The sequence below is a fragment of the Callospermophilus lateralis genome, chromosome 6 (genome assembly GCF_048772815.1).
Source record: "Callospermophilus lateralis isolate mCalLat2 chromosome 6, mCalLat2.hap1, whole genome shotgun sequence".
Taxonomy (NCBI): domain Eukaryota; kingdom Metazoa; phylum Chordata; class Mammalia; order Rodentia; family Sciuridae; genus Callospermophilus; species Callospermophilus lateralis.
Window position 1 is genome coordinate 132,395,310 of NC_135310.1, and position 72,089 is coordinate 132,467,398.

Sequence of the window (72,089 nt, forward strand, 5' to 3'; positions counted from 1 at the left end):
TCAAAACCATGTCCTCATTATTGGAGTGGCATTAGGGACAAGTGTTACCGCGGTTACTGCTTCCCCAATGTTGAAGAATAACACCAGAGAAGCACGCCAAGGCAAGGTCAGAGTGGAAAATTAGAAGTTTATAAAAGGACAGCAGAAAAGACTTCTCCTGGAGGAAGAAGGGGACCCAAGAGGTAGAATCGTGGAAGTGCAGTTGTTTCCCCTTTTTATAGTTCTTTCAGTGATGGAATGTAGGTTGGAAGGCCCGAGGGGTAGGACACAGGTGGGCCAAAGAAGTAATCTGGGCAGGAAGGACTTCATTAACACTTTTTTTGGGGATGGGCTATCTTCAAATCTGCTGGGGCTGTTCATTAACATTTCTTTGGGATGGACTTTGGGCCTAGGGCTTTTCTTGGGACTTCATTAACATTTCAAGAGTTGCTCAACTTTTCTGGGAATTTATTCTTATGGCCTCCATTTTAGATTTTACTAGATATTAGACCAGATTTACCTAACTACACTGACTGCCTAATTTTAAATCTGGCTTCACAAGGACCAAGCTTTCCGTAACACAAAGATTTAATGTGTGGTTCCGGTGGAAGGTGTGAAGAGGAGGCAAAGGAACTGAAATCAGTATGTCAGAGATGTCTGACCCCCATGTTTATTAGCATTATTTACAATAGCCAAGATATAAAATCAGTGTAAGTACTCATGAACACATGAATGGATAAAGAAAACATGGTTCACATATGCAATGGAATACTATTCCTCCATAAAAAGAAATAAATTTTTTTCATTTGCAGCAAGAGGGATAGAACTGCAGGACATTATGTTACATGAAATAAGACAGGAACAGAAAGACAAATACCACATAATCTCACTCATGTGTGGAATCCAAAAATGTTGATCTCAAGGAAGTAGAGAGAGTAGAATGGTGGTTACTAGTTAGGAAATAGAAAGTCCTGTGGTCAGTTTTCAGAATACAGTATTCAGCCTTAATTGGATTCAATTGTAGTCATTTTAATTATAGCCCTTCCCTTTGCCTGCCCTAACTTTAAATCACAAAGATTACACCCAGGGTCCTCCAGTCAGGGCCGAAAAACAAATAGGCAGACTGCCTGCCCAGGTGTACTTGCTAGCCACGTTCTATAGCACACTCTTCTGTCAGAAGAAAAATTTGCTTTGCCCACCCACTTACATAAGCATTGATTTCTTGTGCCACCTCAGTAATTCTAACACTAGGGACAAGGGTGGTTAGGGATAGGACTTGGGGGATATTGATCAGAGGATAAAATTTTTCAGTTAGACAAGAAAAATAAATTCAGGAAATACATTGCACAACATGGTGACAATAATTAGCAATGTACTATAGTCTTAAAAATGCTAAGGGAATGGATATAAAGTGTTCTCACCACACAAATGGTAAATATGTGAAGTGATACATAAGTTAATTAGCTAGATTTAGTCACTCCACAATGTATATATGCTTCAAAATAATCTATCAAACATGGAAAATACAATTTTGTTAATTAGAAAAATAATTTTACAAATGAATTATTTATTTTTTTTCTTCAATTTATTTGTTTTAGTTGGGTTTCCCACATGATTTTTTGAACATATACTGTAGACTTCTAACTTCTTAGCCAAGTTGGAAAGAAAGAAACTAGCACTGGAGACCGGTCTCTGTTTCTTGCCACAGAGTTACAGTTACCATCCCTCCTGAGTGCCCATCCCAGTGTCTACTCTAGAAAAATAATGTTTAAAAAGGAGTAATATTGAAAGGCAGTCTCATGACCCTTTCCTGACATCACTCCAGCTTGTAGCCTCCATTTTCATATATCTCCTTGTTTTGTGGAGTAGGCTCTCCCTCTGCCCCCAAGGATACATGTGATTGCATTTAGGGCCCAGCCAGATAATCCAGGATAATCCATCCACCTCAAAATCCTTATTTTAATCACACTTAAAAAAGTCTTTGCTGTATAAGATAACATTTACAGATTCCAGGGATTAAAGCCGGATATTTGTGGGGACCATTATTTACCCTGGAAGGGTTTGGATTGGGGATGAGAACACACTCAAGTATGAGTCCCAGTTTGACATTATTACTAGATCTATAACTTTGGGAAAATATTTATTTTTACATTTGTAAATTGGGAAATTATAGCCTAAGATTCAGCCATTCTTTGAATTGAGAAAGGTTCAAGAGGTTGGGAATGTGCCACTCTTAAGAGGTAAGCCTTCCGCATGAGTGACTAAATGCCTTAGGGACCTGCATAGATGGATCAGGTATCAGCCATCAAGCCATTGATTACAAGTCTTTGAGAAGAACTCAGAAATCTGAGATAACAAAAACCTTGTCTTCCAAGAGAGTTCACAAGAATTCAGTTCACCCAGACTTAAGTTCCAAGAGGCAGTTTAAGGCCTTTTGTAAACCTGGAAGAGGCAGGGCAAGTGGAGGGGGCTGGATGACAATAGGCTTAGAGCTGAAAAAGAAGAATTTTCAACTAACAAGGGTTTCATAACCTAAGCTGGCAGTGAAAACCAGATAGATGATAGCAGAGAGGAAGAGGCGGTAGCTAGGGAAAACAGCTCTATACCACTTTCTAGTCCAAATTCTTTGCAACAGATGTCTGGTTGTTATCTTATTAGTACCTCACAATAATGGCTTATAGCAGAGGATGAATCTCAAGCCCAGGATAGTTCCCTAACTTGGACTTTAAAGTTTTCTCCTTGACAACTTTCCACTGTGAATGTGTACCCTCATTTGTGCTACTCCTGCAATAACAAACCTTTCTCCAGGGGAAGGACTTCTGGTCAGAATCTGAGACACTCAGGCTCCCACAACTGGACTTCATAATTAGAAAACACAATGTTCTGTCTGAGTCATGGAAGTTTGAGGGGAAAGGACAAAGGATAAATAGTCATCTGAGGTAAATATCTCAAAACTTAGTTTGCATACAAATTATGTGAGGGTTTTTAACAAAATCCTTTTTAACAAAAGCAGATTCTGTTTCAGTGGAGATGGTTTTGCTTCCTGAATATGGAGCCAGTCACTTAGAGGAATTGCCAGTCACTTGGAGAGGGGAGGGATAGTGCCTCAGGTTCCAAAGAAGGAAGCTTTCACCTTCAAGATTGGAACAGGTCTCATATCCCAAAGAGGCAGGGGTGGAGAGGTGGGAAGGAGAAAAAGGAAGAGAGAGGGAGTGGGAGTGGGTGTGTATAAATGCTGCTCTGAGATTGGATGGCACGTCTTCAAACTGGTGCCTGCCAGGGACTCAAAAGTGGCCAAGATTCCAGGAGACCTCAGACTCTCCTAGACCTCGTAGTAGAAACCATGAACTGGCAGTTCCAGGCCACCTGTCTTTTCCCACTGTTCCTGGTTGGCTTCTGTCAGGAGATCCTGAAGCCACAAATGGTGAAGGTGGGTGTCCCACAGGGGATCCAGGCTGATTTCAATATATGATGATTAACTTGGTTGCAAGAGATGCTAGGAATTCTCTCCTCTCCTTGAAGGATGAGATCCCTCCTCCAAGCCTTTCTTTGCAGACTTTTGCCACATCTCTCCTGCCTTATGTATTTTACATATATTTTCTCTGCACCCAATAACTCTTTGAGCAGAATATGGGTGAGCCAGGCAGTGCATGAAGTCTGCCTTTAGTGCATTCTCCTTTGCCACTTTCCCTTGGTGCTCCTTGACAGACCCTCACTTGTCCCTTTCATACTGGTCTGTAACTGGGAGGCAGCCCTATGGGTCTCAGAAAAAAAAAAAAAAAAGGCATAAAATAGCAAATAGATTGAGAGGGAAACTGACCTAGTTGCTCTTGGAGAGGCTGTTGGACCAGAAACCCAGAGGGAAAATATGAAGAAGCTGCTATTGGAATGCTCCAGAAGATTCAGGGTCAGGAAAAAAGGAGTTTTTTCTTCAGGGGATAATAAAGAATAATAATAAGAAGGACAGGGTAGTTTTCTGTTAACTGATTTTAGGAAAGGTTATATGCTGAGGTGGTGAAAAGGCTTATCTCAGAGTAAGAGAATTTTTTTCTTAGATCTTGGTGCTGTTCCAAGTTGCATGATGTTATTCAGGAAAGTCCCCACAATGGTAGCCACCTCTGTGAAAGTTGTATATATGTCCACAGATGCAAAGTGGAGATCAAAGTTGATGACTTGAGATCCAGATTTTAACTTTAAAATCAGACAAACTCTTTCAAAAGTGGGGATGTGGCTCACTGGTAGAGCTCTTCTCTAGCATGCAAACTCTCAGTACCAACAAAACAGAACAACAAAACCTCAGCCTCATTTGTGGCCTTAGGCTAATTACATATCTTTCGTTGGCTTCTTTCTCTCCTCTGTAAAAGGTGAACAATGCCTATCCTATAGTGCAGTGATCCCCATACTTAAGCTTAAAAGGACTTACCTAGAGAGCTTGTTGCACAGGTGGTTGGGCCCCAATCCTAGAGTTTCTGATTGTTTGTCTTGCGGGGGAAACAGGATTTGTATTTCTAAAATGTTCTCAGTTGATACTTGTGCATGTCCTCACACCTGAGCTTTGGGTTTGATCTGTTTTGAGCTCCATATGAAGTCTAAGATGATGCATATAAAATGCTTAAAAATTGCAGCTATAGGAAGATCACAGCATATCTTCAAGTGAGGGCACAGTCTACTGTTAAGGGCATCCAGCTACTGGTGCAGGTGAAATTCCTGAGGGAGAAAACTGTCTTGTAAATGAAAGGCTGTGTTCTAGGGTTTCCTGACTCTTCAAACTGGTGCAAAACTGAAAACTGGACAGGAAAGATGGAGCCTTTCAAATTGGCAATTTTCTTGGGATTCTACATGCCAGTTCATAGGATGATAAACAAATTTTGAAAGTTGTCGAGTCCAGAGCAAAGGTAACAAGATGGCAAGGAGGATAGAGGCACACAAAAGACAGTACACAGAATGATTTCCAAGTGACTTTTTCTTACCTTAGCAAGAAAGGCACGAAGACAAATAAAATGCAGGCATATAGATGACAACCCCATCACAGTGAGTTTCTTGATTAAAGTTTCCAAATATTTGTGTTAACATATATACATAGTAATATACAGATTTAAAGAAACATACAGAGGGGGGCCTGCCTCCTTTTCTCTAAGGATGGTGGAGGAGAAGTTGTTGCTTGATGTCCTTGTGACAGAACCTACAAAAGATGGTAACAAGCTTCTTGCCACACTCTGCACAGCAGCTCACCCATAGGCAGTTCCTTCCTTGAATGGGGCAGGCCTTTATGGACTGAGATCACTTGAAGCCTATTTTAAAGTGCTCTAAAATTCTATGATTTGGGCTGGGATTGTGGCTCAGAGGTAGAGTGCTCGCCTACCATCTGTAAGGAACTGGGTTTAATCCTCAGCACCACATAAAAATGAAATAAAGATATTGTGTCCATCTCTATAAAATGTTTAAAAAAATAAAATAAAATTCTATGACTTTTTTCCACATTGCCAGGAATATGATCTTTGTTATCAAATAACAACATCTTTTATTTAGCCTTTTATTTCAAGTCCTGTCTGCCCTTTTGTCTTGGCATGCTTATAGGCAGAAAACTTTAGCTATTTGTGCTTATAATTATAATTCCTAATCCTTGAGCAGTCCAGGATGTTTCTCCACAATATAAGGATAAGAAGGGGACATTGCAAATGAGTTTCGTAGGTACCAGTGACAGGATGATATCCATGTGACTTTTTCTTAGTAAGAAAGGCTACTTGTAAGTTAAAAGACACAAATTCCCATTGTGGTATCTGCTCGAACTAAAATTTTACATGAAAAGATTATCTTCACATGTCAAAATTTCAAGATATTATGTGAAGCATTTTAAATTCTTTTAAAAAGTCCACAGAACCAGGTATGGTGGCACACACCTGTAATCCCAGTGACTGGGGAGGCTGAGACAGGAGGATTTTGCCGCAGTCCGGCTGCAGCAGAATATGGGGGGAGGGGTGACGAATGACTTGTGTACGTTGATGCAGCAGGAATAGGAGCCGTTTATTGTAGGATCTGAGCGATATTTATACATTTTACACAGCTTATCTAATTAGCATAAAATAGATACAGCAGTCAACCAATAAGGAATCTCCACACTTAATGGCTCACTTTTGTTATTTCATAAACCACTCCCTCTGGCATTTGGCCAGGCACCATCCAGACTTGTTTACAGACTTTAACATTTCTCTGGCAAAATAACAGGTGCCAATCTGACTTGTTTACAGACCTTAACATTTCCCCCTTTTGTTTAATTTAAATAACGACCATAGTGTTTTTTACAGAAACACCATAAATAACCTGCTAGAAACAGAAAGGGAGGATACAAAATGTTACAATTCCAAGCTAATTGATGGCTCCATGCAAGAAGCCCTTGGAAAAATTATACCAGCAATGACACCATTAGCAAAGATATTGAGTTACAATTTGTTGTAGATTACAGTTTGTTGGCTCAGTCCAGATAAAGCAGTGTCTCAATAGATTAACTCACAGTCCAGGTAAGTTCTGCAGGCAGCTAGCTTAAGTTGTAGCAGCAGAAACAGCAACAGTTCCGAAGTCTAGTCTGGTTCTCAGCCGAAGTTTCCTCTGGTTCTCAGCAACACCGTAAATTCTTTCACCTTTGTTTTTACCGGCACTGGAAGGAAGGCAGGAACTCCGGATGGCTAAAGAAAATCCTGTAGCATTTCACTAAGAAAACAACCTTCTTAACAATTTAGTACATAATCTCAAGGTTTTTTACATTTGAAATAAGCATTAATAGTACTCATTACTCATCAGCCTCCAGGTGTGGGAGACCCATTGTAGTTACTGGCAATGGAAATGATCAAACTTCAGGGAAGCCAGTAGCGTCTTCTGCCAGCTGTAGCATCCCGGGCAGCCCCAGATGGCCCTGGGGAGAGTCCCAGACTCAAACTGCTTCTGGCACAGGGAGCAAAAGCCTGCGAGACTGTGCCTCCAGGTCAGGTCTAGACCGCTCCCCTGGGCAGGGGGGCAGGGAAGAGCCGGCAACTGCCCCTTGGAAAATTCTTGCTGCGCCATGATCGGCTTGGGCAGGTGGCAGCCGCCTTGTCGATTCACGCACCCTCCGGTATCGAAAAGTATTCAGTAATAGCCTTTTGCTGCAACTTTTTTCCTGATAATCCTTCTTCTTCTGAACTTTCTTTTTCTTTCTGACTAGAGTTTCTGGGCTTTTATCAACACATGCCCTTACTATTCTTGGTTCCACTGGGGTGCCTTTTTCTCTTATCAATTTACTTCTCACCCCTTCCATATTTTCATCACAAAGACAATACAGCATTTCAAGACAAAACAAGACACAAACATACTGTATCAATCTTCTCCATTTTCTCGAAATGGCCATTTTTCCTCTCACCCTATCTGCCTAGGGACGAGCAGATTGCTCCTGTCCTATCTATGGACGGGCAGCTTTTTTTGTCACTTACCCCCGAGTGTCCCGGGGCTCCCCGTAACAGGCCACCATCTGCCGCAGCCCGGCTGGCTGGGCAAAATAACCCGGGGGGGGGGGCGGGGGGTGACGAATGACTTGTGTACATTGATGCAGCAGGAATAGGAGCCGTTTGTTGTAGGATCTGAGCGATATTTATACATTTTACACAGCTTATCTAATTAGCATAAAATAGATACAGCAGTCAACCAATAAGGAATCTCCACACTTAATGGCTCACTTTTGTTATTTCACAAACCACTCCCTCTGGCATTTGGCCAGGCACCATCCAGACTTGTTTACAGACTTTAACATTTCTCTGGCAAAATAACAGGTGCCAATCTGACTTGTTTACAGACCTTAACAGGATTTGAAGTTTAAGAATAGCCTCAGTAACTTAGCCAGGCCCTGTCTCAAAATAAAAAAGAAAAGAAAAGAGGGATGTGGCTCAGTGGTTAAGCACCCCTTGGGTTCAATCCCTAGTACCCCTCTCCACCCTGCTCCAGGAAACAAAACAAACAATATTCTCCCCCGCCCCCCACCATGACAAATCCACAGATGTTGGGAGTTATCGTTTATAGGATTATATTACAGTTACTTTTGTTACATTCCAGATGGATTGCAACAAAGGGGTGACTGGCACCATCTACGAGTATGGAGCCCCCACTCTCAGTGGTGACGAGTACATCCAGTTCAAAAACTATGCTGGCAAGCATGTCCTCTTTGTCAACGTGGCCACTTATTGTGGCTTGACAGCTCAATATCCTGGTAAGAACTAAAGTTCAACTCTTTGTGAACTAGTTTTGTCAGATACCCATATTCTAATTCTTGAAGGTTTTACTAATGTGTCATTGTGGGTGGGAGATGGGATAAGTGAAGATGTAAGTGTCTATTCCCCTAAATCCTTTTATTGCTCTGCTTCTTAGAATGCCAGACGAAATATCTCCAGATTTGAGAATTTTTTCCCAAAGACTTGATCAAAGATTACTAGGAACATCTGTACCCTGAACACATTGCTCTATATCCTGAGGGGAACATATATTATAGGCAACCATTGGGTTTCTCAGAAAGTATTAGATACATTGTTTAACAAAAAGATACTCTCAAAAGTACAGATTAGGGGTTTGTGAATATAGCCCTGGATCTGATCCCCATCAGAGAGAGAGCAAGCGTGCAGTACCTAATGTACCTAATTATAAGAATCCAAATGAGAGTTTAGTATCATTTAGTAAGTCTAAATTTTCTTTCTTTCAAATGGTTAAATTTGAAACATATGGTAAATATAAAAATTCATAATGCGTGAATGGTGGATGCATGGGACATGAATCTGCTTTTAAAACTGCTTTCATTTAGTTCTGTTTGTTTTTCTTTTCTTTTCTTTCTTTTTTTTTTCTTTCTCTTCTTCTTTGTAGTGCTGGGGATTGAAACCAGAGCCTTATGTGTACAAGGTCTGTACTCTTCCACTGAGCTATATCCCCAGTCCCTAACTTAAATTTATATGTTAAATGAATAGGTAATTCATTCACAACGTTCAAAATTCAAAAGATACAAAAGGGTTCAACAGGGACACTGTTCATTTTCTCTTTATTTTAGTTGTCAAAAGTTTATGATGTATATTTCCAGAAATCTTTTATGCAACTATAAGCAAATATTTCCTTCTTCTTCTTCCTCCTCCTCCTCTTCTGTCTGTGTCTCTCTGATTCTGTATCTTGCTTTTCACATAATAAAATATCTTGGATGTTATTCTGTGTCAGTACATGCTGAGTTTTCTCATTCATTTTTAAGTTGCAGTAGTTATCCATTGTGTTGCTGTGATATAATTTATTGACCTTGTTTATGAGAATTTTAGAGAGCATCTCATTCAAATTTTACTCCATATGAGGAAATGAACTCATATGAGAGTCAAAGGAACTTGCCAAAGCCCTACAATCAAGGTCTGCTAAGTTTTCAGCTATAAGAAGGAAATACTCATGGCCTAGGGTTGTGGCTCAGTGGTAGAGCGCTCACTGTGCATGTGGGAGACCCTAGGTTCCATCCTCAGCACCACATTAAAAATAAATGAATAAAATAAAGGCATTGTGCCCAACTACAACCAAAAAGCATTTTTTTTTCTTAAAGAAGGAAGTACTCTTGATAGCCAAAGAGAAGAGGGAATTGAGGTGTAGACAGAATTGAAGAAACATAGGAAGGGAAGAGGTTCGAGGTTTTTAGGGGAAGGGCCAGCAGAGCTGAGTCTAAATGAGTCTGGGTGGGGCTGGTTCTGGGGACTGAATAAATCTGAACTAAAAATAGCTGAAGATGGAAATCCTGGCATAAATCTAGACAGGTAAGTCGGAGGCTTCCTGGCAGTGGCAAAGAGAAATTTGGAGTTTGTGACCTGGGATCCCGTTGAGTGATCCAGGGAAATGAATGCTTTGGAGCCAGGCTTGGAATTTCTCTGATTCCCTCTACCACTCCCAGCAGAGTGCTCTTGGGAACTTGATTGAAGTGTCAGGTTGTGTCATCGTGGGACACTTAGGGGAGGGGAGGGGAGAGTAATATGTCCATTCTGTTTGCCTTCTTCTTGAAAAAACATTTGCTCAATCAACCCATCAACTAACAAAGGCAGCAGAATTCAAGTCCGGCTTCTCTTCACAATCAAATAGGATGCTTTGTAAGACTAACCAGTCTGTGTTTGTTTGCTTTAAATAAGAGCTTTATTGGAAGGTGAAGTATAGCCAATTATGGGAAACACTAAACTGGCAACAACTCCGAAGAGTTTCTGACAACTTGTGTGATAGTTTTTTTGATCTGCCTGATCCATCTCTATAACCAGAAACTCTCCTTTCACAGTCTTCTGGTTATTCATGTGATAAATGGATAAATCTAGTGGTCTTTCACTGGTTCAGGTAGGGCTTCTGACTAGTTGACCCATACTGTTCTCTACCTACAGAACTGAATGCACTGCAGGAGGAGCTGAAGCATTTAAATGTCATTGTGTTGGGCTTTCCTTGTAATCAATTTGGAAAACAAGAACCAGGAAAAAACTCAGAGATTCTCTCTGGGCTCAAGTGAGTGCCTGCATGGGGTCCTGCAGAGGCTGTCATGATTCCCCTTCCTCATGCTGCCCAGAGGCCCTCCCATTCTAGGAACTTCTCGTGTGGTTGATAGATCAAATGGGTTGAAGAATATCACAAAGCTAGGATGCTTTGAATTCAATCTGTCCATGTTGGCAGTGTTCCAATATTTGCTCTCCCCCATTATTTTTTTCTTTTTGCTTTTTTTTTGAACCTAGGGTCAATGCTAAACAAACTCTCTACCACTGAACTACACCCCTGGCCTGTTCTCTCTACCTTTGAGTTCTTTTGATGATCAAACCATGGGAGGATTTACTAGAAAAGAAGTCCAGGAGAAAAGGAGGGAATATAGGAAATGAAAATGAATCAGGAAACTTGCCTTCCTAATTTCTTGGAATTCTTTGTTGGCTCCTTAGAGTCTATGGTTGAAATCCTGATTCTTGGGGACCCTCTCTTTACCTTCCTTGTCTACAACATCTTCGTTTTAATCTCTGATTTCTTTTTGTGGTAAAGTTTTGGTAGCATTACTATCCTTTCTTAATTTGGATCCCCATTGGTTCCTGCAGGTATGTGCGTCCAGGTGGTGGCTTTGTCCCCAATTTTCAGCTCTTTGAGAAAGGGGATGTAAATGGAGAAAAAGAACAGGAGGTCTTTACATTCCTCAAGGTGAGTAAACATAAACCTGGCATGGATTGGTTTCTATCGGTAGAGATAAACTGAAAGCAAAGGGACTTGTGTTAAAAAGAGATTTTCTGTTAAAAAATCATGGCAATACCTCCTATGAAGACTTGGCTTCAAGTAGAGGAAACATGTAATATCTGATAGCTCTGACATGAACTAACCTCGATTACTGAATGATAATAATTCATTCATTCATAATCATTTATTAAATCCCTAACATGTGCAAAGGACTGTGCTGTACAATGAGTTAACAAATACTAATAGGACGTATTCTCTTTCCTGAATGAACTCATATATTTATTCAGGAGACAAACACAGATATGGATCAGGTACAGTGTCATATGGTAAGTGAATTTTGAATTACAGAACATTAAAACAAGAGAATACCAGGATAGAAGGATTCCCCAGGATATCTTTGTACCCTTGTCCCCAAATTCTTACCTGCAGAACAAGTCTGGTTCTTGATATTTTCACCCAACCACAGTGAACAGGGGGTGGGGTGGACAATATAGACAGTTTTCAATAAATCCCAACCTATTGCATATAAAAGACTATAATTTATCCATAACAAATTACCATTAGATTACACCATATAAATTGACTTTTTATTGCTCAAAAAATAGTGATATCATCATTTTTGAGCAGCTAAGCCTAATATTGAAAAATCCTTTATGGCTATAGTATATTCTTATGTCAAAATGACTGTTGATAATTCTATATTAGTACCTAAAAAATAGCTATTGAATTTTTTTGGGAAGGCCTATGAAATCCTAATTCTGGGACTTATTCCTTTAAACCAACCTATTATTTTTTACCTAAGGAAAATAAAACTATAGAATATGACTTGCCCTCACCTGGGGTTGTGGCTCAGTGGTAGAGCACTTACCTAGCATGTGCGAGGCTCTGAGTTCGATGCTCAGCATCACATAAAAAATAAATAAATAAAAAAGAATTAAAAAAAAAAAGAATATGACTTGCCTAAGAAAATGGAAGATACTCTTTTACTGATATACCATGATAAAATCATGGGAATAGAAGAGAGACAAAGAAAGGGAGAGTGCTCTCTGTTTATTGTTATGCTTTTTACCTTCTGGTTGTTTGGTATTTGGTGTATTGGTGATGATACATTGAAATGTCTATGGTTGACTGAAGTATCTTAAATAGTTAATATATTAAAATGTATAATAGAGGAAATAATAATGGCAAGAAAACCCCCTAGGTGTAGGAAGAAGACCAGACCACATAGAAGCAGAAATAAACTTATTTTTCCATTTTTCATATCTGTACTCCAGAATTCCTGCCCTCCAACCTCTGAACTTTTGGGTTCTTCAAAACAACTCTTCTGGGAGCCCATGAAGGTCCATGATATCCGCTGGAACTTTGAGAAGTTCCTGGTGGGGCCTGATGGAGTCCCTGTCATGCGATGGTTCCACCAGATTCCAGTCAGTACAGTCAAATCGGACATCCTGGAATACCTAAAGCAGTTTGATACCCAGTAGGAAGGGCTACACTGGCAGAAGTAGCCACCCTGCCTCTCACCTGAAGAATATGTCTAAAGTGCCCATTTTTGTTCCACACTCCTTCCTACTCATCCTCCATATGATCAAATCATTCTGTGTTACCTAAACAGCTATTTATAAACGTTTGAACAGGTGTGTGTGTGTGTGTGTGTGTGTGTGTGTGTGTGTGTGTGTGTATTTGAAGATTAAGGAAAGAAAACCAAATCTTTGATAGTGAAAATATAAATTTTCTCCAAACTATTACAAAGGAAAGTCATTTTTAGGGTAAATGTTTCAGAGTACCCTTGGTCTGTTAAAAAATTCCCCAGAAGTTCTGACTGCCATCCTTTCCCTGTCCTGACAGACTGAAGAAAGAAAGAACTGATGGCAAGACTCTCTAGGTCACCTTCCTAGCCTCAATGTCCTCCAAGGAGGGCATGCTTTGTTAAACTTCCTCTCCCTGCTTCATTTTCCTTTATTCCTCTGCCATCCTATAATTCTAGTATAGGATTCTGGAGACACAGTGAGAGCAGAAACCTCACCTCACATAAAAGGAGGGGCATTTTCGTGATGGTGTGTCCTAAAGCCGCTCTGAGCTGGACCCCACCACAACCTTCTTTGGTGCCTGTCCCTTAGTGCATTCAGGTCACCTGGGCAGGAATGTCCTTTCATTCTGAACATGGGTTTTCTCCTCACTGTAGGTCTCCCCAACTTTAAGCATATCATTGACACAAATAAAAAAATAAAAAAATTCTGCAGCAACTGGGCTTCAAGTGATGTTTTCCCAGTCCCACTTTTTGTCTGCATTCATACCTCTTCTTTGTTCCTGATTTCTTAACCTCCTTACTTTGCTTTTCAGAATTTTATTTCTCTCAAAAGCACTTTAGAGCTTACCTTGGCACATTCAAAATTACTGGGTGAAACTGTAGACATACAGCTGCTGTGACCTCTTTTGTGAGTGTGTGGGGTGCTGCTATCAAATCCAGGGCCTCATGCATGTTAGGCAGGCACTCCACCACTAAGCTACATCCCCAGTGGGAGCACTGACCTCTTAATGTCAGGCCCCTCTATACCTCCTATTCAGGTCTCCTGGCTAAGCTCCTGTATGAGAGAAGTTCTTGCTTCTGAAAGAATCCTCCCTCCCTCCCTCCCTCCCTCCCCCCACCTCTAATAAATACACATAAATTTCTGTTTATAAAATTTTTCATGCTATTAAAATCTGAATACACATAAAAGCAGAAAAAATATAAAAAGTGTATCAAAAAAAAAAAAAAAAAGAAAAAGAAAACAAAAAAACTCCTAATTGGAGATTCAAAACACCTCTGAAAAGCCCTGCTTTCCCTTTGTTGTTTTATCCCGGGTATCAGTTCATGACTAAAAGGCTCAGAGGTCACTCCAGGTAAACTGGGCTGACTGGGCTGTGCAAAATAACCACACAAGAGACACAAATGCCTTTTTCTTTGGGGTCGCTGTGATGGCTTCTCTGACCTTAAGGGTTCGCAGGAAGAGAGAAAGAGAGCGCCCCCCCCCCACACACACAGACACAGGCACCCGCGCTCTGACCCATTTTATTGAGGAAAAGCTATTCAAATGAGGCAAGGGGTCAGATTTCAGGGGGCTGAGTCTATTTTCATGATGTCCACTGTCAGCAGGTTGACTGACATCTACGTAGGCCACACCCAAGGACACAGTAAGAGAAGGGGACACACACAAGGCACTTCCATGGAAGATTCTGTCCTAAACAGGGCAAGGGGTTATATTACAAAGGAACAGTTGAGCGTAGCTTCACCCATGGGGCTGTAGGAAGACACAGTCACTCGAACCCTAGAAGAGCAGGACAGTATAGCAGCATGGGTGCCTAAGGCCACATCGCCCAGCAGGGGAGTTAACTCAGTCAAGTATGAGGTTGGTCTCCCATAGTTTTATAATTGAAAATAAAATTTTATAATAGACTGAGATTTCAGGAAATAAGACACAAAGGAAAGAAAAGATTAGGTGAGAAGGAAAATAAAATAGTTGCTTTTCTCTTATTTTCAACAGATTATTTTGGCTTTAAAATATATTACACTTAAGTCTGGCATGGCAAAGAGTTTAAGGCCAGCCTCAGCAATTTAGCAAGATCCACAGCAACCCAGCAAGATCCTGTCTCAAAATAAAAAAGGACTGTAGATGTAGTTCAGTGGTAAGAGTATACCTGGGTTTAATCCACAGCACCACACAAAAGCGCAGGAACTATAACATTATGTATGTGTATTTGTGAGAGGGAGGGTGGGGTGGGAAGAATTGTTTCAGAAGCAGTATGTATCAGTGAGTAACATCAAACATTATGGGGATCATAATTCTGTTGAATACTTAAGTAGAAATATGATCTCTGACTTAATTTTTTATATAGGAACATGGAAATTGACAAACTAAACAGAAATGATCATGAAAATGATTTTTTTTTTCATTTTAAAAATTTATTTTATTTTTATTTCCACATTTTTTTATTAGTGTATTTTTTATTGCTGTACCTAACAATAAGAGTTGTTGTTACATATTTATACATGCAAAAAATTTAACAATATAATGGGCCCTAGCACTTCTTCCATCCCTCCCCTCCTCCTATCCCTTGGTCCCTTTCCTCTACTGATCTCCCTTTGATTAGGAAAATTATTTTTAAAAACCTAAAATTTCTAAGTGGCAGACACATAAGAGAAAAATAAAAAATTTGGATGCTTTGCTTTCTTGAATTCAAAATCTAATAGGGAAATGAATTTTTTAAAAAAATCTGGCCATTCTTGACCATAAACTATAGGATTTGAGACTTCCATTATCATTTATCTGGTGCCATGGCAGTTTTAAGGACAGTAAGGACATAAAAGAATTAGCCACAAGTGGTATTGAGAAATGTGTGTTAATTTTGAATTCTTCTCAATCTCTGAAGTTCTTAAAGCCATCCCCAGACCTCAACAGTTCTCCGGAGAGTTTCAGATCTGTTAACTATTTTCAGATCAGGATAAGTAAGGTCCAGCAAGTGGGTGGAGGATGAGGTGACACAGTGTATACAACTTTTTTCAGATACTGGTTTATCCAGTCTTATAGAAGCTAGATTACTTATGTACATATATGAATATAGCACAGTGAATCTTCACATTATGTTCAACCACAAGACTGGAAACCTAATTAGAATAAGTTTTGCTCCATGTTTGTATAAATATGTCAAAGTATACTCTACTGTTATGTATAACTAAAAATAACAAATTTAAAAAATAAAAGAGAGAGAAGTTAGATTATTATTACTATCATTACCATCTCAGGCATTGTTGCTGTAGAGAAGTAAATGCTCAAGGGGAGCAACATTCCTAAAGTAGTGAAGAAAGAGCCTTTAATTTAAGCATATTGTGCTGGAATATCTGTGAGAGTTTGCAATCTTGCTGCGGCTCTGAAAAATTCAACCTCTATACTTCTGATGCCCTCCAGTGGCTGTCCCTGAAGAGAAAAGTAAATGTTATGAGAAGAGCCAAAAGTCAGGAAAAGTAGAAACAAAAAATGTCTGCCAAGGGATGACAGGTGTTGGGTAAGCAGATTTGAATGTTGCAAACAATGACAACAATGTTGATAATAATAATAATGTAAAAATTTTTATAAAAAGAGGATAAAGAAAAAAATTCTAATTCTCTTCTCCTCAACCAATCCCCATTATAGCTCTTAGTGACCAAGGAAAGCTATACACAGAAACTTCTGGGAAGAGGTGGACTTCCCAAGAGTGGCTCAAGAGGTCTCGTCTATTATAGAAGCTAAATAATTGTTATTGCTATCATAGTGACTATGATTTTCATCATAGGAGTTGCTCTTGCTATGGAACTTTTCCTTCCAACAAGAAGTTCCCACATCTCAGGCACATCAGGTAAACTGGAGCTAGTTAGTTCCATAAAGCCACAATACCACTGAGAACCTATGACACATCTGGAATTTCTATGCACTATTGATCACAAAATCTTTGGGGAGGGTTCTCAGGCAGGTCCAGAAGGTTCTAAATTCACAGAAAACCAGGACTCAGACCTTCTAATTATCCTATCCCAAGATTTACTCAGTAGCCCATTTCTGGATATAAGATTCCAGTATAGTCTCCTCCATATGAGTTAATTTGTGAATGCAACATCTTCCCTGTGGATTGTGTGGACACTGGCGTTTTCTAGCTTTTGGATGTGCCTGTGTCAGTGCTAGAAGCCACAAGACTGGAAACCTAATTAGAATAAGTTTTGCTCCATGTTTGTATGAAAAATAATAGGCCATGGTTCATTCCAGAACACATCAAATCTTGCTTCTGTGGTCTCACAAACTCTTAACTTGGTTTTTGTTCCCTACAAACAGAATCTGGGACTCAGATACACATAAATAATTAGGAGAGCCATCTCAAAAGAAAGGGAATCCACGAAGCAGGATAGGGCAGGGGAAAGAGAGTAAAGATGCAATTTCCTTTATGTCTTATTTCCTGAAATCCAGTCTGGAGTTTAGCATCAGAATAAATTACACTATGATGGTCCCCTCTGGAAAGAAGAGGGATGGCCTTTGTAATGCAGTCAGTAATTGGCTTGTGGGTTCACCCTTGGGGCCTAAAGGCACTCCCTTTGGCTGAAGAAAATCCTCTAAAGAATTTCAGCTGTAAGCCATTAATAGCCAACATTCAGTGCTAGTGGAGGTGGCACCATTATCCCAGTAAAGCAAATTTGGTAAGACCATAGACATCTATCACCCCCTCACAAACTGATCCCCAGTGGAGACCCTGAGAAAAGGACACTGACAATCCTTCACTCAATCACCATTTTCCCTTTCGTGACTTCTATCCCTAGGAAAATGCTTCACAAAGTGTGGTCCCTGGCCAGTAGCGGTAGCATTACTGAAGATTTTTTTTTTTTTTTTAGAAATATACTTTTCATATATTTCTTAGACTCACTGCAGAAATTCTGGGAGTAGGCCCAGCAATTAGAGTTTTCAAAAGCCTTCCGGGTGATCTTAATTCTTGCTAAAGTTTGAGGACTACTGCTCTAAGCAATGGAGAATTTGCAGAAACATTTGCCATTTTGACATACAATGAATGAGGAGAATTTCTGTTGTAATCATGTGGTTACAGACTCCTGTTCACAGCCACAGCCATACTTCATTGGTGGATTCAAGCAATCACAGATGGAAAATACTGTATTTAGGAAAAAATATTGTGCTTGTACTGACCATGTACAGACTTTTTTCTTTAATTATTCCCTTAACAACACAGTATACAATCATTTGCATGGCATTTTACATTGGATTGGTTATTTTAAGTCACCTAGAGAAGATTTAAAGTATAGAGGAGGATTACATAGATTATATACAAATACCAGGTCATTTTATATGAGACTTGAGTTTCTTCAGATTTTGGTCCGATAGTGATAAGTAATAGATGTGAGCAGTGGGAACATGAACCCATAGTGCTGACCCTCACAAGCTTTTTTTTTTTTTTTACAAAAGCAATTTACCCACAACCCTGCTTGGCTAAAATCAACAGGATATTTACATTCCTCAGCAAACAACTGTTATCTGCCAGAAATACCATAACACAAGTTACCCGAAGGTGGTGGTGGTGGTGGGGGGGGTGTTTGTGACCCTTACACAGACCATGTTTTCAGAGCAACATGTCTGAAATCCTTCTGGCATGATAACAAGTGAGAGAGCTACCTCAGCTCTGCAATGGACCCTTGTCATATAACATTAGGGTTATGGGCAATGCATATATTTAGACTCTACTTCTGGTTCCCAGCATAGAATTTCTAAAGCTCTTGTCATTTTCCTGGGTGATAGGGATGAAACCTCCAATTAAAACCCTAAACAACATGGGCTGGGGTTGTGGTTCAGTGTCAGAATGCTTGCCTCACACATGTGAGGTACTAGGTTCTATTCTCAGCACCACATAAAAATAAATAAACAAAATAAAGATGTTGTGTCTATGTATAACTGAAACAAAACAAAAACATAAAACAAAACAAAAACCCCTAAACAATAAGATTTGGAGAACACATGGAGATTTCTAGAGCATGGCCTACCTGAAGAAAGAATAGATAATGTACCCTTCATGTACCCACCTTGCCTTAAGCACCTTTTTATCTGTACCCTTTGTAATACCCTTTACAATGTGAATCAAGAAATAATAAACAAACTTAAAATCAAAGCAATGATAGTTTTTATTTGGGTACAGATTAGATTTGCAAATTAGGTGACACAGGTTTAAGGGGCTAGGGATACAGCTCAGTTAGTAGAGTGCTTGCTTTACATGCAGTAAGGCCCTGGGTTCTAATCCCCACCACCAGAAACAACAATAACAAAAAACCCACATTAGTATCCTGTCTAGGGAAGAAGGACTGAGGACTGAGGTTTTTGAAGAGAGGGGAACACTGGAGTGAAGTAACTTATTTTGAACAATTTTTTATTGGCTGTATTATTACAGAAGTCATTTTGAACAAATTGAGATTGGCACTGAGGGTTTAGTCATACATTACTGGTTGCAAGGGGACTCTTATGAGTGGGTTTTTAGTTAAGTAGTAGGTAAATTCTTTGAGACTATCAGCAAGTCAGAAGCCCCAGGGTTGGAAACTGTCAAAGGATCTTGTAAATACATTAAAAAAAAAAAGAAAAAGAAAAAGAAAAAACAAAAAGGCAAAGCATTCTTTCTGGAAGTTAAAGATTGAGGGATTTGTGTCTGTAAGGTAAACTGATCAAATTCTTTACTCCTCACTCTTGATATATAAGCCCTTGTCCTGCTGTTAACAAGAATCCTATTAGGCCAGTTTAGCAAAAATCTCTCTTCCCTTGATGTTTCTTCTTAGTAATTTTCCATCCACTAACTCCCCTCCCCTGCTTTTTGGCAATAAATCTCCACTTGTCCCTTTTGTAGTCAGAATTGGGTTTAGTGTTCAGTCTTTTCTCCTTATTGCAATGATATTAACCTATTGCAACAATATTAAGTGAAGTTTTCCTTACCATTTAACAAATGTCAAAATAATTTTCTTTCATTTGACCCATATTGTGATTTGGGTCAAAACCAGTTCTCATTTTCTTTTGCCTTCATTGCTCTCACTACAAATTTTCTCTTGTTCTTTCAAGTTTCAGATTACAAGCATTGTTTTCTTTGAATCTCTGGGAAATTTTGTTTCCAATTTTGACCCTTTTTCCCTGTCACAATTATGGAACTAATAATAAGACTTGGCACCAATTGAATAGTGGAGACTTTTATTCTTGGTCAAGAATAGGAGAAATGGGAAATAAACTTACAAATCAATTTCCTATTTCCCAAGGAACAGAAGGTTATAGGTAAAGGGTAAAAGAAATTAGGAAGAGGGGTGACCTAACAATAGGGAGTAATATTCAAGTCTTTTATTATAAAGAGGTTAGAGGTTGTCTAGGTCATGCTGGCAGCCATCTTAGATCTAACCACTTTTAGCTAGCCCTCCTGAAGAGGGCTTTCCAGCTTTCTGGCCTTCTGGCCTTAAATATAAGCAAGATTAGGGTGTGGTAGAAATTCAGCTAGGTCACCTAAGCAGTATAAGCTTTAGAGCAGGGTAACAGTTCCCAGATAGGAATTTTTACTTCTTCCCCAACTTTTCCTTACAGACTGTATACCTTTTCTTGCTTCCTGGTAAAGGGATGAGTAAAACAGTTTTAATTCTTTTAGATTCTCTTTGGTCTCTGAAAGACAATGGTCTCAACTCACTATTTTACAACCCATTAAACATACACAAGAACACATATTAAAAAAAATAAAGATAACATATATCAACAAAGAAAAAATAATCTGAAGGAAAAGGGGAAAGATTATAACTAACATTTCATAGAAAGGAAAAGCAAGTGATTTTAAAATTTTTGAAAAAATATTTAGGGGAAAAATATCTATAGAATTTTCCTTGGTGTTTTTTTTTTTTTTTTTTTCAGTGCTAAGGATTGAATCCAGGGCCTCTTATAGACTAGGCAATGCTCTTATCACTGAGCTATATACCAGCCTGAGATACCATTCTTCTTCTTCTTCTTCTTCTTCTTCTTCTTCTTCTTCTCTCTCTCTCTCTCTCTCTAATATTTTTAGTTGTAGATGACATAACATCTTTATTTTATTTACTTATTTTTATGTGGTGCTGAGGATCAAACCCAGCACCTCTCACGTGCCAGGCAAGTGCTCTACCACTGAGTTACAGCTCCAGCCCACCATTCTTCTTCATTCATCAAATTGAGAAACAAAAAACAAAAGCAAAACCCTTTGTTACTAACCTAGATATATAAGCTTGATTCTTCTGTTCATTCTCTTTAAACAATCTATTTAAACTGAAAAAAATTTGCTTTCCTATCTGTTAGGTATGGGGAAACAGTAATATTCTCATAGGATTTTTATGAAGATTAAATCTTAAGAATGTAAAGATAGTAGATGCCCCATAAACAATAAGCCCTAAATAAATGCTGTTACTATTTCATAAACATTATTGGTCATGGTATGGTAAATAGGTTCTCAAATGTTGCTGTTGGGCATAAAAAATTGCCATTAATGTCTAGAGATAACCCATCAAAATTACCACCACACCAATTTTGAATTATCCATTCCACTGGCAGAAACTTTCCACAAATGTGTGAAATAGTCAATGTTCACAGTTGTTCATGGCAGCTTTGATAGTAAGGGCAAGTGACTGATTGGATAAATTTAACAGAATACTAGCCACCAAAGTAATGGCTGGGGCGGGGGGGGGGGGGTTCATGTTTTTCTATTTGAATCACTATATGATTAAGGGTTAGAGTGTTGGATACCCTATCAGTTAATATTACAGTGGGAATAATGATATACACACATGTACTACTTATATGTGCAGAACATATCCATAGAAGGAAACACAAAAGTTAGTGTTTGGCTTTAAGGCTGGATCAGGAAGATGAGGTAGGGAAGGGAGTGAGAGTTGGGTAAAGAGATGAGGACCATGTGCTTTGACACATTTCAAGTTTGGGACAAGTAAAAAATAAAGTTCTATTCTTTTAGACTTCAAATCTTGCAAAATATATGAAAAAGAAGGGGAAATAAGGAAAAAGCTCTTCTTGTAGCTGAAACTTAATTGCCCTTAATTCATTATGTTAAAGTTCTTTCCTGAACACATCTCTTCCAAACCAGCAATTTCCAGGAAGGCAAAATACTGCAGCACAAAATGTGAGCTCTCTCCCTGGACCCCTCTGGGGACTTATATCCAAGACTCACTTTGAAAATGATGGATGGAAATGGAGTTCCAATCGACAAACTCCCAAGAGACTAAAACCTACAACTGTGGAGGGCTTACCTACTTTACTTCTACAAAGAGCAAATTCTTTTAGAGGCTATTTCTAATGTTCAAGAGACACGTACCAAATTTGAATTTACTACAAACATTGTGCATATTAACTTCTCCATTTCCTTTCAATACACACTCATCAAGAACTTCATGTCCTTTAATTTGGAAAAATCAGAGTTAAAATTGTGTGCAGAGACCTATTCAGGATTCCCTCCTGCCAAACATCAGATGCTCCATCCTGCATCATTACTTTGTAGTTCTACCAACTACAGTTTAAAAAAAAAAAAAAATGCCGTTTTAGGTAGCTGTCCCTTGGTTCTGGTTCTGTACTGTCTTTTATGCTACACAGTTGAAAAGAGGAAGTAGCTTTTACGCCCAGGAGAATAAAATCTTTTAGAGTCTAGAAAAATCAACTTTTGAGATTCGTTTGAAAATCACCATGACCAACCTGGTTCTGAGACGGTGGTTACGCTTAGTGATCAAGTTTTCCACCTACGTTTTAGGCGTCATCGGCCGGAAGTTAGTTTTAACATTGCAACTGGAAGACAAAGAGCTCTTCTACCTACTCCCAGCCTCCGGTGTCTACTCATTCAATTCAAATCCCTGCTTTTAAATAAAGTTCTTACTTTGAAAGACGTGGAAAGAAATGTCTGTGCAGACAAACCTACTTTTTTGTTGTTGAAAGTGTTCAAGGCCTTAATTCCCAAAGTTAGGAGCAGAGAGCTTTTGAATTTGAAGAAGGTCTGGGAAGAGTCCTCCCAGTCCCTGAGAAGACAAACCCTCCTGCCTCCAACACCATCAACCTGATCTGGGATAGTGCGCGGGTCTCCTGCTCCCTGCCCCTCATCCCACGGCGGTCTCAGCCCCCGCCAGTCCCTGGGGCCTGGACCCACAGACTCACCAGTACGCCCATCGCCCTTCCCCGGCCTTCACCCAGGCCCCAAGCCTCGGTCAGGCTCACAGCTCACCCGCCCCAGTTTCTGGTAGGGGGTGAGAGCGGGAAGCAAAGCAGAGGTCACTACAGGCTGCAAGACTGAGATGGAGAGAAAGCGTTCTCTTTTGCAAAATGATTTTTAGAACTGCCAGAGTGAAAAACAAACACAACAAAAACAAACAAACAAACAAAAAGGAGCTGAGCAGGAGAAGAGGACAAAGGGCGGGAGGACACTTGGCAAAATACTTGGCTTTTTCTTGGTGGGATTTTTTTCAAGTGTGCACCCAATACCTTGAGACCGGAGCCGCCCCTCTTGCATCTCTGCACTCCTCTCGAGGCTGGCTGGCCCCAGGTGGAACAGATCTTACCACGGTCCTCTTGAAAACAGACAGTAGGAGGTTCGAAGAGTAACTACACGGGCTGACACTTGCAGCTGAAGTTTATCTTAAGGCCCGGCCCCTGACAAATCTGGCAGTTTCAGGCACCCCAAGCGAGTTACTTTGTTACATAGGGACCCCTTTTCTATGCGACTTTTTGAAGAGTCAGAGGTGTGTATTTTATCTGTTTGTAATGGTCTTTATCATATGCTGCATAGCCTCGACTTTCTGAAATGACTTTCCTTGAAATAATAGAGAAAAAAGAAATCCTTTTTTTTAACGCCGTTAACTGCGTAATACTTTTCCTGGTGTACTCTTATGTCTTCAGGGTATTCAAAAGAAATGAAATGTCTTTTTGGAGTTGGTACATCTTGTGAGGACAACTGATAACACCAGATAATAAAAACTAATTTTTTAAACATCTAGTCCATGTAAAATGTGATAGATTCAGTTCTTTCCCTACTTCTTGTGTGGCCCTATGGCTTAGTTGGTTAAAGCGCCTGTCTCGTAAACAGGAGATCCTGGGTTCGATTCCCAGTAGGGCCTTTCATCCTTACCTTTTTTCCACCCCTGGCAAATTAGCTCTTTCTGAAAATCATCTTATGTTGGACAATTACTGATCATCCCTTCAAATTCTCACCAAACTTATAACAAAGATTCTTTACTTTGAAAAGAAGTAAATTCTTAAAAACGTAACAATTCAAATGCAATACCTTTCTGAAGTGGAATGCATACACACCTTCAATCATTTTTTACCTAAGTTTTGTATTAAAATGTTTTTGAGCGGCTACAATGTGTTCAGTTTAAAGTACTTAGCTGTATATATGATATCTCTGTATCTTACCAATCTCCAATTCTATAATTTATTTCATAAGTGTGATTGGTCAACTTAAAAGAAAAACTAGAATGTTTGTGGGGCAACCTCGTCTTGGTTTTTTTTTTTGTTTGTTTGTTTTGTTTTGTTTTGTTTTTTTTAATTGCTAGAGACTAAACCCAGGGTTTCCCACATGCTAGGCAAGCACTCTGCCACTGAGTTATATGGCCAACTTTGTGTTTGCCATTTTGAAGAAGACAAGAAGAAAAACAGTTATTTGCTGATATTAATCCTCTCAAGGAAAGAACCAGAAACCTTGCAAATGATGATTGACTGGAAGCTAAAATTTCCTAGACCCAAGTACTCCCAGATAGGACAACAAGCTGTGAGAAAAGAGCAGACAGAAGAATTGTGCCAAGTATTGCAACTTAGCTTTGGGATTCACAGAATTTCTAATGCCTTTTGTTTTCCATTTGTTCATCCATTAACTTAACAAACATTGACTGCCTGTTTTTTATGTCCCATATATACTTCTAAAAGCAAGAAATATAGCAATGAAAAAAAGCTAAGAAAAATCCCTGCTCTGATAGATTTTATATGTATGTGTACATAAGTACATATTAATATGTACATTAAGTAAACTTATTAGCTACTTACAAAATCTGTGGAGAAAAATAAGGCAAGGAAAGAATATGGGGAGTGCATAGGATGGGACAGGTAATCAGAGAGCATAGCCTCTTGAAATCACTGCAAATTTTTAAATTATGTTTTTACTTTAATGAAAAAAATGACTACTAAATTATTGTAAGTACCATAAATGGCAAGATAATTCTTAAATTATCCTTTATGCCTGGATCTTACCTCTGTTCATCTTGATTGACAACTTGTCGAAGTAGGTCCCACTGTCTATGCTTAAACCTCAGGTGGTCTGCATGATGACTGAGGCACATGTAGCAGATTGCTTTTCTCATATGTGGAAGGAAAATAGTTATAAACTTACCTAATAGAATTGATGGGGGATTTGAAGAGTAAATGTACATAAAATATTTGAGAAATATTTAAGATGCTTTTTTGGCTACAACATAATATTTTAATATGCAGTTTTCAACAGCAACAAACAATTGACATGTGCAAACACACACATACACACACACACACACACACACACAAATAAAAAACAAACAAAAAAAACAAACCAGTGAATTATGATCCATCCTGCAGAAGGGGAAGATGTGATTTGGTACATAAAAAAAGCAGTCTATAGCCAGGTGCAATGATGCACGCATGTAATCCCAGCACTTTCGGAGGCTTGAGGCAAGGAGGATCATGAGTTTAAAGCCAGCCTCAGCAGATTAGCAAGGCACTTAGCAACTCCCTGTCTCTAAAGAAAATATAAAAAGGACTGGGATGTGGTTCAGTGGTTAAGCACCCTGGGTTTAATCTCCAGTACCAAAAACAAACAAACAAACAAATAAATAAAGCAGTCTTTAAAGTTCACTGCATTGTTGTTTATATCATTATTATCATTTACTAAATAATTGTTTGAGACCAAATATTCAATCCTTTTAAAACACTCTGAGGTATTATTCTAAATTTATGGATAAAACTTCCAAGGATGTTGTGAATTGAATTGTGTCCCTTAGAAAGTCTTAATTCCCAGTACCTGTAAATGTGATTGTACTTGGGAATAGACTCTTTGCAGAAGTAATCAAGATTTTTCTTTCCTTTCCTTTTTGTGGTTGTTTTGTTTTTTGAGGTTTTGGGGATTAAACCCAAGGTTATATACATGCTAGGTAAGTACTCTACCACCAAGCTATACCCTCAGTCCTTTTTATTTTATTTTAAGGTAGGCATTCCCTAATTTTCCCAGGATGGCCTTAAACTTGTGATTATCTTGCCTCAGCCTCACAGGGAGCTGATTTTTTAGGTGTGTAGCACCAAACCTGGAAGTAATCAACTTTTGATGAAGGTACTACTGGTTTAGGAGAACCATCATCCAGTGACTGGTGATTTTATGAGTAAAGAGAAAGAGTCAGCTTGGTGGCACATGCTTGTTATCCTAGTGCCTCAGGAGGCTGAGGCAGGAGGATCCCAAGTTTAAGGCCAACTTCAGCAATTTATTTAGACCCTGTCTCAAAATTTAAAAAGGGGGATATAGCTCAGGAGCAAAGTGCTCCTGAGTACAATCCCCAGTCAAAAAAAGGAGAGCAGGAGATTTAAACATAGATAACACAGACATAAAGGAGAAAGGTCATGTGAAAGTGACAGCTGAGATTCAATTATTGGCCTTAAGCCAAGGAACACCAAGAATTGCCAGGTAAGTAAAAATTATAGTAGGTCATTGTTCTTACATGGAACCCCAACACTCAAAAATCAAAATGGAGTTTATTTATGCTAAAGCTTCACTTTGTCAAGCTGATAATAAGCTGTTTGACCTCTGGGGAAATTAAGATTGGAAAGATAACAGCCAAATTTCCAAAACAGACCAGTTTCAGTGGGCATGATAATGATACATTAATCCTTATGTAAAAGAAGTAACCTGAAATTAGCTAATCAATTATTTTGTTATTGTTATGTCTTCCTGTTCCTTCCTTACAAGGAAAGAAACTATGAAATGAGCAATCTGATTCTTGGTTTCTGTTTCTGCTTTCTTCAAGCTGTTTTCTGTCTGTAAAACCAAACTTTTCCACTCAGCTCATCAGAACACTATTCTATTTTAGGAAATGAAATATTGCTTGATTCTAGAATAAAAATAAAGCAAATTAGGTCTTGCCTATGACACATGAGGCCCTAGGTTTGATTCCCAGTACAGTAAAAATAAATAAATAAAGTCAATATGTACATTTTTAAGTATTAGTTAAAAATAAATTTAATTTTAAAACAGAAAAGAAAATGAAGCCAATTTAGATTTCATTTCCTTTTTTTTTTTTTTTTTTTAATTATTATAAGGGATTGAACCCAGGGGCATGTTTAACAATGAGCCACATCCCAGTCTTCTTTATTTTTTATTTTGTGACAGGGTCTGGCTAAGTTGCTTAGGGCCTCCCTAAATTGCTGAGGCTGGCCTTGTAATCCTGTTCCTGTCTCAGCCTCCTGAGCCACTGAGATTACAGGTGAATGCCACTTTGCACAGTCTCTTTTTCTTTTTCTTTCTTCCTTTCTTTTTTGTAGTAGGGATTAAATCTAAGTGTGCTCCATTGTACCAGACCAATCTTCAATCAAAATTATAATTTTGTCCTTTAAGACTACATAGAAAAAATTAGGCCTCAATGGTTTTCAAGTTTAATTCTACCAACTGTTCAAGCAATAAATAATACCAATTTTATATACATTCTTTCAGAAAGTAAAAGAGGAAGGCATATATTTGAACTTACTTTGTAAGTTTAGCATCACTCTAATATCAATTCCAGACTAAGCCATATAAGAAAGAAACTGAAGACCCATGTTTCTCACAAAAAATTTTTAAAAATCCTTAAAATAATCAGTAAATCAAATCCATGATTTATCATTTGTAAGATGATAATACATCATGGCTAGGCAGGATATTCCTTGGATTAAACTCCAAGAATCCAAGCTCAGTATAATGTTCAAAGCAAAGAGAAATTGGAAATTAAAAAAAAAGGTACTATATATAAGATCCTCAAAACTATGAAATATTTAAGGATAAGTTTTAATGTATGTAAAAGACCTGCACATTGAAAAACTACAAAGTAAAATTAAAGAAGACTTAAATAACAAGAGAAATACCATTACCCAGAAAGTGACACCATTATCACCCCCTAGGTGGGGATGACAGTAAACAGGTAACAGAGCCTATCACCAGATACTGTAGGCCCAGGATGTCAACTCATTGCATGGTTTTGTTATGGGGAGCCACTCCAGAAAACACTATAAGTCTGAATTTCAAATCAAAAGAGAGCTTTGTTTACCTGTCCAGGGATTGTCACCTACCACAAAGACTCAAGCTCTGTGGGAGGACAGCAGCTTCCTGGTCCATCCAAGGAGAATATGAGCACAAAATTCACAACCAGTGACTTGCTTATTGTCATATTAACTAGCCAATCATAGAAATTACAACATTAATAAGTGGGACCTGTGGGCTTTAGGCAGGACTGGACTTTTCCAGTCAGCAAGCAAGTGATAAACAGAAGCTAAAAAACATTAGCTTTGCAGTTCAGTTGACCACAGTCCCGGGTTCAGGCAGGTGCTAGACAGTTACATCCTGAATTTGGGTAGGGGTCGCGGGGTGAGAATCTACTTCAAAGTCATGTAGACCCACAAGGCCATTCAAACCCAGGATGTAGCTCACCATGACCACCTCTGCATCCTGAGTAGGGTACAATTTGTGGGGTACAAAGTACAGAAAAACAATTTTTTTTAAAAAATAAGAAAACAGCTTTAGTTTCTACTTCCTAGAAATGGGTCATGAAGTTCTCTCTTCACAAGGACAATAACAAAGAAACTAAGATGGAGTTTCTATAGTCACATATTTTTACTCAAATGACTACAGTGACACCCTACCCTCATAATCCAAGCAAGGTGGAAATTGTTGCAAGTGACTAATGAGACTCTACCAGAGCAATTGCTTTACATACTCAGTACTAGTAACTTATTTGATGCCTACTTAAAACTACAGTTATCTTATGGCCTACACACACAGTTTCATCTGTCATTTTACTAAGTTTATTTCATCTGTCATTTTACTAAGTTTACTAAGTTTATCTATAAACCCTATGTCCTTTATCCTATGCAAGTCTACAAGATCAAATTGCTATGTTAATCTAACCTTGTCTATATCTATATTAACCTACTTGTTTATATTTATTTATAACTATACTGACGCACTGACTTGTCCTATGGTTTAAATCCTATATCTATCGCTTATTGATTGTCTATTTTATCTTGCCTTATACCTATAACCTACATCTATGACGTATTGATTATATTAATCAGTTCACACCATTACAGTTTGCAGGTACTGGGATCTCCAAGAAAGACATGACTCACACAGGTACTGGATGGAATAACACTTTACTCACAAAGAAAAGATACAAGAAGATCAGCTTCAATAGTATATGTAGGTGCCCTGTGGCCAGCAGGTCTTGCCCTGCAGCTAATAAAGGGAAGTGGCCCTTTTACACCCCTCTTGTGTATTAGCTTTTTTTCCAGCCCACAACAGGTACAGTAGTGATGTAGGCCAAGTATATACTTAAGCAGAATAAAGAAGCACACGTTAAGACCAGTACGGGATTCTCCCAAACAAAGTGATAAGCCAACCATAAGGCTATGAGGGTTCCATACCTCAGTGTAAGAAAATGTTCCAGCTCTAAAGCATGCCTTTTTGCAACTGTGCAAGGGTCAAATAAGATGCATCATGTCTGCCTTTCCCCAAAGCCTTTTCTCCCCCATGCTTGCTTGTCTGTTGAAATAGCAGATGCAGCACATCAAATCTGGTAGGACTGAGTACTGCCTATTCCCAATTTGAAGCTGGAACTGGGGTCCATGAGCTGCCTGTATGGGTGTGGTCTGCTCACAAATCCCCCCCCCCCGCACCACCTACCTCCACCCATGCTAAGGATCAAATCCTAGGACTTCACACATCTATACAAGCACTCTACCACTGAGCCATGCTTAAAACTGTCCTTGTGATTGTGAGACAACATTGCATCAGTCACTAGGCAAACCAGACTCAGGATCCCTGGAGGAAGGTACTTAATCAGAAACTCCAAGTGTCTGGTTTATGTCAACTAAAGAGGTCAGAAAATGAGTTGAGGGTGTATTTTGGTTTACCACTGATAACTATCCCATCTAAGCAAGGAATTGCTAACGTATATATTACTGAACCAGTTCCATCTTGCCTGCCACATAGTATGCCAATCACTGAGTCGAGTTTTGCAAGAGAGCTCATTCACAACGGAGACAATCATGGAAATGGGAGACTGAAGTCTTAAATCTGCCTCCCCAAGGATAGCATGGTTTGGAGGTATTTGTGAGATAAAAAAGTGGGATGATTTGGAAAGATGGTGAAATAGTGGTCTGAGTTATTGAACTTTGTGAATCTTCAAGAGACATATGTGCAAGAATTGAGGGTGGAGTTTTCTGCCTCCTGACATCAAAAGATTATTCATTAGAAAATTTCACAGGACCAAAAGAAGATTAGGTGGTTTTGACAAAAATGGCTTTCAAGCCCCTGAAGAGTAACCTAGCACTCCATATGCTAGAAGTGTTTTCTACAGCAAAGCTAGTAAGACAGTAATATAAGCTTGGCTATGTGACCAGGGGCACTCCACCACTAAGCTATATTTCTACATCCCTATATCCAGGGTCTGACAAAATTGTTTGTGTTGTCCTTGAATTTATAATCCTCCTGTCTCAGGCACTCAAATTGCTAGGATTATAGGTGTGCATCACCATATCTGGCTAGAACTAGTAATATTTAAAGTCAACTAAAAAAAGTAACTAAGAGGGAGTCTGGGGACTCTGAGTTAGAGCTGTAAAAAGTACAAATTGGTTAGTATAAATGAGACTAGGCCAACTATGTTTGCTGGCTGGTAATAATAAAAGTAGTAGTTCTTCTCTACTACTTAGATACAAAGTTTATTGGTGTTAGAGACTCAGGCAGGAATCAGAGTCAGTTATTGGCTGAGGTGTTATTTCTGGGCATGTGTTCTGTCCAGAATACTTTATGTGACAGTGTTAAAGTTTAACTTTGTTTCAGAAATACTTGCATATGTGGGAGTCATGCAAAGCATGTAGAATGTGAAGGAATTTCTTTTGGGATTTTTAGGAAGTCCTTGAAATAGTACTTAACTCACAAAAGCAGCTGTGAACTTTCCCCCTTCATTATTTCCAGGTCCTAATTTTATCTGACATTAAAAATTTCATCTTGGTATCAGTGACTTTCACAACCTAAATGTAATAAACTCTCCATGTTAGAAGGTGGGGGTCCTTGTGAGAGTCAACACCTCAGTGTCAATCACAAACCATTCCTAGGGAGTACATTCCAGCAGGAAAAAAAGAATAGTTGATATTATGAGGTTGTGATTCATCCCATATTACCAAATTGACTACCCCATCTTCCATCTCCCAGCTCAGTATTGCTCAGCAAATGTTGTAGAGCTGTTTTTTTTTTTTTTTTCCATCTGCTGCAGTGTAGTATTTAAGGCACAAATGACTCTAGTTAAGTAGTGGTACTACTCAAATTGTCTTTCCTGATGAACTTTTTGTAATTGTTGCTTGAATCATCCATTCCAGCACTCTATCATCATCCCTCCCTTCCTGTGACATATAAAGTCCATTGTATGTTGTGATAATGCCCATTTTCTTGTAAAGAAACTGTAAAGAAGCTGCTTTGGTCTGAGTAGAATCCAGTTGAACAGCAGAAGTGTTTCTCCAAGACTGCAATGGTGGTCATTTTGCATCCACATTGTGTATAGGAATTTCTGTCCTAGAGTGGGAACGTATCAATGGTCCTGAACAGAAGCAGGATCATATTTCCAAGAGTTTATTACCTTCACCTATAGGGCAATTATGACTTTATGGACAGTTTTCTAGGGGATTTTACTCTTGAGGAAGCTGCATTTGAAATACAGCTCTCCTAACAACTCAAACAAACAGTGGTATAGGTTTATCTCTTATCCCTGTCCCATTTATTCTCTCATTGGAACAGGCCAAGTACCTTGTAAGGAGGGTCTTCAATCTGTTGGCTCGAACTGCGCCACCTGGTGGGAGATATCTGACTTTGCAATGCCCTGTCATAACCAGGCTGCATGAGATTCCCCAGAGACAGAGAAAACACAAGTAGAGGTCAGTTGATGCCTCCAAGAGCATGTGGCAACCTATAGAAGCTGAAAAAAGGGCAAGGAATGGACTTTCCCCCTAGAAACTTCAGAGGAAGGCAGCTCTGCCACACTTGATTTTAAGTCCATATGACTCATTTTCATACTTCTAACGTCCAGAAGTGTAAGACAATATATTTGTGTTATTTTGAGTTACTGGATTCGTAGTAATTTTCTAGTACAAATAGGTAACTAATATAGGTTTATAATATTAGATGGAGATTATGGCATTATATAATGCATCATAGTCAGTGTATTTAAAAAGTGTCTTGGCCAGGCCCCTTTTATCCTCGCTGCTCAGGATAATTAGCAATTTCGAGATAGCAATTTTGAGCCCAATCTAACAAATTTAGCAAGGCCCCTGTCTTAAAACAAAAAAATTAAAGTAAAAAGGGTTGGGGATATAGCTCAGTGGTAGAACGCTCCTGGGTCCAATTCCCAGTACTGCAGGGAAAAACAAACAAAAAACTGCCTTTCAAAGAAGTCAAGTCCTTGAAGGGCTGCAGCCTCCTCAGTTGTACTGAGGTCTGGGTTTTTTGTTCTAAGTTTAGTGGGTTGAAATATTTTCCTCTGCCACGAGTGAGTGTTTTGTATCAACTTTAAATATGCAGAAGTGACAGAAAGTGTCTGGAAAGGAAAACATACTGCCTTCTCTGAGGTTCGAACTCAGGACCTTCAGATTATGAGACTGACGCGCTGCCTGCTGCGCTAAGAAGGCACACATTCCTCACAGCTTTTGTAAATAAATTAATTCTCTTTCAAATTTATGTGCCATTTCTGAAAAGTTACTTTCATGATAGGGTACATAAAAATACATGCTACATTATTACATGTTCACTGAATATGTAATAATTATTGATCAAAATTTTCAGGATTTTGTCCTTCATTAAATAAACGTACAACACAGTGGGCTTTCCCTTTATACCTTAACCACCACTTACTGGTGGGAGACAACATTTCACTGAGTTCACACTGTCCCAAACAACATCTGTAAACTTGTAACTAGAAGGTGACACACAGATATAAGAGGCCTGAACTGGATCCAGTTCATGAAGACCCCTCCAGCAGCAATGACAAACACAGAAAGCTGATGAGCTCTGGCCCTTCACTTCCTTGCCTGCCAAGGTTCTTAGAATCCATGTCCCTAACCATGATACCTGAATGCCCTCTACAGGTCTAGAGCTTGAGAATAGATTAAATACAGATGAGGTAATGGGGAGGAGATGAGGTGAGATGATTGGAAACCGAGAAACAATATATCAGATTTCAAGATAAGGCCATCTGAAAAAGTGGAAAATATCCTAAATTTGAAATTGTGGATGGACTGAAATATAAATATTCCATGTTCCATATATTAATTTAGGGGAAAAAATTCTCTCTGTTTTATTGTGAATGTTACTTAATTTGACTTAAGTTAATTGCTTGTCTGTAGAATGAGATATCTCACAGTACACTTAAAAGACTGAACACTTGACACAAAAAAAGTTGTCAGTGAAGACTATGTGGCACAAATAGTGATAGTAAATTTTACTGAGAGCTTATTATGAGCCAAATACACTTTTAAAAAATGTATATGTATTTACTAAAAAATGAAACTTCTGTTATCAATTTTTTGTACAGATGAGGAAAGTGAAACGCAGCGAGTTTAACGCGGGATTTTGGGAATGAAGGACGTGAACACATTAAACAACTTCAACAACAAAGATCTGCTTGCACAATTGTGTTCTCTTCGAGGCTTTGCAAATAAGAAATCACACATAGGCACACAAACCGTGGCTCAAGTTCCAGGTGGATTGGGATGGGAACTCTTCTATTTTCAGTTTGCAGATATTGAAATTGATTTCCCTTCCCACGGAGGATTCCCAAACTGGGATGACAAATTGGAATGCTCTTTATCTCCTCGTCCTCGGAGTCCTGGTGCTGCGTCAGCCAGGCTGATTTCTAACAATTTTGTCAAGGGCTGATTCTCTTTGAGTTTGAAGGACGCTAGGCTTTGGCTTCTTCTCTTTTCCTCTGGGGTTTTAGAGTTCTGGAGGTAAACGTGGGTGTGTGGGTGTCTCAGTTGCAGGGCAAGGGTCCGAGTCTGGGACTTGATTGGTGGTTGGGATGGCTACAAGAATCATTTGTGCAACATGTTCTAAATAATAATAATAATAATCGAGAGGACATACTTGTGTCTTTTAAATTATTAAGATGAATTCCAAAGGAGTTACTGTGTGCTGCTGTGGTGGAGAGGTCTGAGGGCCTCCGATTAAGGTTCCATTCCCAACATGATCTGAAATCAGGTTCACTCCTAGGAATTCTGCAGTTTTCAACTTAGAGTGCTATAAGGTGTTATATATTCTGTAATATGAGGCAGTCCTAGGAAATTTTTCTTCAAGACTTTATGTCCAAGGGAACAATTTTGTTGTGTGGGTGAGTTTTCAAAATGTTCTTAAAAAATATAAGTAAAACATATGATTCAAAATTACCACAACTTTCATAATGAAAGTCTACCCTCTCTTCCACCCTGTTCCACTGGGCAAGGGATTCTGACTCCTGAGCAACCATATTAAGATTTTTCTACAACAAATATATGTGTGTGTGTGTGTGTGTGTGTGTGTGTGTGTATGTATGTATGTATATATATATATATATATATATATATATATATATATCACAAAACAACAACAACAACTAAAACCTGTCCTCACATTTCTGGCAATTATAATGTGAGCTTCCATCATTTACTTTAAAATTTTGGTATCTATTTGTAATTTTAGTACCACAGGTGGTATATTGACTTAAACTTTCATTTTCTTAGATGGTTATCCAACATAATATTTTAAATAAATCATTTTATTTCTACTGATTCAAATTACCACCTTCATCATATACTCATATCTATATATTTATTCCACTTATATTTAGACTTTTTTATTTTGCTACATAGATTACAAATGGAGTATTACAAATGGAGTATTTTGTTTATGTAGATGGGTTTATATAGATGGCTGGGTTTATATAGATGGCTCAACTAACAATGGCTTGTTTACTCTGAATGTATTATTTATGAAAGGGTCTGTGTTGATATGAAGTTGAAGTGTGAAAATACAGTGTTTCTTGTGAATTTACAATTCTATTCATAAAGCCGCAAAATTAGCTTCAAAAGGTATAATACCAGTATTATATAATACCAGTCCCTATTAATGCTTTGAGTTTGAAGGATGCTAGGATGGACTGAAGTATAAATATTCCATGTTCATATATTAATTTAGGGAAAATTTATTTCAGTTTTATTGTGAATGTTACTTAATTTGACTTAAGTTAATTGCTTGTCTGTATGCTTTTATAACAGATTTTGTTGTCTCTGCTTTCAAAGGATCTTAGTTACAGGGCAACTCTCGACCTTATCATAGGAAACAGATAGAAGTAAAGTTGACTTCTGATCTTCTTCACCCTTGAACTTTTTAATTATAAATTTATGTAGACACTTCAGAATTAATTGCTCTAATAATCCTTTTTTTTTTTTTTGGAAACAAGATTGAGATTCCAGAGAACTCTCAAAAATTCCCTTTAATCTAAATGTATTCCCTTTCCTAACCAAGAGACATATGTAAACAGATCCCCAGATCTTATTAAATGCAGTCAGGGAAATAGTTAAAACAGAATGATCCTGGTTCTGAGAATTAGTGCTGAGAACAGGTCTAAAGAAAAAAACCCAGAAAGCAAATACTGCATTGATGCTAGCTTTGGATAGGGGTTGCTGACCTCAGTTCTCCCCTTCGAATCACTTCTGTTGAGCCTAAGTACCTGTAAGGACTCGCATGTGCCCAACTTGTTCTCCCGGTGGAGTTCCTTGGTCTGGGATCCCCAGTTAGGACATTCGAATGAAGAATCCAAGTTTAGATAGATGAGATGCAGTAACAGGAAAGTTTGATTTTTAGAAGACTTTATCTCGTGTGGAAAAAGTGTGTATCCTTGGACTAACTGAAACATTATTAGTAATATTTAAGTTACCAAAATCTTTTCTGCTTGTATTAGTTTTGTAGTGCATGTACTTAAGTAGAATGTCTTCTTAGAGTTTATTCATCTTCTCATGATGGACTATAAGTTGCGAACTTGGTAAGAAGAATACTCAATGGAATGGATACATATAGTGCAAGGAACCTGGCATCCAAGGGCTCCATGGCTTAGTTGGTTAAAGCGCCTGTCTTGTAAACAGGAGATCCTGGGTTCGAATCCCAGTGGGGCCTTAGGCTTTTTTTTTCTCCTCCTTTCGCAATAACTCGTGTTTCTACCTAAACTCTCCACAGTATTCAGCCTATTGTAAATTCCAGACATTATAAGCAATGTGACTATATAATTACCACTCCCAAAAGGGAGAATTTAACAAATTATAGGGACAATTCTTTTTCTTTGACAAGTATGTATTGAAATTTATGTTATGCAAAGATTGGAAACCTATATACATGTAAATTATATCATCTCTAGTATCCGACAACGTTCAGCTCTGTAACTGATTTCAGAAGAGTACACATAAATTAATGAACGGTTAATGCACAATAAACTGACAGAAAAATCATGATATCTGCAGGATCACATTGCCTTTTGGAGAGAAGAGGAAAATAATTATAAATTCCTATTAATAGTCAATTAAAAACTGTATTTGCCAGAAGCTTATGCACCTCTGGGGTTGAAACAAAGGTGCTGAAAGTATAGAGCAAATTGAGGAAATTTAAAAAATATTGACACTAACAAGTGCCAACCTTAGTTGATTTATTTAATTCCATGTGTTTTCATCTTCTATTTAACCATTAGTTCAACATAGTTTTTTCTGCTAACTATGCACCAGTGCCAAGAATAGAGCCATTTTAAAGGAGCCAACCCCCTAATCCTACACCATTCTCTGAAAGCTTAAAATCTAGTAAAGTGATGAAGATAATAAACAAATAAACACTCAAAATAAATACTATGTTGGGTTGTGATGAGTTATGTGAAGAAAAATAAAACAAGGAAGATGAGGAGGGTGTATATGAAGAGCACAAAGGATTTTTTTCCTTAATAAACTACTAACAGATCTATTTTGTTTTGTTTTCCTGTCCTTTACATGACAAGTACTCATAAGATGACTATGATTTCCATGTTACTGTATTAAGGATAAATACCATCCTTATATAGTCAATTGGTCCTCAGCTTTACTTTTGCCCCATTACTGACCATGTGGTAAGAATCCATGTGAAGTCATGTCAGAATGCCTTGGTGTAGCTTTCGTTTGTTAATGAACTACATAAATCCACTGAGTCTCATTTCCCTTATGTATTTGATGATAATAGAATAGCTATAAACATTTGAAAAATAAAAATAAGTAATCACTTTTTTTTTAACAAAATGCTCCCCGCTAAAGCTTAGCTTTATTAGTACTTGAACCAATTCTTTTACTTATTATTCAGTTTTAGGTGGACACAATATCTTTTATCTTGCTTTTATGGGACACTGAAAACCAAACCCAGAGCCTCCTGCACGCTGGGCAAGCACACTACCACCTGAGCCACACCAGCAGTTCCATGAGTTTGTTTCTTTAAACAACTTTTAAGCTCTTACACTATCTTACAATGAAAATTCCAAAGTTTAAAAATTTAATAATTTCTAATAAGTAAACAAAAATATATCATTTTTCCTATTGGTTTGGGTATAGAAGCAATAAAGAACTTTAAAACAGTTATTAGGGAAATAGATTGACAATTAAATAAAATTATCAAGAGTACATGTAGTCAAGTGGGGTGGTATACACCTGTGATTCCAGCTATTCAGGAGGCAGAAGCAGGAGAATTGCAAATTAGTTGTCAGCCTGTCTCAAAATAAAATAAAAAAGTGCTGGAACTATAACAGTGTTACAGCACCTACCTAGTAGTGGCAGTAGACACTAGGTTCAATCCTCAGCACTGGAAAAAAATAAAAATAAAAAAAAATATATATATGTGATAGTGATGGGCTCATACATTCTATTTGAGCTAACAAATATTCATAAAAATTATAAAATAATAAAAGGCAGGGTCAAAATTATATTATGGTGCTTTTTTTTTTTTCCTGTACTGGGAATTTAACAAGGCGGGGGCACTTAACCCCTAAGCTACATTCCCAGCCCGGTTCATATTTTATTTAGAGATAGGGTCTTGTAGTTGCTTAGAGTCCTGCTAAAAATTGCTGAGGCTGATTTTGAACTCACATTCCCCTGCCTCAACCTCCCAAGCTGCTGGAGTTACGCAACCAAAAATTATTATATTGCATCATAATTCTAATCTTTGTTGTCAAACCAACACCGGTAACATTAAGAATCTGAACTTTTAAGTAAAATGTTAATTTTTGACTATTCCATTGCATTTAGAGCATTCATTTCCATTTAGATATTTTACTTATTAATATCCAGATATTATTTTATTAATAAAGCCCAAGTCCTTCAAGAAAATATTCTACTTTAATTTTATGAATGTGAGTTGTATAAACAATAAAACGTTGTGCAAAATGACAATTTATTGTAGTTTTGAATATGCAAGTGTTGATTTAAAATAAAAAACTATTAAAATGATTATTACAGGCAACTAACCCGTAATACTCATTATTTTTGAAGTTGGAAGATTTTTTCTAGTTTTCCCAAGCTATGAATATAAGGTGCTCCTTCTAGAAAGCACATCGCCAAAAGTAATTTCCTCTAGATTACATTATGCTATGCACAAAAAATTACTGCATAAATGTCCATTTTAGTGAATGAAGTGTATATTTTTATTATGACCATTAGACATTTGGATATGTAGAAATACTTGGAAATTTTTTTAAGTTTAATGACATATATGTTTAACAGGTAGAATTATGCTTCCGCCTTATTTGTTTCTCATGAAATTTCTGGATCTCAAATTGCTATCAAAGGCCGGGTGCGTTGGCCCACGCCAGTAATCCCAGTTTCTAGGGAGGCTGAGGCAGGAGAATCACAAGTTCAAAGCCAGCCTCAACAAAAGCGAGATGCTAAGCAACTCAGTGAGACCCTGCCTCAAAATAAATTAGGGCTCAGAATTATGGCTCAGTGGTCGACTGACCCTGAGTTCAATCCCCAGTACCAAAAAAAAAAAAAAAAAAAAAAAAGAATTGCTGTGCATCTGGAGGCTCGGGTTGTGGCTCAGTGGTAGAGCGCTTGCCTAGCACATGTGAGGCACTGTGTTCTTTTTTGTTTTATTTATAGTTTTCTAATTTATTCTTTGTTTCTTTGGTTGTAGAAATTTAAGTTGTGTAACAGTATGTTTCACAATATGCACAAAGAAAAATTAGTGAGATAGGTAAGCAACTTAAAATATTCATCAGAAAGTATGTTATGTATTCACATAGGTGTATTATAATCCAATCATAAACAAAAAACGAGTTCCTGTAATTTTCAGCAAAATAGATGGAATTGGATGACATAATGCTATGTGATGAAAGACAGACACAGAAGGAAAAGTATCACATTCTGTTTAGTATCTATTATATATGGCAGCTAAAATAAAATTGATATGAAAGTAGAGTACTGACTCTGACTGGGATATCAAGTGTAGAAGGGGGGGTTGGACATTATCAGTACATGTGTATGCATATATGAAATATCACACCAAATTTCATTAATATGCATAGTGGATATGTACTAATAAAATTCATCATCTCACATATTTATTTATTCTGCAGTAAGAACACCTAAAATTCTAGGCTCTTTGGAATTTATAGTATATGATGCACTATTATTAATGATCATCCTCTAGTAACCACCATTCTGTATGCATTCAACTGTTTTTTCCCCAGATTCCCCACAAAGAGTATACAATAGATTTCTTTTTGTGTTTGGATCATTTCACTTACCATGGAGTTCTCCAGCTTCATCCATGTTATTTTAAATGGCAGCATATTCTTTGCTTTTGTTACTGGGGTTTGAACCTAGGGTTGCTTTGCCACTAACATGTATCCCCAGTCATTTTTACTTTTCAGATAGTATCTTGCTAAACTGATGAGGCTGACCTTGAAAACTTGCCACCACTTCCACCTATAACATCCTTCTTTATTCAGAGACACAAAATCTGAGTGATAAGTCAGGTGTGGTGGCACATTCCCATAACCCGAGGGACTGAAGACTTTGAGGAAGAAAAATCACAAATTTGAAGCCAGCTGCAGCATCATAGTGAGAACCTATGCACCTTAAAAAGATAATCTTAAGAAATAAAAATTATTATATATGTATGCGTTTTTATATATTTGACAGGAAAGCTGAGAGTAATCACCTTACACTCAGATGTTAAACATCTTTGTACCTCTTCTCCATTTATCCTCCCTAGGCCCAGTTACCATATTAGAATTTTGTTTTGTTGTATCTCCCCTCCGGAATCTTGACAGGTTTATATGTCCTTACTTCCTGCAATATCTTTTCCACATCTTGCATTTAAGACCTGCATGAGACTGACACAGGTATCGACAGGTGTTTTGTCTCTTAAGAGTTCCTAGAGAATATCAGCCTCTGTGTACTCCTCTCCTGATAGAGAATAGCTTGAGTTTTGGGGATGGAGTCTCTTATGGGAGCAGCTGGATACCCTGGAGAATACAGAAATATCTCCAGTAAAGGCTTTGAGGTATTGGATTCTATTCTCAGCATTGCACATAAATAAATAAAAATAAAAGTCCATTGACAAACTTTATTATTATTATTTTTATTTGTTCTACTTAGTTGTACATGACAGCAGAATGCATTTCAGTTTATCGTACACAAATCAAGCGCAACATTTCAATGCTCTGGTTGCACATAGTGTAGAGATGAACCTTTTGTGCAATCATACGTGTACCTAGGGTAATTATGTCCATCTCATTCCACCATCTTTCCAACCCCCATAATCCCTCCTCACCCTCCCCTTTGCCCAAACCAAAGTTCCTCCATTCTTCCTATTCCCCCCAACAACCAAAAAATTTTTTTTAAATACCACTTGTGATTGACAAATTATTTAAATAATTGAAAAAAATGAAAAAATATCAGATAACTGTCAATGATAATGGAACATTGTGTGTTCAGAAAATAATTATTGCAAAGTTTAACATGTCAAGTTCCTGCTGAGTATAATTAGAGCTGCCATTTTCAAAATTCTTCTTTATTCAGAGACACAATGTGTGGGTGATTTTGGAAGTGTTTTCTTATGTATTTGTAATAATGTTCAAATGAAGAGGAATAGTAGATGTTATATCTTTAAGAAAACTGCACACAGCAATCCCAGTATTGCAAAAAATCATAGGCCTTGAGATCAAAAGGTTTTCTTACAATACCTTTTGCAAGTATTCTCCTATCAGGAGTCCAGGATGGAATATAGACTAACAAAAGAATATAACTATATTATATATCTTTAAATAAACTTCATTGAAGGGAGTAAAATGGAATGATGCTGACTTAAGTAACTTCTGAAATTAGTAGTCTATGGACTAAGACAAAAAGAACTGTTCATAGAACAGTACTCCAGTTGATAAAGTTGTTTACCATGGGGATATGGTTTAACAATTTTGAAACTACTATACGTGTACACTAGAATTGAACAATCAAATAAATAAATGATAGATAGTGAGACTCAGGTTTCTCAATGGCACAGAGGGTATAGGCAAGAAAGGGAAGGAGACTAGATGGATCCATATGGTAATAGAGTTGGGGATATAAGTATAAACTCATAATTAGTTTGTCATAGATGCAAATGAATATGCATATGTGTAGACTTACACTTGAATATGAAGATGTGTTGCCTTACAGATGTGTTGACTTATTATGCTTTGATAAATTCATAAGGTGAAAATATCGTAAGTTGAAGATGCATTTAATATCATCAAAGCTTAGCAACACAGTACACTGTAGAGCATACGTTGTTTTCTTTAGGACTGGGTGGCAAGAGCTGCAGCTTGCTGTCACTGCTGAACATCTTATAAGAGTACTGTGTTGTGTAAACCAGGAGAAGACCAAAATTTAAATTATGATTTCTACAGAATGTGTATCACTTCCAGACCATGATATAGTCAAAAAATCATAAAGTCAAAACAATTTCTAGATATATAGAAGCATTTATAAATATTCATATAGATGTGCTCTGTATCATGTATATTCATATACATATACATAGCGCACGCGCGTGCACACACACACACACACACACACACACACACAGTGTTGCTTTCCCAGCTGAGAGAACCTACAAGCAAAAATACCCATTAGCAATAAGGACACCCAGTGCCCTGATTTTGTTTTTTATTTCTGTTCTCCAATAAAACCAGGAACCAAGGCTCCTTGGAGAAATAACTGCCTGTAGGATTGGGGCAGGAAATATGCAAGAAAATTCTGGAGTATCTTTTTAGTGTCAGAAAGTAAGAAAGTGCTCAAAAACAATATAAGACAGGATTATGTCAAGGGCATAGGAGCTAACTGAAAAACCTCCCAATTGCCCTAAAACCCTCTGCGGATCTTGACGATTCTTTCTCTGTAGGCACTCTTCTTCGGTATTCTGCTGTGAATTCTAGTCACTTCAGCTCCCTGAATATTGATCTCTGTCTCTTTAACTCAGGGACATTGTTTTTCCTCTGTTTAAGTTTCCCTGCCCTGAGCTGCAACCTAGAAACTCTCCAGGCAGTGAGCTGAGACAATCATAGCCCTTACTCATCTATTTTCCTTTTTTCAGGGATCATTGCCCTGAACTGTCTATTGTTCAATGTGTGAAAACCACATAGCATACTTTTTGTCCAATTCTTAGTAGTTTAAAAAAGGAAAATTACTCTATCATAATCTAGAATGGAAGTCCACAGAGTACACTGTGTTAATTATAGAGGCGTTATAATATGGATTATTATCTGACAGGGCTAGATGCTTATCCTATGTTGCTCTTAGAGGGTTTCCTTAGCTATTCTTATGTGTTTGTCTTTTATGTAAACTATATAATTAACTTATTTAGGTAGAGAAAAATTGATAGTGCTTTAAAAATTGATAATATATTAAATTTAAAATTTTATTTAATTTATACAGAAAAATAATACATTTACAATGAAATACCCAGTATCCAGGAACACAGAATTAATTACAGACAAATTTTTTTAAGAGAGAGAGAGAGAGAGAGAGAGAATTTTTAATATTTATTTTTTAGTTATTGGCAGACACAACATCTTTGTTTGTATGTGGTGCTGAGGATCTAACCCGGGCCCCGTGCATGCCAGGTGCGCTACCGCTTGAGCCACATCCCCAGCCTCAAATTACAGACAAATTTTAAGGATAAAAAAAATCTGTCGACTATGTAGTATATAATAAACACTAAATAAATAGTAGTTCATGGTGGAGTCATCCCTCAGTATTGGTAGGAGATTTGTTCCAGAATCCCCATGAATTGGGGCTGGGGATGTGGCTCAAGTGGTAGCACACTCGCCTAGCATACATGAGGCACTGGGTTTAATTCCCAGCACCACATAAAAATAAAAATATTATGTTTACCACTAAATAAATATTAAAAAAAAGAATCCCCATGAATGCCAAAATCTACAGATACTCAGCTCAAGTCCTTTATGTAAAATGGCACTGTATTGGCATATAGCATGTGCACATCCCCCTGAATGCTCTAAATCATGTCTAGATTACTTGTATTACATAATAAGATGTAAATAGTTGTTATATTGTTTCAGAGATAATGCCATGAAAAAAAAAAAGGCTGTACGTATTCAATATGGACACAATTATTTTTCAAATATTTTCAGTCCAAGTTTGGTTGAATCACAGATAGGGAGTCAACCGCTCTTTTGCTACCTTATCTGAGTAAATGTAAATTAAAAGAAAAAAATATATATATAGTAATTTATAAGAGGAAATCATACACATTGCATTACAGAGTATATTTAGAGTTCTTGAACATGACTTTTTAGTTTCTGTGCTCCTTTTGTACTGGAAGTCGCCTAGCCTCAGATTGAGTACCTTTAGTCTTTCCAGAGCTTTCTTTGTTACACCTTTGCTGAAGTTCTTTCTTATCCTCTCCTTTTTCTGGGGGTTGGGGGAGGGAAGGGTAGAACAAGAAAAATGTTCCCAGTCCTTGAAGCCTTTTTTTTTTAAACTTAAATATAATTTATTATTGATTCTAGAAAACCCAACATTGTTATTTATTTTCCAAATGATTTCTCAAATATTACTAAAATATAACAATAATAACTTATATTTGCTTATATCTTTAGTCCTCAAGGAAATCAATAAATTGGCCCCACTGGAAATTGAAATTCTGCAATTTAAAAAACAGAATGAGACTTTCATGTCCTGATTCTTCACTTAAGTGTATAAGTGAATTACCTAGGGAACTGGTTAAAATAGTTTCTTGGGACTAATTTCCAGAGGTTTTAATCTTGGTTGGTCAGGAGCCTCAAAATGTGCACCTTTGAACAATGCACTCCAAGTGATTTTGCTAGTTTTGCGCTTCTGAGAATTGAACCCAGAGTTTCATGTACATCAGGCAAACAGCTCCACCATTGAGCTACAACCTCAGCCCCTCAAATTTCCTTTTGAGACAGAAATTTACTAAATTTCCCAGACTGGCCTCAAACTTGCAATCCTTCTACCTCAGCCTCCAGAGTAGCTGGGACTAGAGGCACACATCACCACACCTGGCTTCAAGAAATTTTGAAGCACATGATTCACATTTACAAAACTCTGGCTTAAAATGTTGACAAAGGGATGAACTAAAAGTGAGGTCCACCTATGCCATCAACACTTCATTTGCCCTCTGATCAAAGAGAGAAGGGGAGTTGGCTATTAGAAATCTATATTCTAATTATTTTAGGACACAATCTAATTTAATTAACTAGACAATCCTGTCCAAATATGTATCATAATCACCTCTTTGAAGATGAGGAAACAGGTTCAGTGATGTTTACCATATCATAGGAAGTGGACTAAGTTCAGTTTCAAACCCAAGTCAGTCTGACCTTGGAACCCATGCTTTTCTCATGGTGTCTTTCTTCTATTTTATTAGAGTTGAGGATGAAATTAATGGTCATAAAGCTAAACAGAATTAAGTGACTTAGACTGGTATCAAACCGTCTGGGTTAGGAAACCTGAAATAACTTTCTGTTGTCTCCTTTCTATGAAGGGAAGATACCAGCTTAGTAAACAGTTGCTTAACTTATTTTATTCTCATAGGAAGAAAATATGAAATAAAACCTCAGATATGTAGGAGGTACTCTGAGAAGAATAAACAGGCCATGGAATAAACTAAATTAATCTCCTTTTGTAAGGCTTTATCTGCTCCACCTTGGAATGCTCTGTTTATCCCATGATTATATTCAAAAGTAAGAAGAGGTATTGTATACCATATCTCTGAACAACAGCTTGATTATGACAGCATCTAATAGCTGCTGAGGGGTAGCCTGGAGCTTTATGGATGTGAAGAAGTATTGACATAAAAGTATAGTCTGGTGTTAAACAAGAATTTAGCCTTTAAAGCACTTTCCAAGTAGCTGCTTGTATTCTGCCTTATCCTCAGAAGTGATTTACTCTGAGATATTCTTCATGTGATAGATAAAATGTACAATTTGTTCTTATGTAAGAAACAAAAATAGCCTCTGAATTTAATTAGCACCATGGTTAAACCAGTTGAACAAGAAGACATGACTCTTGTCCTCAAGGAGTTTTCCATATGATTGAAAAGACCAAACAAGCCATATGTACCAAACACTATAGACAAAACCAATGTTTATTCATGACGTTTGCAAAGCATTCACTTCATATCTGAGGTCTGGAAATGTGAGAGCCTTATAAACCTTGCAGAAATTAATTTCTTTAAATTTCAATTTCCTCAACCGTAAGATGAGGACAATAATAGTGCCTACTTGTTGAGAGCCACAACCAAGTCAAGATGGCGCCTGGCATTTTGCCAGAAGGAGTGGTTGAGAAGTAACGCCAGCGAGCCATTAAGATGATGATAATTAAGTTAAGCTGTATATAATTATTAAGATAATGACTGATTGCTGTAACTGGATAATGCTTAATTGAAACAAGCTGTGTATTCAGTTGTGTATATAAACCTCTGCTGTCCGGCAAAAAGGCAGCTCCTGCTACCTCGGGTGCCCGCTACTTTTGAGTTCTCGTGGAGTTCCCATTGAGTTCACGTGGGTTCTGGAATAAAGTTTGTTCCTTCTTGAATCTACAAGTGGCTTGTGACCTCCCGGTTATTTGTGCTCAGCCAGACTGTGGCACCTACTTCAAGGAGATGTTAGGAGCATGATATGAGATAATTAAGATATTATCTCATATCACATTCTAGACACATTCTAGAATGTGTTAAATTATTATTCTCATCATTGTTATTAACATAGTCTTTGTTTGCTTTCTGAAAATTAGGAGGGTAAATCCCACTCTCCCCTACTATTAAAATGAGATTAATGAGTGGAAAAATGATGCAATCTATAATCATAGCAAAAATGTAAATGCAAGACTTATGTGAATTCTCTAAGGACATTCATTCACCAATGATAGTCTCTAAGGGAGCACTGGCACACTGGGTGAAAACTGGCTTTATCTTCCTTTGACTCAGATTTGGAACCCAAAGAGAATATTTTCTGCTTCCAGAATTCATTCACTTCAGTCAGCCACATCAAGACTTTTGGAGGGTCCTATTGGAGTCCTGGCCTGATTATACCTGCCCCGCTCCCTCTTTCAGAACCTTTGGAATTAGACCCTTCTGCAACCTTTTTCCTGACTAATCTTCTATGATGATACTTGCTTAATATAAGTTCAAATGAAAAGAGGTATGTTCTTGTGATGTCTCTGGCTACCAACACCAGCTAGAGAGCCTGGGGTGGCTTTTTTTTTTTTTTTTTGGTGTGGAGGGGTGAGGGGTGGGATGGGTTATTTGGTTTTAAGAGAGACAATGAGAGTTCTGAGTTGTGCAAGATCAATCAGGCTAAGATGCTTCAATGAGCTAACTGAATTTTCATTATCCAAAACAAATGGCTATAGCTTGTTCATCTTATCTCAGAAGTATGTACAAAAGATCCAGTTGTCTAGAAGAAAAGAAGAAATGAGAGGGTAAGCAAGTCACTAAATATAAATTTTCTACAAGCCCATATTCTGAAGATCGATTTAGGATCAAACAATACAATGACCAATGAGACAAGACATTTTTGAGGGGACAGGACCTTCATTTGTTATTTTCCACTATTACTTTATAATCAAATTGCTGTCTTTCTTTCAGTTGTAGTTTATTATCTTCTTTGTTTTTGGAGACATATTTCTCTGCCAGTGTCTACCTCTATGTGTGTCTCAGTCCCTGCCCTTGGCGGTTAAACAGCTATAAGATGAAGGATCCTAGCAAAGGATTAAGGTAGTTTTAAGGTATTTTGTAAATGTGTAGCTGGTAAAATTGACATAGAGGTGTCTGGGAGAGGCAGGAATTCATCCTGGGGTGAACCCTCAAGCTAATCCTTACAGGCCAAACTGAAATCTTAACATTTTAAAGAAGTCTTTGTTTTTTTAAATTAAGTTATCTATTCCAAGAAATTCTTACATGTATATCCCTTTCTGATCATTGTATTTCCTCTCTCCTAGCATCTCAGATTAAAATTGCAGTTTCTTTTAACACCTTCCTCTATCTCATATCCAGACTTTGTTCTTGATTTCTAATGCCACAATTCTAGCGAACATTGTATCTTTCCTGTAGCCTCGTTCATAGTTTCTAGAAAGGAAGAGGAATTTATCTGATTAGTATATGCTATAGTATGGATCTTAAATGTTCCCCAAAGACCCAGAAGTTGAAGTCTTAGTTCCCATGATGGTGTAATTGGGAGGCAGTGGGATTTTTAACAGGTGGGGTCTAGTGGGAAGTCTTTAGGTTTTTGGAGTATGCCCTCAAAAGGGATTGTAGGACCTCAGTCCCCTCTAAACTCATCTTTGCTTCCTGGTCATAAAGTCAGTTGTTTCACTCTGCTACATGTTCTTGCCATCATGTGCTGCCTTGCAACAGGCCAACTGATTATGGACTGGAACTTCTAAAATTGTGAGCCAGAATAAATCTTTTTTCTTTATAAGTTGATTGTCTCAGGTATTGTGTTACAGTGATAGAATGTCGACTAACACAGTAAATTGGAAAGATAGAACGGATCATTCTTGAATTAGCCACTTTTCCTTCTCTCTAGTTGAACTCAGGATTAATTTTATTCTGCTCCTCTAGTCCCTGAATTACAGTGGTAGATCTTCTCTCTTATGTGGTTGGTGTGTGTGTATGTGTGTGTGTGTGTGTGTGTGTGTGTGTGTGTGTGTGTTTGTATGCAGTATTGCTGTCCAACTGTATCAATCAGATGGGTAAGCAAGATGGAAAGCAAGATGATTTAATATGCATGACTAAAACCACAATCTCCAAATAGCACTAATAACAATAAGGTGAACACTTTGATTTCCATGTCTCTGGCATTTTTCATGTTGCTCTGAATTCAGGCAGAGGAAAGAAGTGTTATTAATTAACCCCTTTAAAATCTGACCCATCTCTTGGTTTGATCCCTTAATGTTTTAGCTAAATTTTCAGTCATTTTATTTATAAAATATTCTTACTTTAAACTATGATTTCATATTCTATAAATAGCACTCATTTATAGAATATGAAATTTCTAGAGATTTTATTCATGTTTCATTGTTGCAGTATCCTCAGATGTCCTCTTCTTTCTACAAGGGTCTCTGTTATATTTGAGTTATTTTTTTAACCATATGTTTTTTTAGTGGGGTGGGGAGGTATACCGGGAATGGAACTCAGGGGCACTCAACCACTGAGCCACATCCCCAGCCCTATGTTGTATTTTATTTAGAGACAGGGTGTCACTGTGTTGCTTAGGACCTTGCTGTTGCTGAGGCTGGTTTTGAACTTTCACTCCTCCTGCCTCAGCCTCCTGAGCCACTGGGATTACAGGTGTGTGTCACTGCATGTGGCTGTTTTTTTTTTTTAAATATTTTTTTAGTTGTAGTTGGACATAACACCTTTATTTTATTTATTTATTTTTATGTGGTGCTGATGATCAAACCCAGCGTCTCACACATGCTAGGTGAGTGCTCTACCGCTGAGCCACAACCCCTGTCCCTGTTTTTATCTTTTTAATTAGAAGCTTTCCTCAGATATTTGGTTGTCCTGACCTGTTCATATTTCAAAGTGAGACACTAAAATGCTAATTATTAGGGTTGGGTTTGTGGCTCAGTGGTAGAGCACTTGCCTAGCATGTGTGAGATGCTGGGTTTGATCATCATCACCACATATAAATAGATTAATAAACAAAGTAAAAGTCCATTGACAATTAAAAAAAATAAAATAAAATGCTAATTATTAGCCTGGTGGTGGATGGTTTTCATTGTAGGGTTATTAAGTATGGATGCTGCTTTTCATTTACAAATCTTTATTTGAAATTGTAGATCGTTCCAAGCACTGTTTCTCAAATGGCAAGTCCTCCAAAATCTTGTGCAGCTTGTGTACGCATGACTATCAATGTAGCGATAAGTGAGAGGGCTTGAGAATTGAGTGTCTCAGAAATTGATAAGCAAACTGCCACTTAATAGTTCCGATTTCATTGTTTTCTTTTACTCTTATCCTTAGGTTTGCCTGGTGTCCTAGAGTCCAGAGTGCCTTTAGTTCAGACTTCTTTCAGGATAGGGGAGAAGCAGAGTTACCTGATAGTGTAAAAGAATTTGGGTGTCCGGAGCTCTGTTTTTAATACAGTCTCTCAGACAATTTTCTTGTTTTCAATTCCATATCACACCCATCACTTTCGGGGGTCTGGGTCCTCTGATTCCTTTGTCATTCCAGGTTTGCTTGGCATCTCTCTGAATTGCATTGCTTCCTCCCACCCCTTTTCTTGCTATCTTCTTTCTCATTCTCTTTTTCTTTATGAGTTGTACCTATTTTACCCTTTTAGTGACATTTTAATAGTTGGAGACAAATGCATAGGCTATATTTACCTGAAACCCAGGTCCAATTCTCAAGATCTTATTTTCATGATTCCACCACCTTCTAGATCTTTACCTACAAGTAACTTCTTGCATCTCCAAATACTCTTTATCTTTTACTTCTGTACATCTAGGATGACATTTAGCACCTTCTTAAAAACAACAACAACTAGGGATTGGACCCAGAGGGGCTTTAACACTGAACTATATCCTCATCTCTTTTAAATTTTTATTTTGAGACAGAGTTTTGCTAAGTTGCTTAGGTTCTCACTAAATTGCTGAGTCTAGCCTCAAACTAGCAATCCTCTTGCTTCAGCCTCTCAAGTGGCTGAGATTACAGATGTATGCTACTGCACTACACACTTAGCACATTTTTAATTATTATTAGATATTTAGTACATAAAGAGAGGTCCTGGTATAGAGTTTTCTTGGAACAGATGATGGATCTGTCTGATTTTCTTGTCCTATGGTGCTTAACACAGTGCACTAAAGTTGGTAGACGTATAAGTTACATTAATTTAATGAGTGAATATAAGAATAAATAACTGGATAGTTAACCAATATATTCTTTGAACATAAGACTACAGTTATGTTTTGGTAATTATTGGTATGTTAATTTTCATACATCTTATTTCTTTTGTGTCATTTCTTGTAGTTATTACCTTGTTCTTCAGATATGAAGTGCTCAAAAAATAATTTTTTCTAGGTGGGAGGTAGAGGAGATGTAGAGCAAATATCTCCAGCACCTAGAATAGTCACTAATACATAATAGGTATTAAAGTATTCTTATTGAATAAATTATTTCCTAAGGCATAAATATTTCTTAAAGTGTGATCCAAAGGTCATTTGAATCATCTGAAATACTGGCTGGAAATGCCAATTCCTGGGTCCAGTAAAGACTTACAGAATCAAAATCTATGAAAATAAGAGAGATGAATACATATTTTGAATTTTTAATTAAACAATTATAAAATGAAGATGAAATAGCTTAAATAAATGCATAAAGGCAAAATCCTATAAGAGTGAAATGAAATAATGAAGTGTAGATGGATTTGTTTATAGGTGACCAAAAAGAGAAAAAGTAACAAGTGAATTTGAGTAAAATCAGTCAGAAGAGTTTCTTGGGATTAATATAATGATGATCTTATCATCACAGTCTGCTCACATTAATTGCCTTAACATAAATATTACCCATAACTTTATCATACACTAAAGGAGTTCTGGCAAATAAACATACTTTAAGACCATATTTTAGCCATCTAACGGAAAAAAAAACAATTAAAACTACTTCATAGATTCAGTCAGTAAATCAAAATAGGTATCTCTGGTTATGATAAATTTGTATCTAATTTCTTTGGTTAGACAATCTCAGAATTCATTGCCATATACGGAGTCTCCAAATCTCTGCCCTAAACTAGCAAAATCCTGCAATTTTAAAAAATGTATTATTTCCTCAGGATTGTCTTTTAATTGACCTTGACAATGCCTTCTAGAACTTAATGTTGTTTACTTGGAGGGTTTTAACCTTGTTTACTATGGAGAGGGTTTTGAGGAGAACTGGCTTCCTTTTAGCCTATATTCCTCTCAATGAGTAAGAATAACCTTTTTTCTTCCAGACTTTATTTTTTAGAGGAATTTTAGGTTTGAACAAAAGGTACAGAGATTTCCCATAGTCCTCCTGCCCCTACACATGTATAGACTTCCCCATTATCAACATCCCCCTTCAGAGTGGTACATTTATTACAACTGATGAAACAACATGGACTCGTCATCATTACCCAAAGGCTATAGTTTACATTGGGGTTTGCTTTTGGTGTTGTACATTCTGTGGGTTTGGAAAAATTTATAATAACATGTATCTACCATTATAGAATTATATAGATTAGCTTCCCTGCCTAAAAATTCCCTGTGCTCCAATTATTCATCCACTGAATAATTTACTTCTCCATAGTTTTGTCCTTTACAGAATGTCACATAGTTGGAATCATACCATATGTAGCCTTTTCAGATTGGCTTCTCTCACTTACTAATATGCATTTAAGTTTCCTTCATGTCTTTTCATATAGTATATTAATTTTAGTGCTGAATTTTAATATTTTATTGTCTGGATAGATGATTTTTTTTTTATCCACTCACCCACTGAAGAACCTCTCAGTTACTTTCATGTTATGTCAAGTATGAATAAAGCAGCTGTAAATATCTATGTGCCAGTTTTTGTGTGAACATAACTTTTCAACTTTGGATAAAATCAAGCAACTGCTGGATCATATGGTAAAATTATGTTTTGTTTTATAAGAAATTGCCAAACTATCTTGTAAGTGACTGTGCCATTGTGCATCCCCACCAGCAATGAATGGGCATTCCTGTTGTTTCACATCTGCACCAGCATTTGGTGGTGTCAACGTTCTGAATTTTGTTCATTTCAATAAGTTGCACTGGTATCTCATTTCTGTTTTAATTTACATTTCTCTGATGACATATGATGTACAGTATCTTTTCATATGCTTATCTGCCATTTGTATTGCTTTGGTGAAGTGTCTATAAAAGTCTTTGGCCCATTTTTAAAATCAGGTTGTCTATTTTGTTATTAGTGAGTTTTCAGAATTCTTTGTATGTTTGTAACAGTTTTTATCTGATATGTCTTTTGCAGATATTATTTTTCAAGTATGTGGCTTCTCTTTTTATTCTCTTGTGAGGTATAGAATTTTAAGCAAAATGACCTTATCAGATCAAAGGGAAGACTGCCTTGGCTACAAGGGGAAGGTGGAGGGTGGGTTATCTTGAATACTCTGGATGCCCTATAGATTCTCATTCTAATTCTTAGAGTCCTATTCTATCTTTGTCAGTTCCCTGACTCACAAGACACCTGGAGAATATTTCAACTCACTTTCTTGTACTACTTTCTATATTTGTCTTGTTGGGAATGAGGAATGTAATACTAATAACATAAGCAGAAATAAAATATCAGAAGAATGGTAGTTCACAGAATCAATGGGAAGAATGAAGAACAAAATTTGGTAGAAAAAAAATTAGAAATAAAGAGAAGCAAGACACAGACAAGCTCCTACCCTAGGAAGGGACTGTGTAGGACACATCCTTTGGTATTGTCATCATGAACCATTATTAGGAATTTAGCTGCTCTGATTTTATGACAGGCCTTTTCGCTCTCTTCATTCCTCTACATGATTTCACTAGGCTCTAATCCTGGATAGGAGCATCTAATTAACTAAACTTAACTGTCTGGAGAATAATACACTGGCCACCTTCCACTGGCTTATTTTGTCAAAGACAACTAGTATCCACTAATCTATTGCACAGAGCTTTGATTTAGAAAAAAAAAAGTGAAACAATTTCTGTATTGAAAAAACTTCCCAAATATTTCTTTACAATGCTAATTATAATAACTATTCTACTCAATATTATTTTTGTGATTTCTATATACCATCTCTCCCCCATGACATATATTTTTCCTAGTGTTTACAGAACTTTTGCCAACTCAGAATTTTTAATATCACCCTTTTCTTTCTTGATTCTAGCAGGTCTCTTCTTTCAAAATTCAATGAAGCACATGAATAAAAGTTTTCCAGTGGATTTTATTCTTATGGGCCTTACCAAATATCCATGGCTGGATTTTCCTCTCTTCTTTGTCCTCCTGGTGTCTTATATGTTCACATTGTTGGGAAACATTGCTATTATTCTGGTCTCTCAACTAGACTCCCAACTCCAAAATCCCATGTATTTCTTCCTTACCAATCTTTCCTTTCTGGATCTCTGTTTTACCACAACAACTGTACCTCAAATGCTGTTCAACTTAGCCGGGCCCAACAAGAACATCACTTATATAGGCTGCATGGCCCAGGCCTATATATTTCATTGGCTAGGCTGTACGGAATGTATCTTGCTAGGTATCATGGCCTTAGATCGCTATGTGGCCGTGTGTAAGCCTCTGAGGTACTCTGTAATCATGGATCATAAGCTCTGCCTACAGCTGTCCAGCACTACTTGGCTCACTGGACTGGCTAATTCACTGCTGCAGTCCACACTTACACTCCAGCTACCCCTGTGTGGGAACCAGGTACTGGACCACTTTTTTTGTGAGCTGCCTGGTCTTATTAAGATGGCTTGTGGGGACACCACAATCAATGAGATTATTTTAGCAGTAGTGGCCACCCTCCTGATAATGGGTCCCCTCTCCATGATTCTTATCTCTTATACTTACATCGCCAGAGCTGTATTTCGAATCCCTTCCACTTCTGGGAGACTTAAAGCTTTCAACACTTGCTCCTCGCACTTATTGGTGGTGTCTTTGTTTTATGGGCCTGGGATCTACATCTATATGCAGCCCTCAGGGGATGGTTCCCAAGACCTTATCAAAGTCTTGACTCTGTTTTACTGTGTTATTACTCCGATGGCCAATCCATTCATCTACACTCTGAGGAACAAAGAAGTTATAGAAGCTACGAGGAAGTTTTTAAGGAAGGCCATTTCATCTAAAAGAATATGAGAAAATATGTCTTATTTTGAATGGGAAGGCCCAAGAATACCTGCAATGTCTTCTTCTGCTGCGCCCCTCCCCTGACTCAGGCAATGGCAAGGCCCTACTGAGGTGGATGGCGCAAGGCATCCATCCTCTGGAGGAGCGCAGTATGTTTCTGGGAATGGGCTGATTTGTTTTTGTATTCCTTTAATAAGTATAGTTGTGACTTCTCATATGACCATTAAGTATGAAGGAAAAAAAACATGACTTTCCCAATTAATGCAACTACTTCTAAAGAACAGATCTGTTTGCTCTAAATGCAATGATTCAGCTGTGGAGTGTAAATTGTTAATGTCTAATGAAAAACTCCCAGTATTCCTGTCAAGGAAGTTTTTGAGAAATTAAATTAAAATCTAGAGAAGAAAAATTAATGTTAAGAAGACAGATTAGTACTTAGTACTGGGCAACTTGTTCTTGTCCCTGTGCACAATGATTTGTGCTCTTACTCTTGTTTGATTAAAATTAATAACAAGTCAACCACTTGCCATAACCATGGCACCGGTTCCAGTCAGTAAGTCAAGAAAGAATAGTCAAGGTATAGGCCAATAGTTTGGGACATTTGTAACTATTATTAAAAGTTAACTAAGTTATGTAAAAATGTGGATGTGTAACCGATGTGATTCTGCAACTTGTATTTGGGGTAAAAATGGGAGCTGATAACCCATTTGAATCAAATGTATGGAAGATGATATGCCATGAGCTTTGTAATGTTTTGAACAACCAATAAAAAAAATATTTAAAAAAAAAAAAGTTAACTAAGCAGAAACAGCTCAAAGCAAAACACGAACTGAAAGTACAAATGTTTGCTTATGCATAAGCCAAGATACATTCTTCAATTCTGGTTGTAGCTAGGTAATATTTTGTTTCTTTGAATAAGGATTCCTATTTTGTAACCACAAAGTACTGTGAGCCTGCCAAAATGAAAAGTATATATGATCAACTTCACAAGTAAAGATTGGGATCAACACCTGCACTTTGGTGTCTGTGTTGTTTCTCCACCCCTCTTTCGATGACTCCTCACCATCCGCTCGTCTCCTGAGACCCCCTGTTGGAGCTGGTCTCCGACATTCTTCTTAGTATGTTCCAGGAAAACCATGCTCAAAAGTCAAGAAAACTTTTACTTATAGAGATATGCACCTTCATAACAAAATAACTAAAGAATACTTTGATACTACTTTTAAACTTTTGGTATGGTGTCAGTAAAAAATTCCAAGGGCATCTGAACTTTTGGAATAAACAAAGCTGAAAGTCATTACCTTGAAAATTGTCTCACAGTGTTGAAGATTTTAAAAAATCTGTAAAAAATTAAAACTGCATGAAATTCTCTGTAAAATGCAAAGTTACTTTTATGAGTTCTTGAATCTAATTTTTAAGTACTTACCAAATAAGCAGAAGGAAATATCAACAGGCAAAGGAAACACTATTATTAAATAATGTTGATCCTATAGGATGTTGGCATGGTGAATAATAAATTTGGGTCTACATTTCATATTACAAATCATAATAAACTATATTTGGATCAAAATGTTAAAAATTTAAAATTCTTTCCATCAAAAAATAAAATGTATTCCACAGTTGTGGAAGAGAAATACATTTCTGAGAACTGAATATTATTATTAAACAGGATTTATTTAAAAATTGAGAGAACTGTGTATAACAAACTAAACATTAAAACTGAAGTTATTGTTTATAAAAACTATAGCCAATATTACCTAGCAAGTGGGTAGGGATATATATAATCATTAAAAAAAAGCAACAGTAAATGAATAAATACATAGATATTTTATTTGTGAGGGAACATAGGTAAGATATCATTATATGACAAAACTCAGTTTTACAAGAAAAATTTTTAAAAACAAACAAGAGTACAAACTGACATGGGTTCCTAGATTTTTCTGCCAATTCAAGTTGTGAAACATCATAAACATGATCTTTCATGTTTATTTATTATTTATTCATGATGGAATTCAGAAACTAATATTTTAAATATTTATGAGAAATGTTTTAGGATATGGAAGTTAGCTGAGAACAAAACAAAACCCCAAAGAAAGAGGTTTGAGAGCTAAGGCTAGAGCATAATCTGGGAAAATCTCTCTCCCATTTGACATAAGAGAATCCTAACCCCATCATCATCATTGATGCAAATGCAAGAAAAATAGAATATACATTCATCTTTGAATTTCAATAAGTTACTGGCAAAATAGAAAATAACATGGTAGAATTTTTTTAAAGAAATAAAATTTTATTTCTTTTTCTTTCTTTTTTTTATTCATTGTTCAAAACATTACAAAGCTCTTGACATATCATATTTCATACATTAGATTCAAGTGGGTTATGAACTCCCATTTTTACCCCAAATACAGATTGCAGAATCACATCGGTTACACATCCACATTTTTACATAATGCCCTATTAGCAACTGTTTTATTCTGCTACCTTTCCTATCCTCTACTATCCCCCCTCCCCTCCCCTCCCATCTTCTCCCTATACCCCATCTACTGTAATTCATTTCTGTCCTTGTTTTTTTTCCCATTCCCCTCACAACATCTTATATGTAATTTTGTATAACAATGAAGGTCTCCCTCCATTTCCATGCAATTTCCCTTTTCTCTCCCTTTCCCTCCCACCTCATGTCTCTGTTTAATATTAGTCTTTTCTTCCTGCTCTTCCTCCCTGCTCTGTTCTTAGTTGCTCTCATTATATCAAATAAGACATTTGGTATTTGTTTTTTAGGGATTGGCTAGCTTCACTTAGCATAATCTGCTCTAGTGCCATCCATTTCCCTGCAAATTCCATGATTTTGTCATTTTTTAGTGCTGCGTAATACTCCATGGTGTATAAATGCCACATTTTTTTTTATCCATTCATCTACTGAAGGGCATCTGGGTTGGTTCCACAGTCTAGCTATTGTGAATTGTGCTGCTATGAACATCGATGTGGCAGTATCCCTGTAGTATGCTCTTTTAAGGTCTTCAGGGAATAGTCCGAGAAGGGCAATAGCTGGGTCAAATGGTGGTTCCATTTCCAGCTTTCCCAGGAATCTCCATACTGCTTTCCAAATTGGCCGCACCAATTTGCAGTCCCACCAGCAATGTACAACACACAGTAGCATATTATATTGTTATTTTAATAGTAAAATAGCCACATAATTCCAATTTCTATCAGTTGAATACTGACTGAACTTTGAATGCTATAAGCAAAATGGAATCCTATGCAGCTGTAAAAGGGGTAAAGAAAATGACCAATTATTTCTATAGAATGAACCCAAATATGTAGTGTTAAGTAGAAATGAAAGCAAGGCACAACACAATGTATATAATATAACCTCTTATAAGGAATGGGGAACATACAATATAAAAATGAATTTTCTTATATTTGAGAGATAAAACTGAAAACATGAAGCAAATTTAATGAAAAGGTAAAAGAAAAGAATGTGAGGAAGGAAGAGAGATGGGAATTATACTTTAGTAATTATAAAGTGTTTTAAAATATTTATTTATTATTTTTTGTGGTGCTGGGAATTGAACCCAGGGTCTCATGCATGCCCTTAAATGTTTCAACTAATATAACTTACATAAAATATTTGAAAAGAAGTCCCTCCCTAAAAACCTGAAAACAAACTGAAATGAAAACCTCATTGTATATCAAGTTGGTGATGTAACAATACACAGGGAAGAAAAAGAAACTTTTTAGTTGACTCTAGAACACAACACATACTACATTATTTTCTCCCCCAGACTTCTTGAGATATAGTTGACACATAAAAATTTTATGTATTAAAAATTTTATGTTTCAACATATGTACACATAATGAAATACCAAAACCAAGCCAATTAACATGTCTATCACCTTGCATAGGTACTGTGTGTGTATGTGTGTGTGTGTGTGTGTGCATGTGTTTGCGTTGTAAAAGTTGGGCGAGCGTTGGAGGAAGAGACCACCAAGAGACTGTTTCATGCAACAGCAAAGGGTTTATTGGGGGTCCAGCATGCTGGGGCACAGAGCTCACTTGAATAGAGCAAAGAGCCCTGAGAACAGCTTAAGCAGAGCTTATATACTTTCCTTGGAGAGGGCAGGGAGGGAAGTTACATTCTGCAGTTTGGCAGTTGGGGACAGCACATTCTGGGAACAAGATTAGCAAACAGTTCTTAAGATTTCAACAGTGTTTTGTTAAGCATACAGAAAAAATGGAGTGACAAGTACCTATTTTATTGACCTTTCAGTGTGTGTGCGTGTATGTGTGTGGTAAGAACACTGAAGATAGGGGCTGGGGCTGTAGCTCAGTGGCAAAGCACTTGCCTAGCATGTGTGAGGCACTCGTTTGATCCTCAGCACTACATAAAACATAAATTAATAAACAAAGATATTGTGTGTCCCTCTACAACTAAAAAAATTTTTTAAGAACATTTAAGATCTACTCTCTTAGTAAATTTCAAGTATACAGTCTGATATTATTAACTGTAATCACCATGATGTACATTAGATTCCTAGACCTTTTTTTTTATCCTGTCTAATTTAAAAGTTGTACCTTTAAAAAAAATCAACATTACTCCACTTCTCCAACCGCCAGCCCCTGGCAACCACCATTCTATTCTACTTCAATGAATTAAACAGTCTTAGATTTCATATATAATGAGATCATGCAGTATCTATTCTTTCTGTGGCTGGCTTATTTCACTTAGCATAATGCCCACCAGTTTCATTCATGCTATCACAATTGTCAGTGTTTCCTTCTTTAAGGATGAATGAATGATATTCCATTATGTAGTGTGTTTGTATGTACATGAATGAGTGTGTATTATATTAAACCACATATTCTTTTTCCATCCATCTGTTGATAGACAGGTTGATCCATATCTTGGCTATTTTGAATTATGTTGCAAAGAACATGGGAATATACATATCTCTTCTTCAAGGTACTGATTGAATTGCTTTTGAATATATACCCAGAAGTAAAATTGTTGGATCATATGAAAGTTCTATTTTAATTTTTAAAGAAACATCTACACTGTTTTCCATTATGACTAATTATGTTCTTACCAATGGTGTTTAAAAATTCCTTTTCTCTATATCTCATCAACACTTGCTATCTTTTTTTCTTTTGGGTAATAGCCATTCTAACAGGTGTGAGGTGATATCTCATTGAGTTTTTAATTTGCATTTCCCTGATAGTGATGTTGAGTCATATCCTATTGGCCATTGGTCTTCTTTCAAGAAATGTCTATTCAGGTCTTTTTATTATTTTTAAATTAGGTTATTTGTTTCTTGATATAAATAGGTACATATATATTTAGTTACATGTCTGTTTATAAACACACACATAATATGTTTTAAATTTTGGTACATACTGGGGATTGAACCTAGGGATGCTCTATATTGAGCTGCTTCCCTAGCCATTTTTATTTTTTATTTTGAGACAGGATTTTCCCAAATTTCCCAGGCTGACCTTAAACTTGTGATCCTTCTGCCTCTATCTACTGAGTAACTGGGATTACAGGCACATGCAACCACTCCCGGCTCTTTATGTATTTTGGATATTGATACATAGTTAGCAAATATTTTCTTCCAGTTTATAGATTGTCTCTTCACTCTGCTGTTCCTTTGCTGTGCAGAGCCTCTTAGTTTAATGTGATGGCGTTTGTTTATGTTTGTTCTTGTTGCCTGTGCCTTGGAACATATTCAAAAACAAAAACAAAAACTCTCAACATTACCCAGACCAATGTCATAAAGTTTTCCTCTCACATTTTCTTCTAGTAATTTTATAGTTTCAGATATTTTTTTAAAAGAGAGAGAGAATTTTTTAATATTTATTTTTCAGTTTTCAGTAGGTACAACATCTTTATTTTATTTTTATGTGGTGCTGAGGATGGAACCCAGCACCCTGCACATGCCAGGTGAGTGCATTACTGCTTGAGGCACATCCCCAGCCCAATAGTTTCAGATCTTAAACTTAAGTCTTCAATCAAATTTTAGTTGATTTTTGTTTCTAGTGGGATATAGGGGTCTAGTTTCATTATTTCATGTGTGTATATCTAATTTTGCTAGCACCAGTTATTGAAGAGAATTTCCTTTACCTACTGAGTATTCCTGACAACCCTATCAAAGACCAGTTGGCTGTAAAAACAGAATTATTTCTTAGCTATCTTTTCTGTTTTATTGATCTATATGTTTGTGTTTGTGATGGTACCATACTGTTATGATTACCATAGCTTTGTAATATATTTTGAAATCAGGAAATATAATACCTTCAGCTTCATTCTTCTTTTTGAAGACTGTTTTGACTATTTTGGGCCTTTTATGGTTTTATGTAGATTTTAAGATTTTTTCCCTCTATTTCTGTGAAAAGCCCATTGGAATATCGATAGGAAGTGTATTGAATCTATAGATCATTTTTAGTAGTATGAATATTTTAAGAATACTAATTCTTCCAATCCAAGAACAGAGGATATATTTCCATTTATTTATCATCATTTTCACTTTCTTTCATCAGTGTTTTATAGCTTTCAGTGTACAAATCTTTTACCTTCTTGGTTAAATTTATTCCTAAATATATTATTATCTTGATGGTATTATAAATGGAATTATTTTATTAATTTCTTTTTCAGATAATTCATTGTTAGCATACAAACACCCAACTGATTTGTATGTTGATTTTGTATCTTGCTACTTTATTGAAATCATTTGTTAGTTCTAATAGTGTTGGTGGAGTATTTGGGGATTTCTATATATAAAGTCATGTCAACTGCAAACAAACAATTTTACTTCTTCCTTTCCCATTTGGATGCCTTTTATTTGTTTTTATTGCCTGATTTCTCTATCTAGGTCTTCTGGTTGTATGTTGAATAGAAGCTGCTAGAGTGAGAATCATTGCCTTTTCCCTGATCCTGGGAAGAAAGTTTTCAGTTTTTCACTATTGTTCATGATAAGCTGTGGGCTTATCATATAAGCCCTTCATTACAGTGAGGTGAATTCCTTTAATACTGAATATATTGAGAGTTTTTATCATCAGGTGATGTTAAGTTTTGTCATATGATTCTTCTGCATCTATTGAAGTGATCATAACCATTTAGGGATATTTTGATTCCCATGCACAGAATTTCCAGAACATAATATCTGATCATGAGATCAAAGCAAAGGAAATGAGAAGATGATTCTGATGATGGGGTTCACTCATCTATTTTATTTCAACTTGTTGTATTATAATACCAAAACTATATCTCTAATTTTTAGTTGTTTTTATCAACTTTGCCTTTTGAAGTCACTAAATAAACCCAAGCTTCATATTTTACTTCAATTTCTCCCAAATATCTAATAAGTATGTAATCATTAAGAATGCCAGCATGAAAAAATTAACCCAAAGTGGAATAAGGCATCAGACCAAAGACCCTGTGCCTACTAGAAGAAAATGTAGGACCAAATTTCCATCATCTCAGCTTAGGAACCAAATTCCTCAGTAAGACTCCTAAAGTGCAAGAAGTGAAACAAAAAATCAATAAGTGAGATGGCATCAAATTAAAAAGCTTCTTCATAGCAAAGGAAACAATCAATAACATGAAAAGATAGCCTACAAAATGGGATAAAATCTTTGCCATATGCACCTCAGATAGAGCATTAATGTCCAGGATATATAAATAACTCAAAAAGCTTAATAATAATAATAATAATAATAATAATAATAATAACCCAATCCATAAATAGGCAAAGGAGCTGAACATGCATTTCACAGAATATGAAATACGAATGATCAACAAATATATGAAAATATGCTCAACATCTCTAGCAATTAGAGAAATGCAAATCAAAACTACACTGAGATTCCATCTCACTCCAGGCAGAATGGCAATTATCAAGAATACAAGTAACAATATATGTTGGTGAGGATGGCACCCAAATTCGAGCATAACAGGATCAAATGGTGGTTCAAAGAATCTCCATACTGTTTTCCATATTGTTTGCACCAATTTGCAGTCCCACTAGCAATGTATCAGTGTGCCTTTCTCCCCACATCCTTGCCAACACTTATTGTTTGTATTCTTAATAGCTGCCATTCTTACTGGAGTGAGATGATATCTTAGAGTAGTTTTGATTTGCATTTCTCTAATTGCTATTGTTAAGCTCAAATTCGGGACCCCCAAAAGACCACCAGAGACCCAAGATCGATGTAAGCAGCAAAGAGGTGTTTATTGCGAGCTAGCTCGGTCCTCCACACGCACACACAGCAACTGGTGACACTGAGAGGCCCCGAACCCAGGGTTTGCAGCATTTTTATACATTTTTTGGAGAGGGCAGGGACTTCACATACATCATAGCCTCTTTTAGCAAATCATCACACACCTCGGGAAAATCAAATAACAACTCTAAAACATGATTAGCACATTTACTGGTGGGAACAAGTTGTCTAGGGGTGATTGGTCAGTACAAAGGAGGTATTCGTTTGAACTGATTGGTTTAAGCCAAGAGGGGTGTACATGCTGAACTACATGGTTTCCCAACATCATAAACTACTGGGAGGGTCATCTGGCATCCCAGGTATTTCCCTGTCTCATGCTGATTGGTGGCTGCTAGGGGGCTGCTATGGGTCCCCACCTAGCCCGACTGAGTCAGGGACACCTGGCGCAGCAGATCTCTCCTGTAGATAAACAATTTAGCAGGGTGGGAATGTGCTAGGAGCGCTCTGTGGGTTTTTCCAAGGACAAAGGTCATGTCCCTTCCTTGGACAGGCTTTGCTCTGAGGTAGAGGCTGGTTTTTCAGTATATATATATCTTAAAATGGTATGACATAGGCAGCATCTTCTGAGAAGTGTTTGTTCAGTTCCTTGGCCCATTTACTGATTAGGTTATTTATTTATTTATTGGTGTTAAGCTTTTTGAGTTTTTTTTTTTATATATCCTAGAGATTAGTACTCTATCTGATGTGCATGTGGTAAAAATTTGCTCCCATTATGTAGGCTCTCTATTCACCTCACTGGTTGTTTCTTTTGCTGAGAAAAAACTTTTAAGTTTGATTCCATCCCATTTAAAGATATTGTGTCCATCTACAACTATAAAAATATTTTTTAAAAAAATATGTGGCAAGAAGATTGTGGACCTGTTCTATTTAATGTTTTTATTTTATTGTCTTAAGTCTCAAATCATATTTATCATACTGCATAAAGGAAACAATTCCTGAACAAAATTTGTGACCATCTTTCCAGTTAACAGCTTTTGTTAGTTGTTGTGGTTCTTTTCAACAGGCTGTTCTTGACTATGACTTACTGTGTATTCCCTGTTGTAGGTATACTGGGAATACTGCACTGTACAGAACACATAAAGTTCTTTGTACTTATATTTTTGTGGAGGTAACATATGAAAAGCAAATTTTGTTTGCTTTTATTATGTTTTAATGTCAGCTGGTGCTGAGTGTGACAAAGAAAAATTTAGCAGAAAAAGAGGATGAATGGTGGTGGGAGAGCTGTTTTATATAGAGTGGGATATATATATCTGTCTAAGGAAACAATTTGTAACATACTTTAATGAAATGAAAAATTCCCATTGCAGACATCTGAGTAAGAGCATTCCAAGCAAATAGGCCATCAAATGGATTATGGTATGCATCTGACATGTCTAAAAGGATTTAATTGAAGTAGAATAAGCACAGAAACATTGGTAGGAAAAAATACTCTTTATTCTAATAGTCATATAAATTTTCATTATTAAGAATGTGAAATCGTCAAATCATATACATTACTTTTAGCAAAACTTCAGAAATCTTTCTGCTTTGCTTCTCTTAAAATGCTATGGCATAGGCAACATCTAATATTACAAGTAATGGGAAGCCGCTTCAAAAGACACTCTAAGTCAGAATTCAAATCAAAAGAGAGCTTTATTTACTTGGCCAGGGATTGTCACCCACCCATTAGAGATTCAAGCTCTGTGGGAGGACAGCAGCTTCCTGGTCTGTCCAAGGAGAATATAAGGATAAAAATCACAACTCAGTGATTTGCTTATCATCATGTAAACTTGCCAATCACAGAAATTAAAACATTAATAAGTTGAACCTGTGGGCTCTAGGCAGGACTGGACTTTTCCAGTCAGCAAGCAAGCAATAAAGAGAAGCTAAAAAAAAGCATTAGCTTTGCAGTTCAATTGACCATAGTCCCAGTGCTACCCAGTTGCATCCTGAATTTGGGTGGAGGCCGGTGGGGCAAGAATCTACTTCAAAGTCATGTAGACACACAAGGGCATTCAAACCCAGGATGTATCTCACCTCGACCACTATTGCTTCCCGAGTAGGGTACAATTTGTGGGGTACAAAGTACAGAAAAACAATTAAAAAAAAAAGAAAACAGCTTTAGTTTCTACTTCCTAGAAATGGGTCATGTAGTTCTCTCTTCACAGGAACAGTAACAAAGAAATTAAGATGGAGTTTCTACAGTCACATCTGTTTACTCAAATGACTACAGTGACCCTATTCCCATAATCCCAGCAAGGCAGGAATTGTTGCAAGTGACTAATGAGTCTCTACCAGAGCAATTGCTTTACACACTTAGTACTAGTAACTTATTTGATGCCTACTTAAAACAACAGTTATCTTATGGCCTACATACACAGTTTCATCTGTCATTTTACTAATATCTATAAACCCTATGTCCTTTATCCTATGAAAGTCTACAAGATCAAGTTGCTATATTAATCCAAACTTATCTATATTAACCTACTTGCTTATATTTATCTACAACTATACTGACACACTGACTTATCCTATGGCTTAAATCCTATGTTTTAGAGTTACATAATTTTTCTACTATTACTTAGGCTTATTCCTGATGAACTTATGTCTTACTATTGCTTATCTATGTTATCTTACCTATTCCTATAGTCTTTAATCTATGTCTATTGCTTATTGATTACCTATTCTGTCTTATACCTATAATCTATATTTATGACTTATTGATTATATTGATCAGTTCACACTATAACATAGGGATCTCTCTCCTGAGTGACAATGGATACAGAATGTATCATCCAGGATGGAGAAAAACAAGAAGGACCTGTAGTAGTAAAGGTTGGAAGATAATTTTTTTTTTGACAAGAAGTTGATTTGTAGCAAAACAACCAGCCTAGCCAGAAGGTCTTTCACCAACACTTTAGCCAACTCTGCTACCAGAAGACATTTGGACTCAGGAAGACTCTAAGCCAACTCTGGGAACTTTGTTATAAGGGGTTGAACTGAGAAAGTCACATCAAGGAGCAGATATTAGAGCTACTGGTTAATGGAGTGGAGCAGTTCCAATCCATTCTGCCAGGACCTCCAGTCTTGGGTACAGGAACATCATCCATTGAATGAAGATGAGGCTGTGTATTTGCTGGAGGATCGAGAGACAGAATTTGATGATCCAGGATTTCAGGTGGGAAGGGAAGGTGTGGTGGCAAAATGAAGCATTTAATGGTCAGTAGGAAAGTAGTGATGACAACATTGCCAAGTTTTTGTCCTTATTAGCCTTTGTTGGTTCTGTCACTCCATTTTTCTACTTCATCTCTTCTTAGCTCATTGGATCCCTTTTCCCTGTTCTATCTCCTGGGTAATTGTTTGATGTTTCATTGTATTCTCATAGCAGTTTTCTTTGAAGCCTAATGATCTCTAAATATGTCTTGAGCATATCTTAAGTAGATGGACTGTAATTGCCCTGGAGGGAAGTTTCCTTTCCACACTCTGTACATGATTCTATTTATCTCTAGGAGCTGCACAGAAATCATCAAATTATCAACTCCAGCACTTGGAGACTCTTATCAAGCATGACTTGAACTCCATTCCCTACAAAGAGAGTTGAGGAGGAATCTATGTGAGGAAGTAGTTTAGGTAGGAGCTCTTGCTCTGTCAACCAAAGCCATTTTTTATAGTTTAATCAGTATCTCTAGCCTAAACTCTCCCCTAGAACCCTCCCAGACTCATCTACATCTGTCTTTATAAAGTACAACCCTTATTTTAGGCCTCTAAAACAAAAGATTTCTATTTTCTTTGTTTTCACATATGCATATTTGCTTTTCATTAGTCATTAATTTATTACATCATTCTGATACTTTTTATACCACCTTTCCTTTGGTAGAGACCTCCTAAATACCCTCCTTGTCTCTACGCCTTCCTCTTCCCCTTTTTTCTACCCATCAGTAATAGTCATATTTTAAATCTTTCCCTTTGACATTTTTCCTTGCTCCTTCCACATTATATTCTTTTTTTAAATCAGTTCCTTCTCCTACATGTCATTCCAGTCTAGATTAGGTACCCACTTTCCTTTCCACACTCTGTACATGCATTCTATTTACAAAAAATATGACCATTTTTATATCCAAAACTTTTTCAGAATCTGTCTCCAGAAAACAACAGTAAAGTAATAGGAGAGCCAAGAAATCAGTCCAATTCCCTTTTTTCCTGTGAGCTCATGTATAATCTCCATTTTAATGAGCTTGATGGAACATTTACTTTATCTCCTTCAGGCCAAATTTTCCTAAAATATATTTTTTATTGTGTCCATAAAAGAATACTGACTTCTGTTTATTAAGGAATTATTAAATTGACTCTGCAAGCAATGAACTATTTCGGGGAAGACTAAGACAAATAGTTTTCTTTCCAAGCAATAGAATGAACATATTTTTACCTTTCTGCTATAATATTTGCAATTTGAAGTATTTCCTTTTTTACACACAAACTTTTTCAATTCAATTTGATGATTTGCTCATGTTTTGATGGTAAGGATTGTTCTCAATCTCACTTTATTAAGCATAACATAGATTATCTATTCTTAGAATATTTCCATTTCATCTTTTCTTTATAGCACTTTCCTTCCTTAACTGAAGAGATATCTCTTGATTGTTGGGGGAGTGTAACTAAAAATAAATAAATGATATCTGGGAGTTTAATCTTTCATCAGTTCATAAAGGTGACATTTTAATTTTGTTTACTTTTACATATGTTTATGATTTTTCATAATGAAAAGTTTAAAAAGAAAGTGACAATTCCATGATTTATTTCCTGGAAAATGAGCTCCAAAGCAGGAAGCAGCCCAAGGAGTGGAGTCAGAGGATGAGATTCAGTAGAATCTGTAGAGGCAGGAACATTCTCCAAGTGAACCATTTTGCAGACTTTCATGAATGCAAAGGCAGGTTTAAGAGGCATCAAGGAAGTTCAGAGGAATGAAAAGAACACGGATGTGATCAATGTGGGAAAAGCTTCATGTGTAGCATCTATCTTATCTAAACAGTATAGAATGTTGCAGAGCCTTTAGTCAAAACTCAACCCTTTTTTAACATCTCCCTATTTGCCTCAGGCTATGGCTCTCAGCACCTATTCATACTGGTATGAATAAAGAAAAAAATCCTATATATGTAATAAGTGTGAAAATCCCTTCATATAACCACCCACTGAGTATGAATATATAAAAAAAACCCTTATCAGTATAATGACGGTGGCATAAGTTTTAGTCAAGACTCAGTCCTTATGAAAATTAGAGAAATCACACTGGGGAGGAACCCTCTGAGTGCAACAACTGTGGTAAAACCTTTGGTAACAACATAATACTTACCCAGCATCAGAGATACCATAACATATTTTTTAATATTTATTTTTTAGTTGTAGTTAGACACGATACCTTCACTTATTTATTTATTTGTTTGTTTTTATGTGGTGCTGAGGATTGAACCCAGGGCCCCTCACATGCTAGGCCAGCGCTCTACTGCTGAGCCACAATGCCAGCCCTAGAGATACCATAACTTAATAAAATGTTACCAGTACAACAAGTGTGGGAAGACTTTCAGGGAAAGTTCAAACCTTACTAAACATCAGGAAAAACCCTGAGTGCAATCAATGCAACCACCAGGTACCCCCACCAAAGAGACCCTCACTATAACTGTAATATATGAGCTTCTCCAGAGATCCTCACCATAATTAAGCTCCTTGTCAGCAATATTTTTACAAAGAGTGACAACAGGATTTCTGTATAAAGCTCATTGTGGTTTAAAGCTTCCTTTTCTTGTAAATGCCAGGTTTGCAAATAAACGATATGGAAGACTCTATCTTAAAAGAACTTGTTATAGAAAAATTACTGTTTCTCTTTTCTTGGTAAAAACTTGTGATATCCTTGTCTAGCCTCAGAATATGGAACAAAGAGTACCTGTCATATAACCACCCCACTGAGTATAAATATAAAAGAATTTCCAGATCCAGGGTCTAGAGATTTTTAGGTATTAGCCCCTCTGGACCACTGAAACTTAAACAAACTGCTTCCTGAAAATTCCTTGGGTATCCAGCCTAATTTGTCCTACATTATGATGAATGTAGAAAAACCTTCAGTGGAAATTCTGAGCTTACAAGACATTAAATAATTCACATAAGACCCTATGAATATGATCAATATGGAAAGACCTACCATCTGAACTCACATCTCAATGAATACCAGAAAATCCACAACAAAGAAAAAATCCTATATATGTAATAAGTGTGAAAATCCCTTCAAACAGGTAAGGTATTTTTCAACATCAACACACACACACACACACACACACACACACACACACACCTAATTAAAATCACATTGCTTTAGTCATTGTAATAAAAATGATGTTTTCTTTGCAGAATTCAGAGAAGTTGCTTGAGCATTTTCAATGTCTGTCACCATCTCAATCTCTGATATCAGAGTAGCCACAGACTAGATTCTCTCTCAGGGTTAACTAAGCCAGATTTTCTATTTTCAGTTCTCAAGAATAGCTAGTTTAAAATGTAAAGCTTCAGAATGGCCAATTTCATCCTATTCATAATTAAATTTACAGGAAGCTGCACACCCACAATCCAGAGTTGAAAGTACCACGACATTTCTCAAGTGAGTAATTAAAGGTTTGGGCATTGCTTTTCTTCCTTACTTTTCCCCTTTGCTTTAGAAATATGTTGTGATTAACACCTTAGTAATTTATCTGAAATTTTGCTTTAGCAAGAGGGATGATAGGGCTGGAGAGGTAGGTCAGTGGTAGAGTACTCTCTGAGCTTGTGTAAAGCCCTGAATTTGATCCCCAGTACTGAGGGGGGAAAAAAGAGGAATTGCTGGAAGCTACCTGTGAATTACTTGAGGGTATTCTCTGAGTATGGCAACCAGGGAGATTTTAGGTTTAAACTTGGGAACTATCTGTGGCTGTCTGGTGCAATAGATTGCTCAAGGCACATAACCTTTATCTCTCTGTACTGGGAGGAGCTCTCACACTAGCTCTGGAGATGAGCAAAACTTGTTGGAAACTGTACAGCCCACCTTCTACTTTTCTTTTTGGTGAAGAACATTCTATGGGAGGCCTTTGATGTTCCCTGATGTAAATAAAGCAAGCACAGGCTCCATTTTGCCTTTTTAGTGTAGATGCTCTATCGTATGATTGGGTAGTCCAACCCAACTCTAGCTTTTTGAAAATATTTTCTGTGTCCTGTTTTTTTTTTTTTTTTGTCATTCTCCTTTTCTTAGCTTTTATTTCACAGCCAGCCCATTTCACCAAGAGGAACCCCATTTCTACCACCCGCACAGGATGTGGGCGGGAAGGAAATGATAGTGGGTAAAGAAAGTATTAGGTTTTAGTAGCCTCTAAAGTCACTGTGTGATCTTAGGAAAATCATCCACATTTTTTTTTAGTCTTAGATGACTCCTCTCTGTGAGTTGTGGAATTAGAATATGTAATAACTCTACAGTCCTTTTTGCCTCTACAAATAAGTACTTTTTAAAATACTGCCACACCTCTGTGTTTACTATCTTAGCCTGACATTCAAGAGCCTGCTTCACAAATTGGTCTCAGTATTTTCAGTGTTATTTCCCCTTATCATCATCCAGGTGCTCTCTGTTCCTATTATATTGATCTTACATTCCCTTGCCACCTTGAGTTTTTATGTCTTTATCTTCTGTTCTTCCTTCCTTACATCTTGAATGTCTTCTTTGTTGTACCAGCAACTAGCTTTTATATATTTCTTTCTGTAACCCCATTTAGAATAAACAAGCCTTCTGAATGCTGAGTTTCCAAGAGGTCATGTAATACTGTCTCTAATATGTCACAAAAAATGGCCTTGGAATAAATATTAGTGACCATTGGGCACCTATCTTTAAGAGCCTGGGAAGCTTTGCTTGTATGCTTTCATTTAATCTAGTGACAATGGGTTTGCTTTGTAAAAATTGGATATTACTCCTTGAGGAAGAGAAGAACAATTCCCTCTCTGGAGATATTGAAAAAAGGCTAATGCTCAAAAAGGCATTGGTCACCCTACCTGAGGAGGTAGCCTGTGATGTTGTTCCAGATATATGCCAGACTATAAGGGGAGATAGAGGGAGCTCCTTTCCAGAGGATTCTCTAAATTGCTGATATCATTGTGTGCTATACATCCAAGTAGGATAATCCTAAGAAGTGCTCCTTGTTCAGGCACTTTTATTTATTTTTGAGATGGAAACTTTCTATGGTATCCAGGCTGGTCTCTTATTCTTGTGCTCAAGTGATCCTCATGTCCCAGCCTCCAGAGTGGTTGACACTATAGGTGCAAGCCACTCTGTTCAGTTAGGTACCTTTATTTTATGGCCATGCAGAGAAAATTCAGATGGAGCTGAAACAAAGAGTGAAGTGTGACAAAAAAAAAAAATCCTAAAAAGTAACCTAGAAACTCCACTGGATTTGAGGACAGGCAGCAGGGCTCAAATCAGGAAAAGCCACAAGTGAACCAAAGAAATATCCTCCTTCAGTATTAGGAAAAAAGATTTATTTCAGGGACATTCACTGTTATTTCTGTTGAATCTGGTATTGTTAAAAATAGTACTGTCCTTTTGATGAGATTAGCCAGTGTATTTACAAGTGGACAGATGTTGAACTTCACTCAGGCTTCTAAGTGAGAGCTTAACCCTCCAAATGGGACACCCTACAAGGGTAGCTCAAGCTATGGACACGTAAGACTCTGATAATAATATAGTGGGGTTTTGTTTATTTGTTTGGTACTGGAGATTGAACTCAGGGGTGCTTTAACTACTGAGCCATATCCCTACCCTTTTTATATATTTTACTTGGAGACAGGGTCTTGATAAATTGCTTAGGGCCTTACTAAGTTGCTGAGGCTGGCTTTGAATTTGTGATCATCCTGCCTCAGCTTTCTGAGCCTCTGGGATTACAGGCGTGTACTGCCATGCCCAGCTCAATATAGTGTTTTGAACATTATGAATTACTGAATGTCTGGTGAACCACCTAATGCAATATCAATCTTGCTTGAGTTCATGTACAATATCAATCTTGCTTGAGTTTTCTCTCCCCCCTTTTCTGCACTTTTTCTCCATTTTCTTCATCTCTCTCTCTTTCCTTTTGTCTCTTGGGGAAACCTCTTTCTTTTTTTTCTGACTACCAATATTCATACTATTGTTGTAAACATAATTTATTTTTAATTCCCTTCCCTATTACCTCCAAACTTATATTTCCTAGATATCAGTGCTGTTGGAAGGAAACAGATACTGGGTTTAATCAGAGATGGGGGGTCACACTTTTTACAAAAGGGAAAGAAAAATCTTAAATACAGACTCAAAATGTAGGTAACTATATCAGAACTTATAATTAACTATTAATATCAAAGGTCTGAAAAATACACAATTTGTAGTGCTTGTCAT

The 72,089-nt window shown here is 37.1% G+C and overlaps 2 protein-coding genes and 3 non-coding genes across 5 annotated transcripts; 4 read left to right on the plus strand and 1 right to left on the minus strand.

Annotated features, from left to right (window-relative positions):
- The first annotated feature begins 3,322 nt into the window (after positions 1-3,322).
- Gpx6 (glutathione peroxidase 6) lies at positions 3,323-12,680 on the plus strand. Its single transcript, XM_076859099.1, has 5 exons — positions 3,323-3,409; positions 8,059-8,212; positions 10,377-10,494; positions 11,067-11,166; positions 12,474-12,680. Exons 1-5 carry the CDS (start codon positions 3,323-3,325, stop codon positions 12,678-12,680), a joined length of 666 nt encoding a protein of 221 aa, XP_076715214.1.
- Positions 12,681-23,774: 11,094 nt separating this feature from the next.
- On the plus strand, positions 23,775-23,848 carry Trnat-cgu (transfer RNA threonine (anticodon CGU)). Its single transcript has one exon. It is a non-coding gene; the product is annotated as a tRNA-Thr (tRNA).
- An 8,751-nt stretch (positions 23,849-32,599) lies between these two features.
- On the minus strand, positions 32,600-32,672 carry Trnam-cau (transfer RNA methionine (anticodon CAU)). The gene has a single exon. It is a non-coding gene; the product is annotated as a tRNA-Met (tRNA).
- Positions 32,673-36,115: 3,443 nt separating this feature from the next.
- Positions 36,116-36,189, plus strand: Trnat-ugu (transfer RNA threonine (anticodon UGU)). Its single transcript has one exon. It is a non-coding gene; the product is annotated as a tRNA-Thr (tRNA).
- Positions 36,190-53,475: 17,286 nt separating this feature from the next.
- LOC143401529 (olfactory receptor 2B11-like) lies at positions 53,476-54,420 on the plus strand. Its single transcript, XM_076859096.1, has one exon. It carries the CDS (start codon positions 53,476-53,478, stop codon positions 54,418-54,420), a length of 945 nt encoding a protein of 314 aa, XP_076715211.1.
- The last annotated feature ends 17,669 nt before the right edge of the window (positions 54,421-72,089 follow it).

Bases quoted from the DNA above. Each gene is read 5' to 3' on its own strand.
- Gpx6 (XM_076859099.1), top strand. From the start codon at position 3,323: ATGAACTGGCAGTTCCAGGCCACCTGTCTTTTCCCACTGTTCCTGGTT. The intron at 10,495-11,066 runs GTGAGTGCCTGC...TGGTTCCTGCAG, and splicing joins GAGATTCTCTCTGGGCTCAA to GTATGTGCGTCCAGGTGGTG. The intron at 11,167-12,473 runs GTGAGTAAACAT...TCTGTACTCCAG, and splicing joins AGGTCTTTACATTCCTCAAG to AATTCCTGCCCTCCAACCTC.
- LOC143401529 (XM_076859096.1), top strand. From the start codon at position 53,476: ATGAAGCACATGAATAAAAGTTTTCCAGTGGATTTTATTCTTATGGGC.